The 72089-nt window shown below is 35.4% G+C and overlaps 1 pseudogene; it reads left to right on the top strand.

Moving 5' to 3' along the window:
* The first annotated feature begins 16277 nt into the window (after window positions 1–16277).
* On the top strand, window positions 16278–43806 carry LOC141489271 (uncharacterized; annotated as a pseudogene).
* The last annotated feature ends 28283 nt before the right edge of the window (window positions 43807–72089 follow it).

The raw sequence follows: 72089 nt of genomic DNA, 5'->3' as shown, positions 1-72089 counted from the left end.
TTCTCTAATAATTAATGATTTAGAGCATGGCTATGGATTCCTTTAATCTCCTCCTCTAGTAATTGCCTTTGCATATCCTTTGACTATTTGTCAATTGGGGAATGGCTTTTTTTTTTAAAAAATATGACACAGTTCTCTGTATATTTTAGAAATGAATCCTTTTCAGAATCATTAGCTGTAAAGATTGTTTCCCAATTTACTATATTTCTTTTGATTTTGGTTACAGTGGTTTTATCTGTGCAAATTTTTTTAATTCAATACAATCGAAATCATCTAATTTGTTTTTGGTGATGTTCTCCATCTCTTCCTTAGTCATAAACTGCTCCTCTTTACATAGATCTGACAGGGAAACTAGTCCTTGATCTTCTAATTTGCTTATAGTATTGTTTTTTATGTCTAAATCTTGTAACCATTTGGATCTTATCTTGGTAAAGGGTGTGAAGTGTTGGTATAATCTAAGTTTCTTCCATACTAACTTCCAATTTTCCCAGCAGTTTTTATCAAAGAGAGAATTTTTATCCCAGTAGCTGGACTCTTTCAGTTTATCAAACAGCAGATTACTATAATCATTTCCTGCTGTTGCTCCTGGTCTATTCCAATGGTTCACCACTCTGTTTCTCAGCCAGTACTGGACAGTTTTGATGGCTGATGCTTTATAATATAATTTTAGATCTAAGCCCCCTTCTTGTGCACTTTTTTTCATTAAATTCCTGGAAATTCTTGACTTTTTATTTCTCCATATGAATTTATTTACAACTTTTTCTAACTCATTAAAGTAATTTTTTGGAATTGTGATTGGTAGGACACTAAACAGGTACTTTAGTTTTGGTAGAATTGTCATTTTTATTATATTAGCTCTACCTATCCATGAGTAGTTGATATTTGCCCAGTTATTTAAATCTGATGCAATTTGTATGAGAAGTGTTTTATAATTGTTTACAAAAAGTTTCTGAGTCTCTCTTGGCAAATAGGTTCCCAGGCATTTTTTATTGTCTGAGGTTACTTTGAATTGGATTTCTCTTTCTAGCTCTTTCTGCTGTATCTTGCTAGACATATATAGGAAAGTTGAGGATTTATGAGGGTTTATTTTATAACCTGAAACTTTGCTAAAATTGCTAATTGTTTCCAGTAATTTTTTGGATGATTTCTTGGGATTCTCTAGGTAGAATATCATGTCATTTGCAAAGAGTGAGAGTTTTGTCTCTTCCTTACCAATTCTAATTTTTTCAATTTCTTTTTCTTCTCTAATTGCTGAAACTCACATTTCTAATATAATATTGAATAGTAGTAATGATAATGGGCACCCTTGTTTCACCCCTGATCTTACTGGGAATGCCTCTAGTCTCTCTACTTTAAATATAATGCTTGTTGATGGTTTCAAATAGATACTGCTAATTATTCTAAGGAACAGTCCATTAATCCCTACATTCTCTAGTGTTTTTAGTATGAATGGGTGCTGCATTTTGTCAAAAGCTTTTTCAGCATCTATTGATATGATCATATAATTTCTGCTAGGTTTATTGTTGATAAAAATTTCAGTATACTAACAGTTTTTACTAATATTGAACCAACCCTGCATTCTTGGGATAAATCCTACTTGATCATAATGTATTATCCCATTGATAACTTGTTGTAATCATTTTTGATAAGTTTTTATTTAAGATTTTTGCATCTATATTCATTAGGGAGATAGGTGTATAATTTTCTTTCTCTGTTTTAAACTCTTGCTGGTTTAGGTATCAGCACCATATTGGTTTCATAGAAAGAGTTAGGCAGAGTTCCATCTTTCCTTATTTTTCTGAATAGTTTATATAGAATTGGAACCAATTGTTCTTTAAATGTTTGGTAGAATTCACTTGTGAATCCATCAGGCCCTGGGGAGTTTTTCTTAGGGAGTTCAATGATGGCTTGTTGAATTTATTTTTCTGAGACAGGGTTGTTTAGGTATTTAATCTCCTCTTCAATTAACCTGGGCAACATATTTTTGTAACTATTCATCCATTTCACTTAGATTATCAAATTTACTAGCATAGAGTTGGGTAAAATAATTTCAAATTATTACTTTAATTTCCTCCTCATTGGTGGGGAGTTCACCTTTTTCATTTATGATACTAGCAATTTGGTTTTCTTCTTTTTTAAGTCAAATTGCCCAGAGGTTTATCAATTTTATTGGTTTTTTCATAAAACCAACTTTTGGTTTTATTTATTAATTTAATAGTTTTTTGCTTTTGCTTTTATTAATTTCTCCTTTAATTTTAAGAATTTCTAATTTGGTATTTAATTGGAGAATTTTAATTTGTTCTTTCTCTAATTTTTTAGTTATATGTTTAGTTCATTGATTTCCTCTTTCTTTAATTTATTCATGTAAGCATTTAAAGATATAATATATCCCCTGAGAGCCGCTTTGATTGGATCACATAGGTTTTGGTATGTTGTTTCTTTATTGTTATTATCTAGGATAAAATGATTAATTCTTTCTATAATTTGTTTTTGATCCACTCATTCTTTAAAATGAGGTTATTCAGTTTCCAATTGGTTCTGGGTCTATATCTCCTTGGCCCAGTACTGAATATGGCTTTTATTTCATTGTGATCTGAGAAAGATGTATTCACTATTTCTGCCTTTCTGCAGTTGATCATTAGGTTTTTATGTCCTAGTACATGGTCAATTTTTTTGTATAAGTTCCACGTACTGCAGAGAAAAAGGTATATTCCTTTATATCCTCATTCAGTTTCCTCCATAAGTGTACCATATCTAGTTCTTCTAACAATCTATTTACCTCCTTAACTTCTTTCTTGTTTATTTTATGATTCAATTTATCTAGAACTGAGAGGGGGAGGTTGAGGTCTTCCACTAGTAGGGTTTTGCTGTCTATGTCTTCCTGTAGTTCTTTCAGCTTCTCCTCTAAGAATTTGGATGCTAGCCCATTGGGTGCATATATATTCAATATTGAAATAACTTTATTGTCTATGGTACCTTTTAGGAAGCTAAAGTTTTTTTCCTTATTTCTTTTAACGCTACCTATTTTTGCAGCTGCTTTGTCTCAGATAAAGATTGCTAACCCTGCTTTTTTCACTTCAGCTAAAGCAAAATATATTTTACTGAACCTTTTACCTTTATTCTATATGTATCTCTCTGCTTCAAATGAGTTTCTTGTAAGCAGCATGTTGTAGGATTCTGGATTTATCCACTCTGCTATTTGCTTATGTTTTAAGAGAGAGTTCATCCCATTCACATTGAAAGTTATGATTACTAATTCTAAATGCTAATTGCTTACTAATTCTAACTAATGCTATCTTCCCTCAGTTTGTATTTTTCCCCATTTCCCCCCTTTATCAGTATTCCCCAGTATTGCCATCCTATTTCACCCTTCCCCTTTCTTTCCCCTTTCCCTTTTTCCCTTTTCCCTTACCTTCCTTTTGTTAGTTTCCCTTTCCCTCCTCCCTTTCTCTGTTCCCCCCTCCCCTTTTCCCCTTTTAATACTTGAAAGGTTAGATTTTTTTAAGTTAACTGAGTATTTGTAGGTTGACTTTAAGCCAAGTTTGATGAGAAGAAGATTCAGGTGTTTCTCATCTCCTCCCTTCTTCCCCTCTCTTACCTTAGGTAGTTTGTACCTCTTAATGTAATCAGATTTCTCCATTCAATCCCCTTTCTCCTCCCATCTTTTTCCTGTCCCCCCTTTTTAAGGTGGCAATGTTTTAAAAATCATTCTATTTGAGTTATGGAAAATTTTGAGTATCTATCACTTCTAGCTAAGTACATTCTATCTAATAGAGTTAAAATTCTTAAGAGTTATTAGAGTCTTTCTCCCAAGTGGGGTTAAAGTCTCTTACATCCCACTGGATAGCAGTCTCATGGATAGGTCATGAATGTCCATCACTTCTGGTTAGGTATATTCTCTTTGTTAGAGTTACAGTTCTCAAGATTTATGAGAATCTTTTTCCCCATGCTAGGATATAGCCAGTTTCAACTTATTGGATAGCAGTTTTTTTTTCTTTTACTGCTCCCCATTTTGTTTCTACCTTTTCATGTGTCTCTTGAACCTCCTGTTTGATGTCCAAATTTTCTATTTAGCTCTGATCTTTTCAATAAGGAATATTTGGAATTCTTCCATTTTGTTAAATGTCCATTTTTTTCTCTGGAAGAGAAAGCTCAGCTTTGCTGGATAGTGGGTTCTTGGCTGCATTCCAAACTCCCTTGGTCTTCTAAATATCTTGTTCCAGGCCCTTCAGTCCCTTAATGTTGATGCAACCAGGTCCTAAGTAATCCTTAGTGTGACTCCTTGATATTGAAATTGTTTCTTTCTGGCTGCTTGCAGAATTTTCTCTTTTATCTGATAGTTCTGGAAGTTGGCCACAACATTCCTTGGTGTTTTCATTTTAGGATCTTTCTCTGGACGGGGATTGATGTATTCTTTCAATAACTACTTTGCCCTCTGGTTCTATGATATCAGGGCAATTTTCCATCACTAGATACTGTAATATTAATCCCAGGCTTTTTTTTTCTCTTCAGTGGTTTCAGGAAGTCGAATAATTCTCAGGTTGTTCCTCCTCGACCTATTGGCAAGGTCAGTGGTTTTGCTGATGGGGTATTTTACATTTTCTTTTATTTTTTCTATCTTTTTGATTTTGTTTGACATGCCCTTGCTGTCTCATGAAGTCATTAATTTCTGCAGACGCCATTCTTTTTTGGAGGGAGGAGTTTTCTTCATTAACCTTTGCAACTCCTTTTCCACCTGGTCAATTCTACTTTTGAAAGAGCTTTCCATTTGACCAATTGAGGTTTTGGGAGAATTATTTTCTTTTTGCATTTGCCCAATTGAGGATTTGAGAGATTTATTCCTATTTTGTATTGCTCAATTATATTTTCTAAGGATTTTTTTTCTTGTTGCAAGGTATTAATTGTGTCTCCCAAATTTTCCATTTGATTTTTAAACTCCTTCTTTATTTCTTCAAGGAAGTCTTTCTGTGCTGGAGACCAGATCATATTCTCCTCAGAGGTTCTAGTTCTCTCTGAGTTAGGGTCTTTTCCTTCAAAAAATTTTTCTATGGATCCACCTTTCTGCTGACCCTTCTTCATTTTGTTAGACCTTGAGTTGGAGAGGGGATGGTTCACAGGGGTTTGGTTTTTGGATCACTAGAGACTTTACTCACTGAGTGGAATTTCTCTGGTTGGCCAGTAGGAGGTGCTGGCTTCTTTCTTTGAAGTATCTATGACCTTGATTGAGGCCTTCTACCTTAGCTTGAAGGGAAGGTTTGAAGCTATTGAATCCTTTTGCCTTCAATCAGTGGTGGGCTTTAACCTAGGCTGAAGTCATCCCTCTCCCTATTGTCAGCTGGGCTGGTTCTTCTGCTCACATGCCTGTGCCTGAGACAGAAGTAGTCTGTAACTGTTTGTTCTTGGAAGAGGCCTCAGCTGCAATGGAGGCATGGACTTAGAGTTCCTTGGAAGAGGAGCCCAGGGACAGTGTCCACAGCTCTCCTGCACGGGAACTCTCCCCTTCAGCCCTTTCAGCAAGCTCCAGAGGGTGAATGCCAGCACCAGTACCTCTGCTCCCTAGGTGATTCAAACCCCCATGATCTAGCCCCACCTCTGATCCAGCAGGTCCATCTCTTAGGCCCTCAGACTCCCTGGTTCCAATTCAGCAGCTAGTCTGGCTGATCTGGGGCCTGATCTGTGATCTGAGCCCATGCTCACCCACCTAGACTTGCCCAAGGCTGCTGCGGAAAACAAATTCTGAGGTAGATGTTCTTTCTTCTAGCTTTTCTTTCTGAGTTTTGTGTGTCAGATTTCTGTTAAGCGTTTTGTTTCATATGTTAGATGGGGAAAGATCAGGAGACTTTAGAACTGTGCCTGTCTTCTCTCCTCCATCTTGCCCAGAAGTCTACAAGTTATTATTCTGTACTGGTATTTGATTTTCCCCTTTCCATTTACCTTTACATGCATCTATCTTGTCTTATATTTGAAGATCAAATTTTCTATTCTTTTCTGGTCTTTTTATCAGAAATTTTGGGAAGTTTCTATTTTATTGAAAAACCATCTTTTCCCTTGCAAAATATGCTGAGTTTGGCAGGGTAGCAAATTCTTGGTTGTGATCCAAAGTCCTTTGTCCTCTGAAATATGGTATTCTAGGCCCTCTGGTTCTTCAACATTGAAGCTGATAAGTCCTGTGTAAGTGTGCTTGTTCTTCCTTTGTATTTAACTTGCTTCTTTTTTTGGCTACTTGCAGTATTTTTTCCTTTATTTGCCAATTCTGGAATTTGACTATGATTGTCTTTAGAGTTTTTGTTTTGGGATCTCTTTCAGGAGGTGCTCTGTGTATTCTTTGAAGGACTATTTTGTCTTCTTGATTTAGTGTAGTAGAACAGTTTTCCATGATAGTTTCCTGAAAGATATTTTCAGGAGGCTCCTTTTTTGATCAATGTTTTTTGGTAGATCAGTAATTCATAAATTATCTCTCCTGGATCTATTATCTGACTTATTTGTTTTTCCCAAATGGTACTTTACAGTTTGTTCATTGTTTTCAGTCATTTGATTTTGCTTGATTGAATCTTAGTGTCACATATTCTAAGTCTCATAGAATGGGTCTCATAGATTCATTAGTTACTATTTGTCTAATTCTAGTCTGGGTTTTATTTTCTTCAGTTAGCTTTTGTGTTTCCTTTTTGTATTGCTTAATTTTACATTTTGCTGCATTACATTCTCTTTGCAGTTGGTCAATTTGACTTTTAGATGAATTGAATTCCATTTCCAGTTGGTCAATTTTACTTTTTTTTGATGAGTAATATTCTTTTTCTAGTGGGTTATTTTTACTTTTCTATTTTAGTTTTTTTCTAGGCAATGGGGTTAAGTGGCTTGCCCAAGGCCACACAGCTAGGTAATTATTAAGTGTCTGAGCCCAGATTTAAACCCAGGTACTCCTGACTCCAGGGCCAGTGCTTTATCTACTGTGCCACCTAGCTGCCCCCTATTTTTACTTTTTAAGAGTTGATTTCTGTTGTCAGTTCTTCATAATTTTCAAACAAGGCTCATTTCTTTTTTCCATTTTTTCTGCTTCTCTTCTTTGTTTTTTAAAATCTTTTTTAAAGCTCTTCTATCAAGTTTTTAATTTGAGTCCCTTGAAACTTCTCATGTAGGTAATTTGTGACTGCTTCCTTCTTCTGAGGTGGCATTTTTATCATCTCTATCTGAATAATAACATTCCATCAGCACTTTCTTTTTTGCTCATTTTGATTGTTGAGCTCTGTTCTTGGGATATAGGGAGTAGAGTCCCAAACTTTTTGTGCTGGGTTTGGGGTCTGATCCCTGACATTGTTTGCCAACATGTTGCCTGTGCATCCCAGGTGTTGCTTATTTAGAGGTCTGTTTCCTCCTTTATATTCATACTCTACCTATGCAGTGTTTTGTTCCCAACCCAGTTCTGTCTGCTGCCCCATTGTTTCCAGTGTTCAGACTTTGTCTGGGGATGACCCTCCCTGCTGGCTCGCTTTCTCATTGCCAGGGCCTGTGCTGCACCATGTCTAGAATCTTCCTGCTAACTTTTCTGCTCTCCCGACTTGCTGGGCTTTACTTCCTCTGTCCCCTGGAAGAGACAACTGAATATTCTTCATTATGTCTCCTGTTAAAAATTACTTTCAATCTTTTCCTTTCTTTTCTTTTCTTTTTTCTTTTCTTTTCTTCTCTTCTTTTCTTTTCTTTTCTTTTTTTTCTTTTTTTTCTTCTTCTCTTCTTTCTTTCTTTCTTTCTTTCTTTCTTTCTTTCTTTTTGATCTGGGAGCTGTGACTTTAATGTCTGTGTAAGACTTCATTTAATATTGTATAGGGAAAAACTTTGGGAACATGTGTTTCAGTCCCCTCAATATTTAGTCTTTTACATAATTTTTCATTTGAATAAATGAGAAAACATTTAAAACTGCCATTGACTGAAACATACATTCCTGCCACTTAGGTAATTCAAAGTTATTTAATATTGAGCCTTCACAGAGATGTGACAGGGATGAGAATTGACATAAATCTATGTCAAATGAATACTTTGAAAAATTGATGATAATATTGACTTACTTGCTGCAAATTTTAAAGTCAACGTTAAAGTATTTATCCATTTAAAAATATTTTGAGCAGCCTGTTTCTTTTTTCACTTATACATACACATCCTTTTTTTGAATGAAAGAAATAATTTCCTTCATCTAGAAATTTTTTAAAAATATGCATTGCACAATAGGTCAGATGTGCTTCTACCATTGAGAGGTCTCCAAGTGACATGAGATGGAGTAATTAGTCATTAAATGTTTCTACATGATTTCAGGAAATCAATCAATAAACATAATCTCTTTTCCAGACACTGGAAAGTACCAGGAAATACAAAGAAAAAGAAAAGGCTTCTCAAGAAACTTGCAAATAACCAGGAAAATATAAGATTTATACAGGAGAAATTTGAGTTTTCCAAATAAATTTTTTCCAAATAAATTTTTCCAAGTATTTTCCAAATACAGTTTTCCTTTGTTTGGAAGACATAGCTTGATCCAAATATGAATTGGATGGAAGTGAGGCACATTTGTACAAAGTCATCAACCTCACTCTCTCTGCCAGTCATCAAAGTCCAGTGACAAAGAAAAGTCAGAATGAAATAATGGATATCCTTGGTCTCTTTGATTTTTGCCCAAGCTCTATGCAAGGCATAATGCCTACTTTATGGATGTTGGAACAAATAGTTCTCACTCACTTATTCATCTGGGAAAAGTTTCTCATACTTAGATAGCTATTCCCCTGTCTCATCGAAGGATTTACTGGGTAGTCTTTCCCCTAATTGATTGTTGCTTACTTTATCTGAGTTTGGCCCAACTGCCAAGGTCAGAGTGTCATTATACATGCTACAGTTTCTTGCAGTCACAATTGAGAGTAAGATGAATATAGACACCAAGCATGAATGAATACCTGTGAAAAAGGTTTGACAAGCTCTCACAGCAGAGGTGATAGTTCTCCTTGAACACTTCTATATTCCCCTAAGGCTAATCAATAAGCATTTGAATTAAGTGAGAGCAGGAAAGTCTTCCAATAGGCAGGATTTTAGTTGGAGCTTGAATGGAGTCAAGAAAGCTCAGATCTTACAAATTCTTTTTTTAAATGAAAGAAATATGTAATATGTGATATATAGGAAAAAGGTTTGAATTTATTTTTTTAGGAAAAGCAAAGGGAATAATGCCATTAGATCACAAAGGATATTGGAAGAAAGTAAGGTACAAACACCAATAGAAAGGATGAGAAAAGGGTACATTATGAAGAACTTTGAATGCCAAAGAGTTAACTTTATATTTGATCCTGGAGGATATAGAGAACCACTGGGATTTACTGAATAGGTCAGATGGAGGTACCTAGTCAGGGAAGGATGGTATAGTATGTGAAGGATGAATTTTTTGAGAGTCAACAACCAGTAGGCTATTGCAATAGCCCAGACATACTGCGATGAGGTCCTGAACCAGGGTGATTGTGATATTAAAGGGGAGAGGATGACATATGGGAGAGATGCTCTGAGACTAAAATTGACAGGTTTTGGCAAAGTTATAACATATAGGTTTCAATACTGGGTTACTGCACAGATGGCAGAAACTTTGATAATAATAAGGAAATAAGGAAGAAGGGAGGACTTGGGGAGAAAGATAAATGAGTTTAGTTTGGGTCAGGTAGAATTCTTTCCAGTTTCTAAACTTTCTGGTTTCGCATAATCCACGTATCTCTACCCAATACCATCAACACAAAGAACTGTTCATACTTAATTTACTTTATGTTTACGAACTCTGAAATTCCCTTGTTTGATCACAATCTGTTGTTATTCCAACTCAGTCTCTGCCTTACAACACTAGTCTCTATTCTTCACCTTCACCAAGAACTATCTTCTCTTGTCCCCTTCTTTGCTAGATCATCACCTCTGCATTTGCTATATTCTCCTATCTTACCCATCATGATCCCTTAGGGAACCAGTTCAACTTCACATTGTCTTATTTTCTTGAATACCCTGTCTCCTAATTCTTCCATCAGTTTTTCCTTGTCAAGTTTGGCCTTCAATTACTTCTATTATCCATTGAGCTAGCTTCTACTCATAAACTGCTGAAAGAGGCTTGAGAAAATTTCAAAATAATTCTGAAAGGATCCACAACAAGCACCTGCTATAATAAGTCAATAGGGATCTCACTATAGCAAAGCAATCATTTTAAATAAGATTTACTATACCAACAACCTTAATGGGTTTTCAAACCTTTTTCATCAGTTCCTTAAATCTCAAAAAACTCGCCCTACCTTCACTCTCAGCTAATGACTTTGGTTCAAATTTCACTGAAAAACTTTTAGTTATTTCCTGAGAGCTTTCTCTTCTTTCCTGCTTCTCAATTCACATTTCTGAGGTGCCTTCTGACACTACTACCACCACCTTACCCTTGTTTCACATAAAGAGGGACCTTTTCTCCTTACTAAAATGTGACTCTGTACAAATACAAGTGATCCCATTCAGTTTTGTCTTTTCTACCACATTGTGGCCTCGCCATATCATTCGTCATCTATGATTTACTTTCTTTTTAAAAAAATATTTAGTATTTTATTTTCCCCAGATACATGTAAGAGCAATTTTAATATTCATTTCTAAAATATTGAGATCCATGCCTAGCTGTGTGACATTGGGCAAGTCACTTAACCCTATTGCTTTAAAATAAATTTAAAAAAATAAAAAAAATTGAGCTCCAAATTCTTTCCCTTAATCCCTTCTTACCACCCTCTCCTCACTGAGAAAGTAAAGAATTTGCTATAGATTATACATGTATATTCAGGCAAAAAATTTCTATTATTGTCATGGTGTAAAAGAAAATATAGGCCCCCCCAAAAAAACCTCAAGAAAATAAAGTCAATCTGTATTCAGATACCATCAGTTTGTTTTCTGAGGATGTATAGTATTTTTCATCATAAGTCCTTCTGAGTTTTCTTGGATCATTGTTTTACAGAGAATGTTTAGATTAACTGCTGATCTGATTTACTTTCAACTTGTGTGTTAATTTTCTTACTCCTTATAAACATGCCTATGTTTTCCCTATTCTCAAAAAAAATCACCAAAAATACCCCCCCACACACACACACACAAACCCTCAGCTATTCCATCCATTCTTACTTGCTATCATAATATATCTCTATCCTTTTTGTGGCTTAACTACTTGATAAAAATATCTATATGCAAGAGGAGCTTCTACTTCTTGTCCTTTCATTCTCTTTTTAACTAACTAAAGTCTGCTTCAGACTTCTCCAAAGTCGTTATTAATCTGATCTCCTAATTATCAATTCCAATGGATTTTTATGAATTCTTATCCCTTTGGATTTCTTTGTAGTCTTTTATGCTATCAATTACCTTCTTCTTGGTATTTTAATATCTCTAGGTTTTCATGACCTTACTCTCTCCTAGTTTTCCTGCTGTTTTTCTGACTGTTCCTTCTCAGTTTATTTTGGTGGATAATCAACAGATCATTCATGCTAACCACAGAGCTCTGTCTTGATTCCTCTTCACTTCCTTCTCCACTATTTCACTTGATCTCTATGTGAAGAGTAATCAGAGACAACAACAGTCACACTGACTTTCATTTATTCATATACTTGGAAAAAATAGATTAGACCTTTTAAAATTAATATCTTTTGAGAATTTGACTTCTTAATTTTTTATGAAAGTAATTTGATAACTGACTCTTTTTCCTTTCTCTTTCTATATTTCAACAGATTAAATAAAGTTTATTATTGTTAGTTTTTTCAAAGAACAAGTTTCAAATTTTTAAAAAAGTCATTTATGTAGATTTTAAAATTTCATTTGTTCTACTTCTCTAATTTTCAAGACCTCTTATACTCTAATTTTGTGTTTATAAATTTGATAATTAGATAGTTTACTGTCAGTTCATCAATTTTTTTCTATTTTTTCAATATATTCTGAGATATACTTTTTGATTCTTATAGCCTAATTCTTTTAATTCAGTATTTTTGTCTCTGTGGTAGGTGTGTTTACACTAAATTGATGCTATTTAAACAGTCACTCCCTTTTTTCAATTACTTTTCTAACCCACATTCTTTATTTTATTTATTCTTTAACCATTGCTTATTAAATTTCCCTTCTCACTCAGATGTGAGTGGTTTGGAAATCATCCCTTTTCTCCTCCAAACTTTTATAGTAAGTACTATATTTTTGCAGTACCTTTTTCTGTGATGCATCCATTTATTTTGTTTTCTTTATTTTTATCCCTTTCTAGTTCTTTCTGAATTTTATCCTCCCTCTCATGGATCTTTATTCTCTCCATATCACTACATATAGAATGTATATTCCTTACCCACAAGTTTATTCCTTACCTACATGGGTCAGTTGTCTGAGTAAAAAAGGAAAAGCATGCCAAGCATGGGAAATAGACGGCAAAACTACCTGGAACAGAGCTAGAGTGTCTCCTCCTTGGATAAATCAGGAATTCAGTGTCACTGAACAAAGAATACGTGTTGGGGTGTAAGGTGTAAGAAGAATGGAAAGGTATAAGGGGGGGAAGAATTTGAAGGAATTTGATTGAAAAAAATGTTTTGTATTGTTTCTGTAGAGAATAGGAAGCCACTGGAGTTCGTTGATTTGGGAGGAATGATATGATCAGATCTGTATTTTAGGAAACACTTTAGCTACTAAGGCTGATCCACCAGTGACTATTTCAGTAATTCATATATGAGGAGATGAGAGGAAGAATTTTTTCAGTTCATAGTGGATTCATGAGTAGAATTGAAGATTCCAGTAGAACTGAGATGCGAAGCATCAGAACAGTAATTGAAGTGTATGTAGCAGATGCTCCAATTTGTGGATAAAACCTTGTAATACTTCACATCCTTCTGGAATATATTTAATTTATTAAGTAAGTTTAATAAGTAAGTTTGATCTAATCAACAGAAAAAAGTGGATGAAGAATATTATTTTAAATACTATGATGTTCATTGTAATTGACAAACTGAAATATTGGCCTAAGTAACTGGATTTGGACAATGAATAGAGAGGAAACTTGAACTGGATTATCTTTGGAAAGATATATGGTAATTTTAGGGACCCCAACTACTTTCTGGAAAAAAAATTTCCACATACTAGGTGCTCAATTCATTGAACTGTTCATTGTTCATTGAATTGAATTTGAATGATGTAATTTTTTTGCAAGCTCCATTTCTTTTCTGCAAGTGGAAAAATGGAATGTTATATTCTTTATTTCAATACAAACATTGCTGAATCTTCTCTAAAAGGCAGGATATATTTATTTTCCCTTTATTGTTTTCTAGTTGCTCAAAAGCAGCAAAAGATGTTTTTGCAAGATATTTTAAAATCTGAGAATGAAAAGAACTTTTTAGAACTCATGTTTTCAAATAAATTAAAACTTTATATAAAATTTCCAGAATATTCTCTTAAAATGAATTTAATTCAAAATTATATTGGCATGAATGGAAACAAAGAAAGATATATAGTTAGACAAAAATTTGAAGCTTGAGTATTTGAGAAGAATATTCATAAGCAAAGACTTACAGATGTCACTCAATAAATACTTCCTCAATAATTGATCAGTAACTATTTTGTTGATTTAGTTAACAGTAGAGGTATAAAATTTCAGTGAAAAACTTTGAACTTATCTGGAATAAATTGAAGGTAATATGTTTTACTTGTCCATTCCTTTCTGATTCATGCTTATTTATGTTGTGCAGTGGAAGTAGAACTGGCCTTGGAGTTTCTGTCTTACCACTGACATACACTAACTCTGTGACTCTTTTCAAATGACTTAACCTCTCAGGATCTTGAGACAACTTTGTAAGAGTAAAACTTGCAGATCAGCACCATACTGGATTGGTGAAGAGATTTACCTTTCTGGGAGATACATTGTTGAAAAAACAGATTTATTGTGAAAAAAGATGAGCTAATATTTATTTAGTTCTAAGGTATTTTCTGTATTAAATAATTTATTACTAATAATAACTTTGTGGGTATGACTGTCATACTTATTAAATGGGGAGGCTTAAGTGGACTGAAAATTTGTAAAACATTCAGGTATTTTGACTTCCAAATTCACATCTCTTTCCATCATACAACATTTCTTAGCCAGAGGGACAAGGAAATGACTTTCAGTACAAACTTTTCTGTTTTAAAATGCCAGTAGCTGCTTTCTGGGAACATATGGGAAAAACTACAATAGCACACATTAATTAGAATTAGAGAAGAATTTATATTTTTACAAGTATTATTCCATTTCCTCTCCTTTCATTACATCCAGAGATATATCAATGTGATCAGGAACTCCCACACAGACTGATGCTTGGTAAGACAACATATGCTCCAAGTTCAATCAATTCACTGTTAACTATGGGCTGGAGATTCCATAAGGTGCAAAGAATAAAGATCCATGGTGCATAAGTAGTGTTCTTTGGTACAAAGGGGCAGGTACCAGTGACACTGAATTAAAAAAAAACTTACAAAAAGGAAGTTTAATTGTCTATTTAAACATTCTCTGTATGCCATTTCACTGAAAGAGGTTTCATTCCTATGGGGGTGGCAGAAGCATACAGAAAAACTCAAATACTTCTAAGATCTGTCCTTGCAGCACTAAAACAACCAGTTATAGTCTGGAAAGATACAGATAACTGACATGGCATTTACATTGCCTTTCTTGAATATTTAATGATTTATGTCATTAAATATTCACATCCTAAAGCTTCACTGTCAAGCCTAACCATTCTGTGGCAAGGCATAAGGATAAGAAATTTGTGCTTGGTAAACACTTTTGTTATTATACTTTTCTGTTTTATTTTAATATTCCAGCATAAATGTGCAGAGAAAATAAGACAAATTTCCATATTGGCCCTGTCTGAAAAGGGCCAATATATTTATTTGATATATTTAGTCCACAACCTTTTTGTTAGATTTTTGCTAGGTAGCTTATGTTTAATCAGTACTCAGGAGATATAACTGATCATTGGATTAATGTAAGTCCTTAAGTACCTCAAAGTTGTTTTTACATTAAATTTCATTTCATCTATTCTCAAATTGATGGACATTCCCTTGGTTTCTAATTCTTTCCAGCTATAAAAAGAGCTGCTATAATTTTTTTGTAAATATAGGACCTTTTCATTAGATTTCTTAGGGTATAACTAAATTTCATAGTGATATCAGAGATGAAGCAGAATTTACTCAGTTCTTCATGCCAAATTCAACCCTCTAAAGCACAATGCAGCTTTTCAAATCTCACATGTGCATTGACAATCTTATAGAATTTGACTTTAATAAAAATAAAACAGAATTAAACTAACATTTTTAATATCTGAAGTTTGTACTAATAAGAAATAAGTAAAATTAGGCAAATATTAGTTAGCGTTCAGAGTTTGGTTTTAAGATAGAACAAACAGATTTAGGTAAACACCTGTGTCATACCAGGGTAAGAGTGGAGCACAGTTTAGCTTAGGTCATTCCAGTACAGCTTGGGTCCCAGTAAACCAGGAGCAGACCTTGGGAGTCACTGAGTTACAAGTGTCAGTGGCTGCTTTCCAAGCTCTCAGTCCACAGCTGGTAAAGGGGTTTGAGCATCTGGTCTAAAGGAGATTGCAGGATCTCTTTGCTAGCACTGAGGCAGGATTCTATTGCTTTTTCCCATTACTCTTGGGTTACAATGCTGGTGGGCATTCTCAGCATGAGGAGGAGCACACCAGAGTTTGCAGCCTGTGGAGTGGGGATCCTCTTCACAGATCAAGGGCAGAAAAGACTGTCTGTGGTCACTCACAGTCCAGAGCATAGGTTAGGAAGTATTTACCACCTTCCATTAGATCATACAATCTTGGAAGTACTGAAGACTTATTAAGTCCCAAGAAATATCTCTGTTGCATAAAATTCCCAAAGTTTGGAACAATACAGACTGGTAAAATGAGCCAATAAAATAAAATAAAATAAAAACAAACACAAAAACAAAACTCATCTTACTGTTACTTGTTACTATACTGACAAGATCAAAATACACATTAAGAAGATAAAGTAAAAACTGCTATATTCAGCACCTCCAAGAAAAATATGAATTGGTCTCAGCTATGAAACAGTTAAAAAAGGATTCTAAAAACCAAGTAAGTGGATGATGTAGGGCTGTGGCCAGCGGCGGCGGCTCAGGCTCCAGTTCCGGCTCCCGCTCCGGCTTGTCCTGTCCTTGGCTCCGCAGAGAGGACGGAGAGCTCAATCAATAGAGTGGGAAGAAAAAGAAGACTTTCAAGAAAATGGCATTTGGGGATGACTTTGACACTGGTCCCCCACCTGGTTTCGGGACATTCGTGGGCATTGGAGCCACTATCTTTGTGCTCATTGTGGTCACCATCACCTTCTGTGTTTTCCTGCTGCTGTTTGTACAAGATATGTCAAGCTGTTTGTACAAGTGGTGACAACCACTTCGACTACTGTGGTCCACTCTCCATACCCACAGCAGCAAGCTGTACCCCCTGGCTACCCTGGGCCCATGTACCAAGACTATCAACCTATGCCTGTGCAACCAGGGATGCCAGTTGTGCCTTATCCAACTCAGTACCCACCACCTTATCCTGTCCAGCCATCTGGACCTCCTGCCTACCATGAGACTAAGTCTGGTGCTGGAATGCCATACCCTGTCAGCCAACCTCCATGCAACCCTGCATACATGGAGCCTCCAAAGACTGCCTATCGAGTTGCTTCTATGTCCTATGCCCTGAAGCCCCCCTCCTTTTCCTCCTCTTCCCTGTCTATCATTGTGTGTTCAAGTGTGTGGGAATGTCTATATCTGTGTTGTGTTCTACTCTCCCAAAGAAAAAGAAAACTGGAAAAAAAAACGAGTAAGTGAGGTAGAGGAAAAATTGAGAGTGATGCAAGAAAATCATCAAGAATGAGTGAACAATTTGGTAAAGGAGACAACAAAAAATACTGAAAAAAATAATGCCAAATGATAAAAGAGGCCCAAAAGCCAATAAGGAAAAGAATACCCTCAAATGTAGCAACAATATTGGTTCAGTGTTTTTAATATAGTGAACCAAGGAAATTCCAAAGATTCATGATGAAAAAATCTTTTCCCTTCTAAAGGAAAAATTGGTGACCCTTTGTGCTTGTTTCCTTTATTTTTTGCTGATGTGATATGACTAATATGGAAAAGTTTTGCATTATTTCACACATATGATATATTTCATATTGCCTGCCCTCAATGTTGGTTGGGGAGAGAGTAGGATGGAAAAAGATAATTTGGAATTAAAAGTGTAAGACATAGGTTAAAATAAACAATAAATATTGAAAACATACATCTCTAGTATAAATACAGCAATGTTGAGTCCAGTGAACCTATTTCATATTCTGCTTTTATTTTCTATAACTGTTTATACTTCTGTACCTTGTAGTCATCAGACACTCTGGATTGCCCTCCTACTTTGAACTTAGACATAGACACTTTTCAGCTTTATCCTAGGTGCTAAGGCAGGACCTAATCTCCATCAGTAAACATGGTATATTCAAATGGTTTTTCATTTTCTTGTTGTTTTTATTTCTTTCCACTTGAGAATGAAATATAGGTAGACATTATATTGTCTAGCAACATTCATTGATATTTTAAAAATATTTTTAAAAGTTGTATTTTCAGCTACAAGAATACTTCACTTTTCCACTCATCCTTAAAAAAAATAAGTGATGCTCTCTGTGGTTACAACATGCAATTATACTCTGCTTAAAATGACAGGAAAACTCTGAAAACTGGCAAGAAGTTTGAAGGGAAATTTATAAACTAATTTTCTTAAAACTTCTTAAAAGCACAGGATAACTCCTACATTCAGTTGTCAAGGGCTAATAATACCCCTAAACCCTTCAGGAAAACTGGGAGGGGCACTAAATGGAAAGGCAGAATGAAAAGATAGTAATATATTTTTTACACTGTGTTATGAAAGACTAGAAGTAATTTCCTAAGTTTTGCCATTTTCTCAAACCATAAAAAAAATTAAATACAGAGCATAAGAATGAATCTTCAACCATGTAGACAGTAGTAAACACTTCAAAATAGGGATCAGGTAACATAAATAGCATTTTCAAAAGTCTCCAAGACTTTAAACTTCTCAAGTGACTAGGAGGGAGAGAAGGGCGGGACAGAGACAGAGACAGAGACAGAGAGGAGTAGAGGGAGGAGGAAGGAGGAAGGAAAGAGGGAAGGAGGGAGGGAGAGAGATCACTTGAATTCATAAGATAAATAAGAATGGATTATCTTTTGTATTTTTGTATTTTTATTGGGTTAAGGGTTATAGTTTAAATTGTGAGAACACATTCATTAATGACATATTAAAAGGGAATTTGGTTAATTTATCTATTTTTTTTTATTTTAGTAGAAATGAAATACCTTTAGAGAATATTATTTTGTTAGATTTATAGGGGCATAGTAGATGGAACATTATCTTGGTATCAGGAGAACTTGTTTAAAACTATAAACATTTCTGTGCATATGAGTTTTTACCCTTTCTTGTGATCTCTTTGGGATATAGATCTAGTAATGGTATTGATAGATCAAATTGGATGCACAGTTTTAATGCCCTTTGGGTATAATTCCAAATTGCTCTCTAGAAAGATTAGATAAATTCACAGCTTCACCAACAAGACATTAGTGTTTCATTTTTCTCAGTTCCCCTTCAACAGTGATCATTTTCCTTATTTTGTCATATTGGTTAACTGGTATGAGGTGGTGCCTCAGGATTATTTTAATTTGCATTTTTCTACTCGATAATGAATTTTCCATATGGCTATAGATAGCTTTAGTTTCTTTATCTGAGATCTAACTGTTCATATCCTTTCTGCATTTATCAATTGAGGAATGACTTGTATTCTAATTTTGATTCAGTTCTCTAAATCTTTTAGAAATGAGTTCCTTATCAGAAATATTACCTGAAAAATTGCTTCCCAACTTACTGCATTCCTATTAACCTTGGTTGCATTGATTTTAGTTATGAAAAATCTTTTTAATACAATGTAATCAAAATTATCGATTTTTCATTTTTAAATATTTTCTATCTCATCTTTGATCATAAATAACTCCCTTTTCCATAGATCTGACAAATAAACTAATTCTTCTTATCCTAACTGGCTTATGGTATCACCTTGTGTCTAAATCATGTACCCATTTTGACCTTATCTTGGTATAAAGATATTGGTGTATGCCTACTTTCTGCCCTACTATCTTCCATCTTTTGCAGCAGATTTTATCGGAGTGAATTCTTATCCCAGAACCTAGAGTTTTTTGAGTTTATCATCCAGTAGATTGCTATAGTCATTTGCTATAGTTTCTTTTATATCTCATCTATTCCACTGATCTCCCAATCTATTTCTTAGTCACTGCCAAATAGTTTTGATCACTGTTGCTTTATAATTTAGATCTGATATGACTAGGTCACCTTCCTTTACCTTTTATTCCATTAATTTTCTTGATATTTCTTACGCTTTTGTTTCTCAATATCAATTGTTTTCCTTGCTCAATAAAATAATTTTTTTGGTAGTTTTATTGGAAGGACAATGATAAATAATTTAATTTAGGTGGAATTATCATTTTTATTTTATTAGCTTGGTCTTCCCATGAGCAATTGGTATTTGCCTAATTATTCATATATGATTTTATTTGCATGAAAATTGTTTTGCAATTGTTTTCACATAGTTTCTGATTGTCTTGGCAGGTAGACTCCTAAGTATTTTATGTTGTCTACAATTACTTTAAATGGAATTTCTTTTTTTTAAATCTATCTTCCAGTTTTCCTAGCAATTTTTACTGAAGAGTGAGTTCTTATCCCAGAAGTTGGAATCTTTGGGTTTATCAAAAAATAGATTATTATTGTCATTTATTGCTATCTCTTTTGAACCTAATGTATTTCACTGATCCACCACTGTATTTCTTAGCCAGTACCAAACAGTTTTGATGACCAGTTTTAGCTGGTATAGCTGGGCTTTTTCATTAATTCCCTTGATATTCTTGATCTTTTGTTCTTCCATGTGAAAATAGTTATTATTTTTCTCGTTTACTAAAGTAATTTTTTGAAGTTTATTGGTATGGCACTAAATAAGGAATTTAATTTATGTAGAATTGTCATTTTTATTATATTACCTCAGTCTATCTGTGAGGAATTGACATTTTCCCACTTATTTAGATCTGATTTTATTTGTGTAAAAAGTGTTTTATAACTGTTTTCAAAAAGTTTCTGAGTCTGCCTTGGCAGGTACACTCGTAAGTATTTTATCTTGTCTGAAATTATTTTAAATGGGATTTCTCTTTTTATTTCTTGCTGCTGTATCTTGTTAGTAATATATAGAAATGCTGAGGATTTATTATGAATTTCTTTTATTTCCTATGACTTTGCTAAAGTTGTCAATTGTTTACAATAATTTTTAAAGGTTTTTCTAAGGTTCTATGGGTATACCATCATATGATCTGCAAAGAGTGAGAATTTTGTTTCTTCATTACCAGTTCTGAGGATTTCAACTTCTTTTTTCTTTTCTTGTTGCTAAGCTAACATTTCTAATACAATATTGAATAATAGTGGTGATAATGGGAATCCTTTCACCTCTGATATTATTGGGAATGTTTCAAGTTTATCACCATTTCATATCATGCTTGTTGATGGTTTTAGATAGATACTATTTATTAATTTAAGGAACATTCCATTTCTTCCTATGCCCTCTCTCATGGTATTTCTAGTTTTTTTCAGCATCTATTTAGCTAATCATTTGATTTCTCTTAGGTTTGTTATTGATATGGTCAATTATGCTGATAGTTTTATTAATATTGATCCAACCTACATACCTAGAAGGAATCCTGCTTGATTATAGAGTTTTATCCTAGTGATACCTTTATATAATCACTTGGCTAAGATTTTATTTAATTTTTTTTGCATCCATGTTCATTAGGGAAATTGTTTTATAATTTTCTTTCTATGCTTTGATTATTCCTGGTTTAGATATCAGTACCATCTTGTTGTCATATAAGGAATTGGGCAGACCTAATTTTTTCAATTGTTGGTAGAATTCACTTTTGGGCCCTGGAGATTTTTTCTTAGGGAGTTCATTAAAGAATTTCTTTTTTTGAGATAGGGTTATTTAAGTGTTTAATTTCCTCTTAATCAGGGCAATTTATATTTTTGTAAATATTCATCAATTTCATTTATATTATCAAATGTATTGGTGTACAGTTTAGAAAATTAGTTCCAAATTGTTATTTTAGTTTTTTCTTCATTGGTGATGAATTCACTTTTCTCATTTTTGATAACAATAATTTCATTTTTTCTTTCTTTTTTAAATTACATTAACCAAAGTTTTGTCTATTTTATTATTTTTCCCCATAAAGCCAACTCTTGCTTTTATTTAAGAGCTCAATAGCTTTCTTGCTTTCAATTTTATTAATTTCACCTTTAACTTTCACAACTTTTTATTTTAGTATTTAATTTGAGATTTTAATTTGTTCTTTATCATTTTTAGTTGTATACTCAGTTCAAGGATTTCTTCTTTCTTTTTCTTATTCATGGAAGTAGTTAGAGATATAATATTTTCTCTAATAAGAACTTTGTCTATATCCCATAAGTTCTGGTATGTTGTCTCATCACTGTCATTGTCTTAGAGGAACTCACCAAGTCTTTCTATAATTTGTTTTTTGATCCACTCATTCATTAAAATTAGGTAATTTAGTTTCCAATTAGTTTTAGGTCTATCCATGACTCTTTATTATACATAATTTTTATTGCATCATAGTCTAAAAAGGGTGCATTCAACAGTTCTTCCTTTCTGCATTTGATTCTGAGGTATTTATGTACTAATATGTGGTCAGTTTTTGTGTCGGTGCCATTACCACAGAGAAAAAAGGTATATTCCTTTATAATTCCATCCAATTTTCTCCAGAGGTTCATCATATCTAAATTTTCTAATATTCTATTTATCTCCTTAATTTCTTGTAGAAGAAAGTTGAGGTACCCCACCAGTAAAGTTTTTCTGTCTATAACTTCATTTAATTTCTCCTTTAAGATTCTGGTTGCTTTACTGTTTGGCACTTACACATTTAGTATTGAAAATGCTTCATTGTCTATGATTTTGCAGGAGGATATAGTTTCCTTCCTTATCTCTTTAAATGAGATCTATTTTTGCAACTTAGTTGCTTGAGATTTGCTTTCCCCATTTTCTTCAGTTCAATTAAAACCTAATATACTCTGCTCTAGTCTCTTACCTTACCCTCTGTGAATCTCACTGCTTCAAACGTGTTTCTTATAGGCAGTATATTGTGTTATTCTGTTGTTGTTTGTTTATAAATGAAAGATTTTATTTATTTTGAATTGTATAATTTCCCCCCCTAATTTTGCTCCCCCCCCCCAAGGCAGTCTGTTAGTCTTTACATTGTTTTCATGTTATACATTGATTTAAGGTGAATGTGATGAGAGAGAAATCATATCCTTAAGGAAGAAACCTAAAGTATAAGACATAGCAAAATTACATACTATGATAACTTTTTCTTAAATTAAAGGTAATAGTCTTTGGTCTTTGTTCAAACTCCACAATTCCTTCTTTGTATACAGATGGTATTCTCCATCGCAGATACCCCCAAATTGTGCCTGATTGTTGCACTGATGGAATGAGCAAGTCTATTAAGGTTGATCATCACCCCCATGTTGCATTTAGGGTATACAATGTTCTTCTGGTTCAGCTCATTTTGCTCAGCTTCAGTTCATGCAAATCCTTCTAGGTTTCCCTGAACTCCCATCTCTCCTGGTTTGCAGTAGAACAATAGTGTCCCATCACATACATATACCACAACTTATTAAGCCATTCCCCAGTTGATGGAAATTCAATCAGTTTTCAATTCTTTGCCACCACAAACAGGGCTGCTATGAATATTTTTTCACAAGTGATGTTTTTACCCTTTTTCATAATCTCTTCAGGGTATAGACCCATTTGCTAGATCAAAGGTTAGGCAAATTTTTGTAGCCCTTTGGGCATAATTCCAAATTGCTCTGCTGAAAGGTTGGATGAGTTCACAGCTCCACCAACAATGTATTAGTGTCCCAGATTTCCAACATCCCTTCCAACATTGATCATTGTCCTTTCTGGTCATATTGACAAGTCTGAGAGTTGTGAGGTGGTACCTCAGAGATGCTTTAATTTGCATTTCTCCAACAAGTAATGATTGAGAGCAATTTTTCATATGGCTATGGATCACTTTGATTTCCTTATCTCGAAATTGCATCTCCTTTGGCATATCTTTGGCCATTTGTCAATTGGGGAATTTAATCAGTTCTCTGAATATTTTAGAAATGAGTCTTTTGTCAGAAATACTAGTTGTAAAATTGTTTCCCAATTTATTACATTTCTTTTGAACTTGGTTTCAGTGGTTTTGTCTATGCAAAAGCTTTTTAATTTAATGTAATCAAAATTATCTAGTTTTTTTAAAATGATATACTCTGTCTCTTCTTTGGTCATAACCTGTTTCCCTCTCCATAGATCTGACAGGTAAGGTATTTCTTGATCTCCTAATTGGCTTATAATATTGTTTTTTATGTTTAAATTCTGTATCCATTTTGATTTCATCTTGGTATGGGGTGTGAGGTGTTGGTATAATCCAAGTTTCTGCCATACTAACTTCCAATTTTCCCAACAGTTTCTATTGAAGAAAGAGGTTTTAATCTATTCTGTTTTCCCCTTCCATTTTATGGGAGAGTCAATCCCATTCACATTCACATTTATAATTACACAATTATAATTACTGCCCACCATGCTATCCCCCTCTGGTTGTATTTTCTCCCCCTTATTTCACCTTATTCCTCCTCCCTCAATCTGTTTCCCTCCTTTGATCCACTACTTTCCCTTCTCTTTCCCCTTTCCCTGTTCCTCTTCTTTTTTCCCCTTCCTTCTAAGAGTCCCTCCTTCTACTTGCCCTTCCTAATACTTGAAAGGTAAGATCAATTTCTACACTCAATTGAGTGTGTGTGTTAATCCCTCTTTGAGCCAAATCTGATGTGAGTATGATTTAGGCAGTTCTCACCTCCTTCCTTCATTCCCTCTTTTGCAATAGGTCCTTTGCACCTCTTCATGTGATGTAATTTATTCCATTCAAACTCCCCTTTCTTCCATCTCTTAATAGACCACTCCTTTTTTAATGAAATAATTTTTAAAAAAAATATTCCATAAAAGTCATGAACATACAATGAATGCCCATTCCTTTATCCTGGGTATAGTCCCTTTAACAGAGTTATAATTTTCAAGAGTTATGAATTTCTTCCATTCAGAAATGGATATAAACAGTTTAATCTTATTTGATAACAGTTTTTTTTGCCTTTTTTACCTTTTCCCCTTTTCAGACATTTCTTGAGACTCCTGTTTAAAGATCTGATTTCTTTGTTCTTCAGTTCTGGTCTTTTTATCAGCGAAGTTTGAAATTCACCTATTTGATTAAATGTTCATTTTCCCCCCTGAAAGAGAAGGCTCAATTATGCTGGATAGATGACTCTTGGTTGTAATCCAAATTCACGGTTTCTCCAGAATATTATATTCCAAGTCCTTCAATCTCTTAATGTTGACACAATCAAGTCCTATGTAATCCTAATTGTGTCTCCTTGGTATCTCAATTCTTCCTGACTGCAGGATTTTCTCCTTGAACCGATAGTTCTGAAATTTGCCTACAATATTCTTTGGTGTTTTCAACTGACATCCTTTACAGGAGGGGAATTGATGGATTATTTCAATGACTGCTTTGCCTTCTGGTTCCAGGATATCATGGTAGTTCACTTTGGTTCTTGTCCATCATTACTGAAGATCAAAATGACATCACTCTGTTTGACACAAATTACAGTGTGTCCGACTATGACTGATGAAACCAATATGAGCTGGGAATGCTCTCAATTCTGCTTTCCTCATACAGTGCCCTCACTGATGAGGGCACACCATACTGGGTGGTCCTGTGCCAGAGTCTCCCAAGCTGTACAATCTATTCTAAAGTTCTTTAATGAGATCTTTAGGGTGTTTTGTATTCACTTCTTCCTACCCCCCCTTTTGAGGGCCTGCCCTATGTGAGTTCTCCATAAAATAGGTCTTTTGGCAAGCATATATATGGCATTTTACCAACATGTCCAGCCCATTGCAGTTGTACTCTCTATAATAATGTTTGAATGCTAGGCAGTTGGGCTTGAGAAGTACATCAGTATCTGGTATCTTTTTCTGCCAGATCTTCAGAATCTTCCTAAGACAATTAAATGGAAACAATTCAGTTTCTTGATATGGTGCTAGCAGATTGTTTAGGTTTCACAGGCATATAGCAATGAGGTTAGCACAGTTGTTCTGTAAAGCCATTTTGGTTTTACCAGTTTGGTAGTCAGTCTAATACCACTTCTCTTCCATGATTTCTTTCAGAGCCTCACAAATACTAAACTAGCTCTGGCAATATGAGTGTCAACCTCATTGTCAATATATACCTACTTAGAAAGGACACTGCCAAGGAAAATGAACTTGTACACAGTACTCAAAACTTCTCCACTTGCTGTAATCTATGAGTTCACATATGGATGGTGTGGTACTGGTTGATGGAGCACCTGTGCTTTCTTGGTGGTAATTGTTAGACCAAAATGAGTACAAGTAGCAGAGGACCTATCCATACTTTGCTGTATCTCAGCTTCAAAGATTGCATTGAGTTGTACAATCATCTGCATAAAGGAGATCATGCACCAATATTCCTTCCACTTTGGTCTTGGCTTGTAACCTCTTCAAGTTAAAGAATTTGACATCAGGCAGAGAAGTAGCTCACCTTGAGGCCATGTTCATCCTCACTGAAGATGTTTGATAATATGATTGAAAACATCATGCTAAAAAGTATGGGAGCAAGGACTTATCCTTGTTTCACTCCTTTGGTGACTGGGAAATCACAAGAGCATTGTCCACTATCCAGGACCCAGGTATGGATGCCATCTGAAACTGTTATATAATATTGTTGCACTTCTCCAAGTAACCAAATTTTGACATAATTTCCCACAAACCCTTGAGATTGACAGTATAAACTCTACAAATGTTGTATACAGACCTCTCTTCTGTTCCTGGTACTTTTCCTGGAGTTGCTGAGCAGCAAACACCATATAAACTATTCCTTTACCATTTCTGAAGCCACATTGGCTCTCAGAAAGGTGACCAACTTCAAGGTGAAAGATCAGTCTATTCAGGAGGACTCTAGCAAGAATCTTAACAGCAATTACTAAAAGAGAAATACCCCTGTAACTGTCACAGGACAATCTATTCCCTTCACCATTCTAGAAGATGGATAATGGAAGCATCCTTGATGATGGAGGCATTCTTGAGGGACAACCTCTTTATGCCATATAACCTGTAGAATTTCAGTTTTTGGATGAGGAAACCCCACCCCCCCACCTTGTAGCTCTCAGATGGAATAGAAGTGTACCAGGTGCCTTGCCCCTTGAAAGAAGCCTAATGGCATTCAAAAACTTCTTATTAAGTTCGAACTTCTGCTAGGGACTGATTGATTTCAACTTGAGGTAAAAGGTCAGTGCCTTCTACATTGATTGATGATGGTCTATTAAGAACACTATGGAAGTGTTCTGTCCAACTCTCTAGGATCATGTCCCTGTTTTTAATCAATGTGACTCCATCAGCCCTGAGTAACTGAGGTGCACCATATTTCTTTGGCCCATAAACAACCTTCAGGGTATCATAAAAGTATTTTGGCTTGTTACTCTCTGCATAAAATTGAATATTATCTGCCTTCTTACTGAGCCAAAAGCTCTGCATCTCTACTTGGACTTTACTTTTGATGAAATTAAATTCTACCTACTTAGAAGTTGATGAAATATCCTGCTGACAAACCATGTGGAGTTCTCATTTTTCATTTAGCAGCTTCTGTACTTCCCCATTATTTTCATCAAAGCAGTCTTGGTATTTGTGAGTGTTCTGGCCCAGATGAGCAAATGCAGTGCTATCCCTCAGATCTCTGAAAGCTGCCCACTCCTTTTCTGTTTCCACTGTTGCCAACTGTGTGTTGGCACAGTTTTTCCTCCAAGTTAGCAACAAACTCTTCCCTCTCAGAGAAGCACTCTAATCTATTGGCATTAATTCTTCTAATATTCATTTTGCCTTGGGGTCACTACTTTTGGTTGAATATGAATATTTACCTTAGAGATAATTAGTCTGTGATCAGTCCAACATACATTGTCATTGTCACACAGATCTTATCTGTCTCTACTCCTTTTAATGACATTAATCACATTGTCTAATAGATGCAAATGTTTGATATGAGGATGCATCCAGGAAGTTTTATTTTATTTAGGGAAACAGAAGACACTGTTTGTGAAGAGAAGGTCATGATATGCATAAGTCTTCAGTACAAGGTGCCCACTGTTGTTTCTGTTTCCATTTTCATTCCTCCCAAGGACTACCTGTCATGTCTGATTGTCTGAACCTACTATATCATTAAAGTCACCCATAAATATAAGCTTGTCCTCTTTTGGTACACTGATGATAAGGGTTTCCAGGTCTCCATAAAATTTTTCTTTTAGGGGAGGCTGGGTGATGCAGTAGATAGAGCACTGGCCCTGGAGTCAGGAGTACAAGTTCAAATCTGACTTCAGACACTTAATAATGATCTAGCTGTGTGGACTTGGGTGAGCCACTTAACCCCATTTGCATTGCAAAAAACATTAAAATAATTTTTTTTCTTTGGATTCATTAATGTTTATCATGGTGGGAGCATAGGTACTTATGATGATAGCATGATGTTTTCCTGGAAGTGGCAATCTCATTGTCATGAGTCTGTTATTCATTCCTTTTGGTAGGCATTCAAAAATGTTGACTAGATTATTTTTTTTTGTTTTTGTTTTTTGTTTTTTTTTTTTTTAGGTTTTTTGCAAGGTAAATGGAGTTAAGTGGCTTGCCCAAGGCCACACAGATAGGTAATTATTATGTGTCTGAGACTGGATTTGAACCCAGGTACTCCTGACTCCAAGACCGGTGTTTTATCCACTGTGCCACCTAGCTGCCCCTAGATTAGTTTTGATTGCAAAATTTACTATAGCTTCATTGGTATGCCATTTCCCTGCAACCATTCCAGTAAGCTGGTCTTCATTTGTTCGTCTTGTTTCACTCAGGATGACTATTTGGATACCATACTTGCTGAGTTCTTTTGCAACAAGAGATATTGGTCTTTCAGGTCTATTGAATCTTATGCTGTTTATGAGTTTGTGCACATTCCAAGCACCGATGGTGAGTGGAATCTTCTTTCATGAAGTTTTCATAGATTTTTTTTTTCCTCTTGACCACACTGTGGGATTCCCTTCCTGCCAGGGTAATCAGTAAACAGGTAAACAGGCCAGAGTTGGGTAAGCAGACAATTTTTAGAGCACATTTTCTGGCTCCTTCCTCATCTCAGGAGAGCAGTTTGATCCTTAAAAGGGTTCCTCAGTCTCCCATGGGACTATTGAATCCCACTGCTGCTTTCAGTGGAGAAATGACCCTATGGAATTGGGTCACCTGTGTGTAAAGTTATGACTACAGCTCCCAGTGTATCTGTACCTGCTGCTTCATCACTTGCTTGTCACCACAGGCCTTCGGGAAACATTATGAGTGGTGTCTTTTCTTGCATGTGTAAATTGGATTTAACTGAGATAGAGCTGCACAACAAGGGCATCACCTCACACTCTCTTCCAAGGGCATCATGATCCAACATAACGAGGCAGTCAAGGCAACTGATGATGACTCTAGGTGCAGTGGATTACCATGGCATCTTTGATGTCTATCCAAGTTCTAAGTTGTTCTCCTCTGCCAATTTCACCAGTGGAAGTTTTCCTTAACTATATCCTGAAGAATGAAGTCCAAGTTCTTTTATTGATCAAGGTTTTCAAGTAATCCAATGATTATTAAACTGTATCTTCTGGATCTGTTTTCTGGTCAGTTGTTATGCCTTTGAGGTATTTTACATTTTCTTCTATTTATTCATTTTTTTTACTTTGTTTTACAGATTCTTGTTTTATTGCGATCCCAATCTATATTCTCCATTTGGCTTTTGCATCTTCATTTCCATTTGATCAATTGCATTTTTAAATAAATTGTTAACTTTTTCCATTTGTTCAATTGTGTTTTTAAGGCAGTTATATTCTTTTTTGTATTTGACTGACTGTATTTTTAAAGGATTTGCTTTCTTCTGTCATTTTTTTGGTTGTAAGATGTTAATTTTCACTTCTACTTATTTTACCAATTTTCCCATTTGATTTTTACATTCATTTCTGATCTCCTTTTCTGGGCTAGAGACCAATTCATATTCTTGTCTGAAGTTTTACATGTCTTCCTTTTCTGAGCTAGTATCCTTATCTCCATATCAACATTCATTTGACCCTGCTCTGTTCTGACCTTTTTGCATTTTAGGATATTACCTTTCCCTAAGGTCTTGTGTTGGAAGAAGGGCTTGTTCACAGCCTTTAGGTATTGAGAATCCTTGATCCTTGATCACTGGGATTAGGAACTCCAAGGTTACTCAATGGACCAATTTAGAGGTCTTGTTCAGTGGGATTAGGAACTCCAAAGCTACTCAATGGACCAGTAAGGCACATTAGAAGTTTCTCTGGATTATCTGTGTTGGGGGTATCAGTAGCCCATACCCCAGTCCTGGGGATGGATCTGGTTTTCTCACATAATTGAGTTACTGGCTAGGCTCTCATGGGTAGAAATACCAAAGTATTTCTCTAGATAGTTAGTACTGGGGAAGTCCTGTTGACCACACTGGGGAAAGTGCAAAAACCAGCGACTGGTTCTTTGTTTGTACTGGAGAATGCCAGACCCTCCTACAGCTATGTTAGGGTCTCTGTTGGGAACACTAGGAGCTCAAGTTTTGGACATTCCAGATTAGTCACACTGACTGAAGGGGTCTCCTGGGCAACTGTACTGGAGCTCTTCTAGTCCTAGTGCAGGAACTTTACCAATCTTCTCACCATATACATATCAAAGGCTACTGCTCCTACTGCTGCAGTTCTCAGATTAGTTCCCATCCTCCCTTGTTGCCTATGGGCTGGGTCTCTGCTCTCCACTCTAGATATCCCCATGGTCCCTCATCTCTCCCCCCAACCCCTACCCCATGTCAGACCTTGCTGGAAGATGTCCCCTCATCTCTGTTCTTTTGTATGTTCTATGGTTCCAAAATCTGTTAGGAGGCTTGATTCATGTCAGTTCTGAGTAAAAGCAAGAAGAGCTTTTTGAAATTTTTTTAAAAATGTATTTTCATCCATATATACATGCATATTTCCAAGTTACAATATTTCCCTCCATGCTCCCTTCCCACCCTCATTCTCTCAAAAAGGAAGAGTCAGTTTAGCATTTTACATACATATTTTGTTAAACATGCTTACAAATTAGTAATTTTTGTCATGAGGAATTAGGATTAAGGGAAAGAAATACATAAGAGATCATTTTAATTAATTGTTCATTAGATTTGAAAGGGTTGCTTTTTTTCTGATTTTTTTTGTTTTGTTTTCCCTCTGGTTAGAGATAATATAGTCCATAACCAGTCAGATATAGGTGTTCAAGCTCTCTGGACTGTGGAGAGGAGCTGCTCCCATCATGGTTGTTCATGTCATAATGTTATTATTGATGTGTACATTGTTCTCTTGGTTCTACTCCCTTCACTCAGCATCAGATCCCATAAGTCATTATTCCATGCTTCTCTAGAGTCCAAGCATTTATGGTTTCTTATAGAACAGCAGTGTTCCATAGTATTCATGTACCACAACTTGTTTTGCCCTTCCGCAATTGTTGGGCATTTTGCCACATAAAAAGAACTGCTATGAATATTTTGGAACATGTAGGACTTTTCCCTTTTTTATAATTTCTTCTGGATATAGATCTATTGGAATTGCTGGGTCAAGGGGATGAACAATTTTATTGCTCTTTGGGCATAGTTCCACATTGCTCTCCAGAAAAGGCTGGATCCATTCACAACTCCACCAGCAATGCATCAATGTATCTATCCTCCCATAACTTCTCCAACATTGATTATCTTCCCTTTTTCTCAGCTTGGCTAATCTAATAGTTGTGAGATGATATCTCATTGTTGTTTTAATTTGCATTTCTCTAATCAATAGTGTTTTGGAATGTTTTTATCATATGATTATATGTAGCTTTAATTTCTTCATTTGAAAACTGTTCATATCTGCTTTCCTTTTAATTTTGGCAGCATTGGTTTTATTAATACAAAACCTTTTTAATTTAATATAGTCAAAATCATTCATTTGGCAATTTATTATGTACTCTAATTTTTTTTTGGTCATGAATTTATCCTTTTTCCATAGATCAGATAGAGTATTTTTTGTTCTATAAATTTATCTAGGATATCACTTTTTTTTTAGGTTTTTTGCAAGGCAATGGGGTTAAGTGGCTTGCCCAAGGCCACATAGCTAGGTAATTATTAAGTGTCTGAGGCCAGATTTGAACCTAGGTACTTCTGATTCCAGGGCCAGTGCTGTATCCACTACGCCACCTAGCCACCCCCAAGGATATCACTCTTTATTTCTAAATCCTATACCAATTTTGGCCTAATTTGATTTAGGGTGTGAGATATGGATCTATGAGTTGTTTTTGCCATACTATTTTCCAGTTTTCCTGACAATTTTTGTCAGATAGTGATTTCTTATCCCTGAGGCTGATGTCTTTGAGTTTGTCAAATAGTAGATTGCTGCATTCCTTTACTGTAGTTTCTTTTAAACCTACCCTAATTCACTGATCCATTTCTCTATTTCTTAATCAGTACCAGGCACTTTTAATGACTGCAGTTTTATAGTATAGTTTTAGATCTGGTAGAGCTAGGTCACCTTCCTTTACATTTTTTTTTTCATCAGTTCCCTTGCTATTCTTACCCATTTGTTGCTCCAGATAAATTTTGTTACTATTTTTTCTAGCTCAATAAAGTAGTTATTGGTAGTTTGATTGGAATGGCACTGAATTCATAATTTAATTTGGGTCAAATTGTCATATTCATCATATTATCTTGACTTAACGATGAGCATTTGACATTTTTCCAATTATTTAGATCTGACTTCATTTGTGTGAGGAGTGCTTTATAACTGTGTTCATACAGTTTCTGAATTTACCATGGGAAACAGATTCCCAGGTATTTAATGTTGTCTACAGTTATTTTAAATGAAATTTCACTTTCCATTTCTTGTTTTTGGGATTCTTTATTCAGATAGAAATGCTGATGATTTATGTGAGTTTATTTTATATCTTGCTACTTTGCTGAATTTGTTAAACATTTCAAGGAGTTTTTTAGATGATTTTCTTGGGTTCTCTAGGTATACAATCATATCATCTACAGAGGACAAGTATTGCTTCCTCATTGCCAATTCTGATTCCTTCAATTTCTTTTTCTTCTCTTATTGCAACTACAAGCATTTCTAATACTTTACTGAATAGTATTGGGCATCCTTGTTTCACCCTTGATTTTATTGGAAATGCTCTGAGTTTATTCTCATTACATATAAGATTTGTGATAGTTTTAGATAGATTCTATTTATTATTTTAAGGAATTATCCATTTCTTTCTATTTTTTTAAATAAGAATGGATGTTGAATTTTATCAAAAGTTTTTTCAGCATCTATGGAGATAATCATAATGATTGTTACTTTTGTTATTGATATGTTTAGTTATGCTGAGTGTTATCCTAGTCTTGAACTATACCTGCTTTCCTGGTTTAAATCAAACCAGATCATAGTGTACTATCCTGGCAATAACTTGATGTAGTCTCATTGCTAAAATTTTATTTAAGATCAATATTTATTAGGGAGATTGGTCTAAAATTTTCTTTTTTCTGTTTCGATCGATTCTTCCTGATTTAGGAATCTGCACCAAGTTGGTGTCATAAAAGGAATTTGGCAGAACTCCTTCTTCTCCTATTTGTTAAATGGTTTATGTTGAATAGGAATTAATTTTTTGTTAAATGTTTGATGGAATTCACTTTTAAATCCATCTGGACTTGGAGACTTTTTCTCAGGGAGTTTATTGATGGGTTTTTTTTTTTTTTTAGATTTTTGCAAGGCAAATGGGGTTAAGTAGTTTGCCCAAGGCCACACAGCTAGGTAATTATTAAATGTCTGAGACCAGATTTGAACCCAGGTACTACTGACTCCAGGGCTGGTGCTTTATCCACTGGGCCACCTAGCTGCCCTTATTGATGGTTTCTTCATTTTTTTTCTGAAATGGGGTTATTTAAGTAATTTATTTCCTTTTTTGTTAATCTGGGCAGTTTGTATTTTTGTAAATAGTCATACATTTCATTCAAGTTGTCAATTTATTGCCATATAGTTAGGCAAAATAGCTCTGAATTATTGCTTTAATTTCCTCCTCATAGGTGGTTAGTTTACCCTTTTCAGTTTTGATACTGTTAATTTGGTTATCTTCTTTTTTAAATTAGATTAACCAAAGTTTTGTCTATTTTATTGGCTTTTTCATAAAACCAACTCTTAGCTTTATTTATGAGACCAATTATTTTCTTGCTTTCAATTTTATTAATCTCTCCATTGATTTTATAAAATTTCTAATTTGTTACTTAATTGGAGATGTTTAATTTGTTCTTTTTCTAGCTTTTTTAGTTGCATGTCAAATTCATTGTTCTCTTTCTCTATTTTATTCATATAGGCATTTAGAGATATAAAGTTTCCCCTCAAATCTGCTTTGGCTGCATCCCATAAATTTTGGTATGATTTCTCATCATTATCATTTTCTTGCATACAAGTATAGATTATTTCTATTATCTGTTATTTGACCCATCCATTATTTAAGGTAATGTTATTTAATTTCTAATTAGATCTTGGTTTATCTTTCCCTGATCCTTTATTACATGTAATTTTTATTGCATCATGGTCTGAGAAGTATGTATTTATTATTTCTGCCGTTCTGCATTTGATTATAAGGTTTTTATGACCAAGAACATGGTCGATTTTGGTGAAGGTGCCATGTACTGCTGAGAAAAAGGTGTATTCTTTTCTATTTCTGTTTATTTTTCTCCAGAAGTCCTTCATATCTAAGTTTTCTAAGGTTTCACTCACTTCTTAACTTCCTTCTTATTTATTTTGTTGTTAGATTTATCTAGTTCTGAGTGAGGGAGATTGTAGTCTCCCATTATCAAAGTTTTGCTGTCTATGTCACCTAGAAATTCACTCAGCTTTTTCTTTAGGAATTTCCATACTATACCACTAGGTGCATACATGTTTAATAATGATAAAGCTTAATTGCCAATGGTAACTTTTTAGAAGAGATAGTTTCCTTCTTCATCCCTTTTAGTGAGATTGATTTTTATTTTTACTTTGTCTGAGATTAGAATCCCTACCCCAGATTTTTTTTTTACTTCAGATGAGGCATAATATATTTTGCTCCAACCTTTTACTGTTACTCTGGGTGTATCTCTCTTCTTCAAATGTGTTTCTTGTAAACAACATATTGTAGGATTCTGGTTTTTAATCCATTCTGCTATCCTCTTCCATTTTATGGGGCTGTTCATCATATTCACATTTACAGATGACTATTTCTACATTTTCCTTCATGCTATCTTTCTCCATATTTTTCTCTTTTATTTTCTTATTCACCCTCACCAAAACTTTACTACCTTTCCCATTTGACTTTGCTTTTAAAAATTTAACTTTCAGTTTATTTTCACTTATACATTCCCTTCCCATTTTCAGTCCCTTCTTCCCTTATTTTCCCTTTCCCAGCCCCCCCCCTTTGGTGTGGATTGTTAGATTTTTAAACCCAAGTGAGGATCTTATTCCCTCACTGGGCTATATCTATAGAATAGAATTTATTCAGTATTCATATTCTCCCATCTTTCCCTCTAAAATTATAAATCTTTGTGTCTTTTCCTTTGTATTATTTATCATTCTGATATTATTAATCAGGTATCATCAATCACATTTTGATTATTTGATTGCTTGATAAGCTCATATTATTATCAAGATATCATCACTGATTGTTTACTTGATTGTTTGATGGGCATCTTTGACTCAAATAGCATCAAATTATAATTATAATCATATTTTACCTTAACGCTTTTTCAAGTATCTTTCAAGTACATACTCCTTCTCAGGAGTCAAATTATCATCCAATGCCATATCATTTCTTGAACTATTTGTGCCCCTAACCCCAGTCGTATTTTCTTTCACATTTTACCTCCTGCCCTCCCCTCCCAATGTACTTAACTCCTTGTTAAGTGAAGCACTAGTTAAGTGAAACCCTGGTCTAATTAACTCTCAGAATCTTAAATATCTCTAAGTACTGGGGGGGGGGGCTCTGGAAGTCTCACCTAAGAACCTAACAAATGATTTTCAGTTACAGAGACAATGTATCCAGCCCTCGAAGTTTATGATTCTTAAAGTGCTCCAAGTACTGGGAGGTTCTGGAGGTCTCACCTGAGAACTTTACAAATGATTGTAAATTACAGAGACACTGACTCAGGTTTTTGCAGTTTATGCTGCCCTCATTAGACAAGCAGCCTGTGATTAAAATGAGTCTAAGGATAATGAGATCTTAAGTTTAAAAGTTAACACTCCTCCTTTTCTTCATGGCTTTTTGTCTGAAACATAGTGATGTCATCTTGGACCTCTTCAATTGAGAGATAAGACCCAATTATACCCATATCCTTTAGATTAATTCTCTTCAATTATATTCTACCCTTTAATTATCCTAAGAGAAGTTAAGTTCTAAAGAATTAGAGGAGTTATATCTTCCCTTTTAGGGTTGTATACAATTTAACAGTCTTGACCAATATTTATTTTTGTTTTGTTTTTTACTTTCCCTTTTCATTTACCTTTTTTTTAATGCAACTCTTGAGTTTTGTATTTGGCGATTGAATTCCCTGTTCAGTTCTGCTCTTTGTGTCAGGAAATTCTGGAAGTCCTCTATTTGGTTGAACATCTATCTTTTTCCCTGACAATATATGCTGAATTTTACAGCGTAGTACATTCTTGGTTGTAATCACAGGATCTTGACTTTTTGAAATATGCTATTCCAGATCTTTTGATCCTTCAGTGTTGAAGTTTATCAGTCCAAATGTGAGTCTGACTCTGTTTCCTTTATATTTTAATTGTTTTCTTTTTGCTGCTTGCAGTATTCTCTCCTTTATTTGAGAATTCTGGAATTTGGCTATTATAGCCCTGGTAGTTTTTATCCTGGGGGTCTCTTTCTGGAAGGGTTCTGTGGATTCTTTCAATGACTATATTGTTATTCTAATTCTAGTAGATTTGAACAGATTTCTCTTATAATTTTCTGCATGATGTTTTCCAGGTTTTTTCCTAATCTAGGTTTTCTAGTAGTATAATGATTAGTACATTATCTCCCAGATCTAGTTTCCAGGTCATTCATTTTCCCTAAAAGGTACTTTACATTTTCTTCAGTTTTTTTTACCTGTTTTATTTTGTTTGATGGAATCTTGTAGTCTTTTAGAGTCATTGGTTTCTGTTTATTCAATTCTAATTTTTAGGATTTTTTTCTTCAATTTGCTTCTGTTTCCTTTTCCAGCTGATATTTTTACTTTTTTCTTTTTTTTTGACTATTTTTATTTTTAATGGAGTTGATTTCTTTGGTTAATTTTTCATAATTTTGCTGCATGATTTTCATTTCTTTTTTCCAATTTTCTTCTTCCTCTCTCCTTTGGTTTTTAAATTCTTTTTTAAAGCTCTTTGATGAGCTTTTGTATTTGAGTCCAATTTATAGACTTTTTTGAATCTTCCCCTGTAAATGATTTCTCACTGCTTTCTTCTTCAGAGATGGCATTTCAGTCATCTTTGTCAGTTAAGCAGTTTTCTATAGTGAGTACTCTTAGCTTTTTTGTTCATCTTTGCTATTTTAGCTCTGCTCCTGTGGTGCAGGGAGTATAAATCCAAACTTTTTTTTTTTTTTTTTTTTGCTGTGGCTCTGTGGCTGGGGTCTGATCACTGGCTTGTCATTGACTAAGATGTTACCTATGCAGTCCAGGCCTTGCCTTTGTAGAGGTATTTTTTTTTTTCTTTTAACAACCTTTATGTTCAGGTTCTGACTTAACAGTGGTCTGTTCTCAACCCAGTCCTGTCTTTAAGGTGTTCTCAGAGTTCAAACTTTGTGTCTGTAATCTTCCCTGATTGCTTGCTATCTAGCTGCTAGGATCTCTGCTGTTGTTAAACTGTTGGAGCCTATATTGCAATGTGTTTGAATGCTCTATGCTAGCTTTCCCACTCTCCCACCTCCTGGACTTCCACTTTCCCCCAAAGAGATAGACCTTCACTGAAAATCCTCCATGATGTCTACCATTGAAAACTTCTTTGAATCTTCTCTTTTCTTGGTGAGATCTGTAGTTTGAATGTCAAAGTAGAGACTTCATTTATCTTTGGTAGGCAAAAGTTCCAGGAGCATGTTAGCTTAATGCTGACATCTTAGCTCCACCCTGAAACTACCTCCCCTTCTTCTTCCCTCTCCTTTCCTTAAGTAATTATTCTTGTTAATTAGGTTCTAAACTCCACTGTTCTAAATTGCTTTCTAAATTGCAATGTCCTTTTCCATGCCCTCTATTAAAGCTCTTGTCACTCTGCTTTTAACCCAAATCAGGTTCTTGAGGTTCCAATTTAAGCCCAATTTCCTTATTATGGACTCTGATGCAAGCTTTCTTTGTCAACCACTTATTTCTAAAATGGTAGTCATAGTTTGCCACCTCTCCCATCCAGCATAGATGTATTAGTTGATTGATTGATTTGTTTATTTATTTAATTTTTTATTTAATTTATTTTTTTAAGTTTTTGCAAGGCAGTGGGGTTAAGTGGCTTGCCCAAGGCCACACAGCTAGGTAATTATTAAGTGTCTGAGACTGGATTTGAACCCAGGTCCTCCTGACTCCAGGGCTGGTGTAGATGTATTAGTTGAAAGAAAAATAGTGTATGTATTTCTCTCTGCATTTCAGTTTTTCATTTTTCCTGTTAAATCTGGCAGAATATGATTACCTGTTGTTATTTTAAAGATCATTACTTATTTTTTGAGGATGAGTGGAAAAGTGAAATATTCCTATAGTGTTGAATTCAACATGACCTCTCTTGGACAATTTCTATTTAACTAGTATATTCTCTCCGGTTATCCCTTTCCTCATTAGATATTTTCTTGGGCAGTGTCATATTTTGTTTCCCTCAAATATTTTGAATAATGATAACTTCCCCATATTCTAGAATTTCAGTTTAGATTGTATTAATGAAAGCTCTTAAAGTCAAATAACTTGGGTAGCAATTTTTTTATGATTTGGATTATAACCATTTGGTTTTCTTAAAGCTGTCAACTGGTGCTAGTAATGGTTCCTGAGTTTACCTAGCCCTTTACACCTTCACACCCTCTCAGTAAACAAAATGCAGTTTAGAAGCTTTGAAATTATTAAAATTTCTTTTTCATTTTGAACTAGATTAGCAGCCATTTGAGATATCATCTGATCTGGATTTTCTGTGATTCTTTAAAATCATAGTACTTCATTCAAGAATATCTAACTTTTCAACATATTATGATGAAAAATTTGCAGTTAGAAATTTTTATTTCTCACTTTTTTTAAGATCAGATCTTTCTTTGTCATCTCTGTGTTACATTAGCTTTCAACTTTACTTCTGCCTTCCTGACTTCCACTGTCTATGTATTTGAGGAACATAACACTTGTGGATCTTTGACCCAGATTATCTTCATTATGTTGCTTTAACATAAAGTATACCTTTAGTTTCAAATTTATTTATTAACAAATTTTAGATTTAGATTTTTGTTTTGTTTTGTTTTGTTTAGTTCTGTGATTTCATTGACATAATTAAATCATAGTATGGAAATTTTCTTCACTGGTTTATAGTTATATTCTTTCGAAGATGCCTGGGAAACTGTGTAGGGCAATTTGAGTTTATGTGAGAGATGAAGAAATTGAATCTAGAGCTTTCAACCTCTGTGGCTGGCCTGTCATAACCCTTTCATGCTGTTTCCCTTATTAGGAAGCATTTATATTAATGAGATGAGATTGTACTGCTTGATGGAGCATTTAAAGTGTTTTTTTTTTTGACTCTATCTTTACTTTTATTTCTTCTGGTCCATTGGCCTGGGAAGATGCATCAAGTAATTACTTAAAATTCATTATGACACTTCCCATTTTTGATAAAATGAAAGATTAAGGTCTTGTCCATATTAATCTCCAATTCAGTCACATATTTCTTTTCCTTATTACACTAATGCTTCAGAAAGTTTGGGGAAGATGATCAAAAGTATAATTTTTTCTAAGATTAGAAAATATAACTTAAATGCTTTTCAGATCGTTTTTTTTTCTTTCTTCCCGAAACTTAATTGAGGATGATCTTCAGCAAAAAGATCAGATTATCTTTTATGAATTCAATTAGACATTTTGACATATTTCTGATAGGTATTAGAGGATATGAGTATTTTTAAATTCAGTGGTATATCCAGATTTGGAGAAGTGTCCATGTTATCCAGGTAAAAAAAGGAATGTTTTCAACTCTGGGACATAGAAGAGATGATTACATACAGGGGTATGAGAATATGTATGAAATGAAACAAAAGAGTACTTGATTAATAGTTAAGAAAGCTGAATCTCGGGGCAGCTAGGTGGCATAGTGGATAAAGCACTGGCTATGGAGTCAGGAGTACCTAGGTTCAAATCCGGTCTCAGACACTTGATAATTACCTAGCCGTGTGGCCTTGGGCAAGTCACTTAACCCCATTTGCCTTGCAAAATAAACTAAAAAAAGAAAGCTGAATCTCAGTCTTCTCTCTATTACCAACTAGCTGTATTATACTGGTATTTTAACCTTTACAGTTATATATATATATATATATATATATATATATATATATATATATATATATAATTAAGTCAGGGTAAAAGAAAATGTCGAAATTTGATGATTTTTTAAAAAGTCCTTCCCAATTTTATGACAAATGTAAATCCATACACACGTAAACATACTCACACATACAGTCCTACAAATACATACATGCATGCATACATACATACATGTACTTTCATCTTCTTGGCAGATTATTTTAATTCTTTGGTGGTGATGATCTCAAGCTATGTTTTAAGTGATATAGTTAAATCCCAGTATAGAAATTTCTTCCACCAAACTTATCAACAGCTGGAATTAGAAAACTAGATAGCTAGATAGCTAGATAGCTAGATAGATATTGACATAGATATAATTATGGATATACATATGTCTCAATCTATATTTAACTTCCAAAGTACAATAGGTTTTCAGTTAATTTATACCCTAATAATTCTGTGTGTGTGTGTGTGTGTGTGTGTGTGTGTGTGTGTGTGTGTGTCTGCTTGTCTTTGTGTGTATTCAATCTGTAGGTGGAAAATCATTATTTCTGGGAAGTGCTAATCTTCTAAACAAAAAGTACCCAATTGCTTTTTTAACTCAACCTTAAAAATTCTTGTTTTGAATGAATTTATATCATGGAAACTAGGCACATCACTGTCAATAGTCCTTTGGGGCAAGTTTCTATTCTATCTGTACACACAAAAATAGATAGATAGATAGATAGATAGATAGATAGATAGATAGATAGATTTATATATATATGTGTATAAAATTTCAGAGGAGATGACATACATATACATATAAAACAGAAGCGATGCTCATATGTACAGAGGCTTACATGTAGTGAGTGACTCTCTCTTAGGTGTAGCATGGAGGAGTGCTGCTATCTGACTCAAAGGGAGATAAAACAGACATCCCTAGTCTCTTCCTTTCCTTGTCCTAAGGGAAAATTTCATTCTTATCAAAAGAGGAAGAAGAAAGTTGTGATTCAAGGTCATCACTCTGGTATTTCTTGATAGGGTCCAAGATCCATAAGCCTTTCCTTTAGAAGTCCAGAAAACATAACACTTGTTTGCAGAATTGTAAAGCCAAGACATAATGAAATGGAGGGGTACAAAAATTACCCATGTGCCCTAAATATGTGCAAACTTCACTGCATCAATAAGTTTATTTGGCTCCTACTATCTCTTCACTGAATCACTGTACTTTTATTTCATTATTTTTTTTTTTTTTTAGTTTTTGCAAGGCAATGGGGTTAAGTGGCTTGCCCCAGGCCACACGGCTAGGTAATTATTAAGTATCTGAGGTCGGATTTGAACTCAGGTACTCCTGACTCCAGGGCCAGTGCTCTATCCACTGCACCACCTAGCCACCCCCTTTTATTTCATTATTGCAAATTATTAGAGGCAAGTAGGTAGGACAATGAAAAGAGCACTATGACTGGGGGCAGGTAGAACTGAACTCAAACCTAGTATCAGACAATTATTATTTATGTGATTTTGGGCAAGTCATTTAATCTCTATTTGCCTCAATTTCTTCTGCTTCCCAGTGTAGTTATAAGTATTAAATAAAATAATTTCTCAAAGTGCCTAGCACTATGTTTTATATAAAATTATATATATATATGTATATACATATATATGTATATGTGCATGTTTTATACATATACATTACATATATATTATATAAGTGTTTTATATAATGCATGTTTATATGGATATATGTATAGGTAGATAGGTAAACATAGATATTTATATTTTAACTGCTGTTGCTACTACTACTGCTGCTGCTGCTTATGCTACTACTACCACTACTGCTATTATTATTACTGCTACTACTGCTGTTGCTGCTGCTGCTTCTACTACTACTACTATTACTACTTCTACTACTTCTCTCCTACTACCATCACTTCCACTACCACTATTCTCCAATACATTAGCAATTGATTTATTTGAATCTATTTAGAATACATACTGTGACTAGAAGGCATGGGAGAAAGAATATGACTTTTCTGGCTCAAATGATTACATTTATTCCCTTCTAGTCTCAAAGATTAGATGGTGCTATTTGCAGAATTCAAATTGCAAAATATGGAATTTTTATAATCTTATAGTAATAATCATCCAAACAATTATCTCTTTTTTGTTACCTATACAAAATGAAGAGAGTGTCCTGTGGACTAAATTCAAATTCTGCAGTACTATTAAGATGAAACAATTTCATATATAGACTGGATTATACACTGTCTTTTATCTGAGAAAAAACTTAGCTGTTAGGAAATATTATTACCAGAATTAGGTTGAGTTGAAGAATTATTTTTATCATAGCAACCCTTGAAATAAGATATATGAAAGGCACATATTGATTTAATCACAAACCTTTTGAAAAACAAAACAGTCATAATGCAAATAGTAACATTTATCATCATTATCATATTGTAAAATATTCTTCCAATAACCTTAATAAAATTTTTAGTTCAGATTTTATTCTTCCTTCATGGAAATGAAGAAACTGAGATTCAGAGAATGGAAGTGACTGTCAACAGTTACTTCTGGGATAAATAATGGAATTGAGAATGGAACTTCAAATTCAGATCTGATCTACTAAACCAGGTAAAATCTTTATCTAGCACAGATTTTATACATTTTCTGAATCTCTTCATTTCTTCATTTCATTTCTTCATCAATCCATCCATTCTTTCACTCATTAATTAAAAAAAATTATTAAAGGAAAAACTTCCTAACAATTAGAAGATCTCTTCAAAAATGTAATGGGCAGCTTTTAGAACTGATGAACTTGGACTTCCGGGCAGAGCTAAGATGGCCACATGTAGCTAACATGCTGCTGGAATTTTTCCCTACCAAAGATAAATGAAGCCTCTGAACTGACGTTCAGACTACCCATCAAGAAAAAAAGAAGATTCAAAGAAGTTTTCAACAATAGTCATCATGGAGGATGTTCAGTGACAGTCTGTCTCTTTGAGGGGAAAATGGGAAGAAAATCCCAGGAGATGAGAGAGAGTGGGAAAGCCAGTGGGAGTTTTTAGCCACAGTGCAGTTCAGGTTCCACCACCTTGAGAACAGTAGAGGTCCTTGCAGCTAAAAAGCTAGCCAGCAATGAGAATTCCCACCCCAAACAAGGTCTGAACCCTGGGGAAAGAAGGGGCAAAAGACAAAATTGCATTGAGAACAAACCACTGTAAGTCAGAACCTGGACATAAGTGTTGCAGGAGGGGTCTGTCTGACCCTCCTGCCACCGCCCTCTACTTACCCTAATCCAGGGTCTTCAGACATCTCTGGCTCCCCACCCGGGGTGGGGGAGGGGAGAACAAACCAGGCAGAGCACCCAAGGAGAGGTTCACTTCTTTATTGATGTTACTAAGAATCCCCCAGAGCCTTTCTGCACTATCCCTTTTATCCCCAGACCTAACTCCTCCTAGTAGGTGGTCTTGCTCCTCCTGAGTTCCCCCTGAGGGTGGAGCCAGCCCATACCGAGGCCATCCCAGTACCCGAAGGCAGGTTCTGACCTCTGGGCGTCTCAACGTTCCTCTCAGGGGGCCCCAGTCCAGAGCCGCCCCTAATAACTCCCCCTTTTTGTTTAAACAGGGGTCTTTGCCAGCCAATGGCGAGGAGCCAAAAGGTCTGCCTTAATCGCCTCAAGGGATCGTAAGATAATGTCTCATAATAGTTTCAAAAGGCACGGAAGGAGAAGGCACACTACAATAAGAACTCCTACTGCAGGCATTAGGGAATACAACCATCTAAATTTAAGGGTACCTGCAAACCAATTTAAGAATGACTCTTCTCAGCCAAATTCATCAGGCCCAAAACATCCCCGATCCCATCTCTCCTGGGGCGTAACAACTTTTCCCCAGACAATACATGATACATTTTGTTCACCAGAGAATCAGCGGGGAACAATGCAAAGTCTTCTGCTTTGACAGGTAGGAGTTGGTAGGGAGGGGATGCAGCTAGGAACACAGCATACCCAGTATGATTATACCGTAAAACATTTGTAAGAATTGGGTCAGTACAAATGATGTTGAAGAGTGGCAAGCTGGCGGATTCTCCTTTAAGTTGTATAGTCAAATTGGCGAGGGGGCAAAGAAGGAAAAGAGCATCTGGTGGGGTGTGCAGTTAGATTGTACCATTTCCCGCCTTTGCCCCAGGGATGCGTAGCCTGTGTTAGTCCCAGAAGAAGCTGCAACATGAAGATGATCGTCAGGATGTCATGTCTCCTTTAGTTCCTCTGTGCCCGAAGGCGCTTCCAGCCTCGATGTCCCCGCTGTCTCGATGACACTGGTCTCGGTAGAAACTTCTCGCACCCTCCGGATTGGCACCCAGATCTCCTTGTCTTCCCCATCTGGTAGTATGGAAAGAAATCCCTGACCTCTGCACTGTACTATTCCAGGCCCCCGCCACTTGCCTATTGGGTCTCTCCAAAAGACTGTGGTTCCTGTTAAGCAGGTACGGGGAGCCTGGGGCAAGCTTGTCTTGCCTGGGCTCTGGGTGTTGACACAATGATCCAAACCTCCTAAATATCTCATAGCAGAATTTGTGCCATCATCACGGAAATGCAAAAAATTTATGGTATATAGAGCTAATGCTAATTCACCTCTAGTTATCTTACGCCTATCTCCCCCTTTTTGTTTAAGCAGAGTAGTCTTTAGTGTGCGATTTGCTCGTTCCACTATAGCTTGGCCTGTAGGATTGTAAGGAAGGCCAGTGATATGATGTATGTTGAACTCTGCACAAAAGGTCTTAAATGAGGAGGAAGTATAGGCAGGACCATTGTCTGTCTTTAAGGCTCTAGGGACTCCAAAAACCGAAAATTGTGTATATAGATGGTCAATAGTGGCACGTGTAGTCTCCTTGGGTTGTATAGAGGCCATGATAAAATTAGAAAAAGTGTCAACAAAAACATGAATTAGTATTGAGCCCATGTGTGTAATGTCCATCTGCCATAGTGCATTAGGGTGATCCCCACGGGGATTCACTGCTAATTCTTTGGGAGGTGGGTGAAAAGGGGCACAAGCAGAACACCGCTTGACTATTTGTCGGGACTGTTCTTTGGTGAGCCCATAAAGATTCCTTAATGATCGGGCAGAAAGATGGTATTTTTGGTGGGCTAGCTGAGCTGGTATAAAAACTGAACCAATCAATTCTTTATCAACAATTGAATTCCCATAATAGATTGGACCTGAGACTGATTGATGAGATCGTATATGCATAACATAAATGGGGTAAGCGCGTTCCAATAATGACTGTTGGACCGCATAAAGCAATGTAGCTATTGTAGATCTCCCTTGAATCATAGCTTCAGGCAATTTCATGAGAGCCTGTGCACAATATAAACTATCAGTTATTAAATTTATAGGCTTAGCAGGACATAATAAAAGAGCTTGATGAATAGCATAAAGTTCATTTTTCTGGGCTGAGGTATATGGAGTATTGAACACTTTTAATATTTTGTATCTAGGAATGTAAACCGAGGCCTTAGAATGCTTAGTGGCATCGGTAAAGACATTAGGTCCATTCACAGGTTGATGTGCAATGATAGGATCTGGCCTTTTTAAGGGCAGAGGGAGGAAAACTCGAATCTCTGGGGGAAAAGTGAACCTTTTAAATTGGCAAGTGGTTATTATGACAGCCCAAGTGGGTGATGTTGAGGCTAATTGTTGCAAGGTCAACTCTGAATAAGGGTTAGTAATGATGGGATGTTTGCCAAACAGCTGCAAACAACGCCTCATAGCTGTAAGGTAGAACTGTCCATATTCTTCCCATTTATCAGGGAGTACTGCTTTAGTCTTTTTTGAATACAGCCATTCTAAAATTCCATGTACTTGGAAGAGGCATCCAAAAGGGGTAAAATCATTTAGAATGAGGCTTCGGCTGTCCACCTTCTGGGGGACATCAGATTAGAGCTACCTGGTAGAATGTTATACAATGGAGTGAGAAGGGAATCTGGTATAGGTACAACTGCACGAAGCCACTGAATTGATCCTATCAATTTCTGGAAATCATTTAAAGTTTTTACTTTGGACATGTCAATTTGGGGAGGGAAACGAGATATCCTTCCTCCCTGCAGAGTGTGACCCAAATATGAAAAGGGTGGATTTTCTTGTACCTTTTCTGGAGCTACCAAAAGGCCATGGGAAGCTAGTACTTCAATTACTGCACATTGCAACCTCTTTAACTGTCCAGCATCCACATCGGCCAGGAGAATATCATCCATATAATGAATTATCATGCTACCTGAATACTGTTTCCTGATAGGGTGCAAAATACTTTGAATATACATTTGGCACAAAGTAGGACTATTGGCCATGCCTTGAGGGAGCACCCGAAACTGATATCTTTGGTATGGTTCCTGGAAATTTATAGATGGTACAGAGAAGGCAAACCTCTCTTTATCCTGTGGGTGGAGAGGAATGCTATAAAAGCAATCTTTAATGTCTATTATGCTTATTTGCCAACCTTGAGGTATTGCTGCTGGAGAGGGTAAGCCAGGTTGTAGAGTACCCATAGTAACCATACAAGCATTGACAGCCCGTAGATCAATTAACATTCTCCATTTGCCTGATTTCTTCTTTATCACAAATACAGGAGAATTATAAGGGCTTGTAGTGGGCTCAATTTTATTAGTACTCTTTAATTCTTCCACTATTTGGTGTAAAGCGGTGAGCTTTTCAGAGGTAAGGGGCCACTGCTCTACCCAGACTGGTTTCTGTGTAGTCCAGGTAATAGGTGGACTGCTCACCGATGTTATAGTGGCCCCCACTAATTTCCCTGAATATGTTCTGGGGTGACAAGAGACAAAGAAAGCTGTGAGAGAAGATCTCGGCCCCAGAGGGCATAAGGGAGACCTTGGATTTTTAAGGGTCGGAAAAACCCTGTATCTTCTTCATACTCCCACTTAAGACGCCTAGCAGATTGAAGAGCTGATTGGTTTCCCCCTACCCCCATCACTAATTGGGTAGCTGCAACAGTGGGCCAGGAGCTATCCCACTGTCTATCATTTATGACAGAGCAATCTGCTCCTGTATCCATCATACCCTCAATTAAAATGCCCTCTACCCTGAGGGTTATCATAGGGCGAGCCTGCTGTATAGGCTGGACCCAGTTCACTTGCATCCTAGGCTGATCTATCTGCTGAGCTGCCTGTAGCCATGGCAAGGGTATGGCTTTCCCTACACTGTCACCTGGATTTAAATATATCTCATAAGCATGAGGGTTGGTGACAGAAATGATGGATTCTCCTGGATCTAACAATTGAGAATGCGTGATATGATCTGAATAACCCGATAATCCCACTACTAACCTGGGATGTGGCTTTGGCTCAACAGTAACTGCTAATGTTTCCCAGGGGGCCATTTTAATCGGGTCATTATTTTCTGTGGCCCATACAGTTACTGCTTGGTATATGGATTTCTCTGATTCTGTGCTGCTGCATATGTTCCTGGGGGGTCCCCTGCAGCTGGGAGCCCCCGCCATCTGTTTCCCTGTTTTTTCATCTGGGCACGACAATACTTGACAATATGACCTGTTTTCCCACACCCATAGCACTTTGGCTGCTGTACCTGATCTCCCTGACTTCGGCACTGAGTCTTAAAATGTCCTGGTTTGCCACATTTAAAGCATTTCCCTGCTTTTCCAGACTGTTGCAGTGCCGTTATCAGTGCCTTATTGGCATCTATGATAGAGGCAGCCATCATCTGAGTGGGTTCTTGCACGGGAGTGTCTAAAAGTTTGTCAATCAGATCATACAGGCCAGCTGAGGGGGGAAGGGCTGCAATTATAGATCTATACTCAGGTCGAAGCCCTTCTTTCACAAGTTGATATGTAAGGACATCAATGCCTGGCCCAGTGCCCATAACTCTCCTTACTGTTTCCTGTACTTCATTAATGAACTGTATAGGAGTTTGAGAGGCCCTTTGCTTCAGTCCCACTAATTTTGCAGTGCCTTGTCCACTCATAGCACCTAGCTTATCTAAAGCTTCCTCATGGCAAGTAGCCACTGCCTGCAAGACCCCTCGATCATAGGTTATCTGGGTGTCCAAAGCTGCATAGGGCCCAGTTCCAGTGATCATATGCATAGCATCTTCTTCATTTGCAATGTCATGCTGTTTTATATATTGCAAAGCACTTCTCCTTACTGCAGCCTGAAATGCGAGATGCATAGATGGATCTAAAACTGCTCCCATCACCTCATTGTAATCAAATGGGGTCCACGGGAAGCTTGCTGAGGCATTTGTAATCAACTTTCTTATATAAGGGGCAGATGGGCCATATTTAGATACTGCCTCCTTTAGTTCTTTTATTAATTTGAAAGGCACCGGGCGATGATCCCTCTTTTCATCATAACTTCCCGCATTTTCTATTAAAATCGGGTACAACCCCCAGTCCTCCCAATCTATGTCTTCCCCTCCAGCAGCTGCTTGTGCTATACTGGCAGCCAGAACTCCCTGTTTTCTCTGTTGCCCCTTTTTTCTGTATTGAAAGGAAGATGAACCTCCTAGGGACAAAGAAGCTATTGCCATAGGGAGAGCAGTGTTCTCCGGACCTTGAGATAAGGGAGAAAAATGTCCCGCCCTCAGTTCCTCTCCTTGAGATGAGGGGGAAAAATATCTCGCCCTCAGCTCCTCTCCTTGAGATGAGGGAGAAAAATACCCCACCCTCAGTTCTTCTTTAGAATTTTTACCGCGCCACTTAGGCATGTCCTCTTTTAATTTTTTACTGTGCCACGTAGGCACCTCCTCTTTTGATTTTTTACTGTGCCATGTAGGCCCCTCCTCTACTTCCGTTGTACGCCATTTCTGCACTTTCTTTATCCTTTCTGCTGTGTGTATCCCAGGCCCCTCTACCCCCTTAGCACTCTCCCTGAGGGACCCCTTAGCCATCCCGTGGAGATCATCCCATGGGTACAACGGAGGAACTTCCCCTTCACCACTCTCATCATCGGAGGAGCCTAGCAAAGAGGATCCCACCTGATTCTCACTATCCCTTTGTAACGGAGGGGCTTGGTGTTGGGGACACAGGATCGCTCCTACTGCTCCATAGATAGTAAAATCCTCAGGCGTTAAGACCTCGGGGCACGACTCCTGATAAGAAGCCATCTGTTGTCCTACTACCCGCCACCTTTCCGGGTCTATGCCTGAGTGTTGGAGCCATGGGCTAATGTCCCATATTTTATCTATAAAATACCTGCAGGTTTTAAGATGTATCTTTATCCCACTGCGCTTGCACAGCTTGTAAAGCTGGCAGGTTAGAACTCCTTTCTCCTCGGGCTCTATTAAGGGTAAGCTTCTACCCTGTCCCATCATCCCAGGTACCCTAGTACCTGAGGCTGCCTGGCAGTCCCTCTTGAGCCTGCTCAAGGGGGACAGGCGGTCAAATTTTAACGGCCCCACGTTGGGCGCCAACTGTTGCAGGAGGGGTCTGTCTGACCCTCCTGCCACCGCCCTCTACTTAACCTAATCCAGGGTCTTCAGACGTCTCTGGCTCCCCACCCGGGGTGGGGGAGGGGAGAACAAACCAGGCAGAGCACCCGAGGAGAGGTTCACTTCTTTATTGATGTTACTAAGAATCTCCCCGAGCCTCTCTGTACTATCCCTTTTATCCCCAGACCTAACTCCTCCTAGTAGGTGGTCTTGCTCCTCCTGAGTTCCCCCTGAGGGTGGAGCCAGCCCATACCGAGGCCATCCCAGTACCCGAAGGCAGGTTCTGACCTCTGGGCGTCTCAACGTTTTTCTCAGGGGGCCCCAGTCCAGAGCCGCCCCTAATACATAAGGAGGAAACCAGCATCAGCAAAAGCAAGACCTGGATTATATAGGCAACATCTTGGCCAATGACAAGCCAGTAATCAGACTCCAGTCCCAGCATAAAAGCTTGGATCTATACTCCCTATACGCCAGGAACAGAGCTAAAAAACAAAAGCTAAAAGAATGCTCACTATAGAAAACTTTTACGGACAAAGATGATAATAGTGCCATATTGGAAGGAGAAATAACTGAAAAATCATTCATGGGGAAGTCTCAAAAGAATCTCTGAATTGGACTCAAATATAAAATTTCATTGAAGAGTTTAAAAAAGAATGGAAAAACCAGAGAAGAGAAGAAGAAAAAAAAGGAAAAAAGAAATGAGAGTCACGCAGGAAAATTATAAAGAATTGAATACTTTTAAAAAGGAAACATAAAAGGTGATTGAAGAAAATAAACCCCTAAAAATTATAATTAAAGAAACAGATCCCAATGAATCTACAAGAATACAAGATTACATCAAAGAAAATCAAAAGGCTGAAAAAAATTGAAGAAAACGTAAAGTACCTGTTAGGAAAAACAAATGACATGGAAAATAGATCCAGGAGAGATAATCTATGAATTATTGGACTATCAGAAAGCCTAGATCTAAAAGGAATCTGGAAAACATCATGCTGTAAATTATTAGGGAAAACTGTCCCAATCTGCTAGAACAAGAAGACAATAAACCATTGAAAAAATTCACAGAACCCTTGAAGGAAGAGACCCCAGGAAAAAAAAAAAACAGCTCCAAGGGCTGTTATAACCAAATTCCAGGAATCTCAAATAAAGGTGAGAATACTGCAAGCAGCAAAAAAGAAAAGAATTTAAATACAAAGGAACCAGAATCAGACTCATGCAAGACCTATAAGCCTCAACACTGAAGAAGACTTTAATGTGATATATTGGAGGGCAAAGGACCTGGGATTACAATTTGGAGTTACTACCATGCAACATCAGCATATACTGTCAGGGGAAAATATGGATGTTAAGCAAAATAGAGAATTTTCTGATACAAATATCAGACCTGACCAGACAATTTAATCACTAAATACATGACTCAAGAGTTGTATTAAAGGTAAATGAAAAGGATAAGGGGAAAAAAAACAAAACAAAACAAAACAAAATGTTGGTCAAGATATATCACTTCTAATTCTTGAGAACTTTACTTCTCTTAGGATAATTAAATGCTCAAATATAATTTAAGAGATTGGACTTAAAGGATTTGGGTATAGTTGAATCCTGTCTCTGCATTGGAGAGGTCCAAGATGACATCACTACATTTGAAAGAAAAAGCCCTGATGAAATCCAGGAGTGTTATCTTTAAACTTGAGTGTCACACTAGCTATTAACATACTTTAATTCTGCTGTGCTGACAAAAGCTTAACACCAAATATAATGAGGGCATCATAAACTGGGTGGTCCTGATTCAGTGTCTTCATGCTTAAAATTATTTGAAGTGTTCTCAGGTGAGACCTTCAGAGTCTCCCAGTACTTACAGTCCTTTAAGATTCTTGTAGTTAATTAAATCAGGCTATGAATTAATCCTTGCTTCACTTAACAAAGGGATAAGTATTCAAAGTGGGGAGGTGGAGGTAAAGTATGAGAGAAAATAATTGTTCAAGAAATGATTTGGCTTTGGATGATACTCCAGCTCATGGGGAAGTTTGTGTATCCTTGAAGATTAATTGAAAAGATGTAAGGTAAAAAATTGTTATTATTATAATTTGATATAATTTGAGACAATGCTACTTATCAAGCAATAAAACAATCAATTTGTGATAATACTTTATCAAATAATCAAACTATGATTGATAATATCTGATTAAAAGTACTAGCACAATAAATAACACCAGGTAAAGATGCACAAAGATTTATAATTTTTGAGGGAAAGAAGAGGGTATGTGAATTCTGGGTAAATTCTAGTCAATAGATTTGGGCCAGAGAAGGAATAAGATACATTCTCACTTGAGTTTAAAAATCTATCCTAATTTATAGAGAAAGGGGGGACCAGAGGAAGGGACTATAAGAAAGAACATGAATGTATAAATGAAAATAAACTGAAAGTTAAATTGTAAAAGAACAGTTTAAGGGGAAAAGCTGTAAAATTTTGGCAAGGAGGAATAAGAAGGAAAGAGAAAAATGTAAATGGAGAAAGCAAAAAGGGAAATACCGAATTAATAATCTTAACTGTAAATGTGAATTGGATAAATTGTCTTATTAAATGGAAGAGGATAGCAGAATGAATTAAAACCAGAATCCTACAATACGTTTTTTGTAAGAAACACATTTGAAGCAGAGAGATACACAGAGGGTAAAGGTAAAAGGAAGGAGCAAATATATATTATGCCTCAACTAAAGTAAAAACATGAAGGGTAATGATCCTGATCTCAGATAAAGTAAAAAAAATCGATGTCATTAAAAAGGGATGAGGAAGGAAACTACATGTTCTTAAAAAGGTACCATTGGTAATGAAGCGATATCATTACTAGACATGTATTTGCCTAGTGTTATAGCATCCAAATATCTAGAGCAAAAGCTGAGTGAATTACAAGGAGACGGCAAAACTTAAATAATGGGGCACCTCAACCTCCCTCTCTCAGAACTAGATAAATATAACCACAAAATAAGCAAGAAGTTAAGAAGATGAATGAAAACTTATATAGACCTCTGGGGAAAAGTTAATGGGGATAGTCTTCACAGTCCATGACACCTATACCAAAATTGACCCTGTACTAGGAAACAGAAACCTTATATAAGCAAATGCAGAAAGGCAGAAATACTAAATACATACTACTCAGATCATGATGCAATAAAAATTACATGAAATAAAGGGTCACAGAAAGATAAACCAAAAATGAATTGGAAATTAATTAACTTAATCTTAAATATTGGATGGATCAAACAGCAAATAATAGAAATAATCAATAATTATATCCAAGAAAACAATAATGATGAGACATCATGTCAAAATTTATTGGATGTAGCCAAAGCAGTTTTAAGGGGAAACTTTATATCTCTAAATGACTTTATGAATAAAATCAAGAAAGAGGAGAACAATGAATTGACTATGCAACTAAAAAAGGTAGAAAAAGAACAACAAATTAAAGAACCCCAGTTAAATATCAAATAAGAAATTCTGAAAATTGAGGCAGCTAGGTGGTGCAAATGGATAGAGGACCGGCCCTGGAGTCAGGAGTACCTGAGTTCAAATCTAGCCTCAACACTTACAATTACCTAGCTGTGTGGTCTTGGGCAAGCCACTTAACTCCATTGCCTTATAAAAAAACTTAAAGAAAAAAAAGAAATTCTGAAAATCAAGGGAGAGATTAATAAAATTAAAAACAAGAAAACCATTGATCTCATAAATAAAACTAAAAGTTGGCTTTATGAAAAAGTCAAGAAAATAGACAAACATTTGTTTAATCTGATTAAAGAAAGAAGATAACCAAATTACCAGTATCAAAAACAAAAAGGGTGAAATAACCACCATTGAGGAGGAAATTAAGGAGATAATTCAGAGTTACTTTGTCCAACTATATGATAATAAATTGAATGACTTGAATGAAATGAATAACTATTTGCAAAAATACAAACTATTCAGATTAACAGAAGAGGAAATAAAATATTTAAATAACACCATTTAAGAGACCTTCAAAAAAAAAACTACCCTTAGAAAAGGTCTCCAAGTCCAGATGGATTTACAAGAGAATTTCACAAGCATTTAAGGAACAATTAATTCCTATTCAACAAAAACTATTTTAAAGACTAGGAAAAGAAAGTTTTTCCAAATTCCTTTTATGACATCAACATAATGCTGATACGTAAACCATGAAGAACCAAAACCAAAAAATTATATGCCAATATCCCTATTGAATACTGATGCAAATTTTTTTTAAGGTTTTTGCAAGACAAATGGGGTTAAGTGGCTTGCCCAAGGCCACACGGCTAGGTAATTATTAAGTGTCTGAGGGCAGATGTAAACTCAGGGATTCCTGACTCCAGGGCCGGTGCTCTATCCACTGCGCCACCTAGCTGCCCCTGCAAAAATCTTAAACAAAATTTTAGTGAAAAGACTATAACAGGGTATTATTAGGATAATACACCATGGTCAGGTAGGATTTATATCAGATAAGGAAAAGCTTTCAACATAATAAGAATAGCAAAACTAACAGAAATCATATTATCTCAATAGATGCTGAAAAAACCTTTGATAAGTTTTAACATCCATTCTTATTAAAGGCATTAGAAAGTTTAGGAAAAATGGAGTTTTCCTTAAAATAATAAATAGTAAACATATTTGAAGCATAGAGATACATATAGAGTAAGGGTAAAAGTTTGTAGTAAAATATATTTTGCTTCAGCTGAAGTGAAAAAAACAGGGGTAACAATCCTTATCTCAGATAAAGCAGTTACAAAAATTGATTTCATTAAATGAGATAAGGAAGGAAACTATCCTCTTAAAAGGTACCATAGACAATAAAGTAATTAAATACTAAATATGTATGCACCAAATGGTATAGCAGCCAAATTCTTAGAGGTGAAGTTTAAGGAGTTATGGGAAGTCATAGAGAGCAAACTCTACTGGTGGAGAACTCAACTTCCTGATCTGAGATTTAGATAAATCATAGCATAAAATTAACAAGAAGGAAGTTAAGGAGGTAAATAGATTGGTAGAAAACCTAGGTATGACAGACCTATGGAGGAAATCGAATGAGGATAGAAAGGAATATACTTTTTTTTTTACTTCAGTACGTGGCACTTATGCAAAAATTGACCATGAACTAGGGCATTAAAACCTAATAATAAATTGCAGAGACAGAAATAGTTAATACATCTTTCTCAGATCATAATGCAATAAAAATGACATGCAATATTGGGCCAGGGAGGTGTCCAACACTAATTGGAAAATAAATTACTTCATTTTAAAGAATGAGTGTATCAAACAACAAACTATAGAAATAATTAATTATTTCATTCTAGATAATAACAATAATGAACCAACACTTATGGGATACAGTCCAGGCAGCTGTCAGGGGATATATTATAACTTTAAATGCTTATATGAATAAATTAGAGAAAGAGAAAATCAATGAAATAAATATAAAGCTAAAAAATTAGAGAAAGAAAAAATTAAACCCCCCCACTTAAATAACAAATCAGAAATTTTTAAAATTAAAGAAGAAATTAATAAAATGAAAGCAAGAAAACTATTGAACTAATAAATAAAACCAATAGTTGGTTTTACAAAAAAAAACAAAATTGATAAACTTCTGGTCAATTTGACTTAATAAAAGAAGAAAACCAAATTGCTAGGATCATAAATGAAAAACATGAACTCACCACCAATCAGGAGGAAATTAAAGTAATATTTTGGAATGATTTTTCCCAACTCTATACCAAAAAATTTGATAATCTAATTGAAATGAATGAATATTTACAAAAATTGAGCAGATTAAATAAAGAGAAATTAAATATCTAAATAACCCTATCTCAGAAAAAGATATTCAATGAGCCATTATTGAACTCTTTAAGAAAAAAAAAATCTCCAGTGCCAGATGGATTCACAAGTGAATTCCATAAAACATTCAAGGAATGGGGTGGCTAGGTGGTGCAGTGGTTAGAGTACTGGCCTTGGAGTCAGGAGTACCTGAGGTCAAATCTGGCCCCATACACTTAAAAATTACCTAGCCGTGTGGTCTTGGGCAAGCCACTTAACCCCATTGCCTTAGAAAATCTAAAAAACAAAATAAAACAACAACAAAAAAATTTTCAAGGAACATTTGGTTCCAATTCTAAATAAACTCTTTGGAAAAATAGGTGAAGGTGTAGCTCTGCCTAACTCTTTCTATGACTCAAATATTGTGCTGATACCTAAACTAGGAAGAGTTAAAACAGAGAAAGAAAATTATAGACCTATCTCCCTGATGAATATAGATGCCAAAATCTTAAATCAAATCTTGGCAAAATGATTACAACAAGTTGGATAATACATTATGGTCAGGTAGGATTTATCCCAGGAATGCTGGGTTGGTTCAATATTAGGAAAACTGTTACTATAATTAATTATATTCATAACAATCCTATCAGAAATCCTATGATTATATCAATAGATGCTGAAAATTTTTTTGACAAAATACATTACTCATTCCTACTAAAAATACTAGAGAGCATAGGAATAAATGGATTGTTTCTTAGAATAATAAACAGTATCTATCTGAAACAATCAGCAAGCATTATATGAAATGGGGATAAGCTAGAGGCATTCCCAATAAGATCAGGGGTGAAACGAGGATGCCCAATACCACTACTGCTATTCAATATTTTATTAGAAAAGTTAACTTCATCAATAAGAGAAGAAAAAGGAATTGAAGGAATTAGAATTGGGAAGGAAGAGACAAAACATTCATGCTTTGCAAATGACATGATGGTATACTTAGAGAATACCAAAAATATCATCTAAAAAACTACTAGAATAATTTGCCACTTCAGCAAAGTCACAGATACAGCAGAAAGAGCACGAAAGAGAAATTCCATTTAAAGTAACTTCAGACAATATAAAATACTTGGAAGTCTATCTGCCAAGGCAGACTCAGAAACTTTTTGAAAACAATTACAAAATACTTCTCACACAAATAAAATCAGATTTAAATAACTGGGCAAATATCAACTGCTCATGGATAGGCCAAGCTAATATAATAAAAATAATTCTGCCAAAATTAAACTAAATATTTTAGTGCCCTACCAATCAAAATCCCCCCAAATTACTTTAATGAGTTAGAAAAAAATGTAATTAAATTCATATGGAGAAATAAAAAGTCAAGAATTTCTAGATGTTTAATGAAAAAAAAGGTGGAAAAGAAGGTAACTCAGTTCTACCAGTTCTAAAATTATATTATAAAGAATCAGTCATTGAAACTATCTGGTAAGAAATAGAGTGGTGAATCATTGGAAGAGACTAGACAAAAAAGCAGGTCATGATTATAAGAATTTGCTGTTTAATAAACCCAAAGAGTACAGTTATTAGGTTAAAAACTCTCCCTTTGATAAAAACTGTTGGGAATATTGGAAGTTAGTATGGTAGAAACTTGGATTAGACCATCACCTCACACCCCATACCAAGAGATTATCAAAATGGATACAAGCTTTCAACATAAAAAGCAATATTATAAACAAATTAGGAGATCAAGGAATAGTTTACCTGTCAGACCTATGGAAAGGGAAGCAGTTTATGACCAGGGAAGAGATGGAGAAGTTCATTAAAAACAAACTACATAATTTCAATTACATTAAATAAAAAAAAATTTTGCACAGACAAAACCACTGTAACCAAGATCAAAATAAATGTATTAAACTGGGAAACAATTTTTACAACTAGTACTTTGCACATAGGACTCATTTCTAAAATACACAAAGAACTTTGTCAAATTTTATTTTTTTACATTACTATGGATATTTTACTTTATTTTATTTTTAAGAAAGATTTTATTTATTTTGATTTTTACTATTTTTCCTCTATTCTTGCTTCCTTCCCCCCGACTCTACACAGAAGGCAGTCTGTTAGTCTTTTCACAGTTCCCATGGTATACATTGATCTAAATTGAATGTGATGAGAGAGAAATCATATCCTTAAAGAAGAAAAGTAAAGTATAAGAGATAGCAAAATTACATAAGAAGATAACTTTTTTTTCTCTAAATTGAAGGTAATAGTCTTTGATCAAACTCCACATTTATTTCTCTGGATACAGATGGTATTCCCCACCACAGATATCCCAATATTGTCACTGATAGTTGCACTGATGGAACAAGCAAGTCCATCAAAGTTGATCAACACCCCCATATTGCTGTTAGGGTGTACAATATTTTTCTGCTTCTGCTCATCTCACTCAGCATCAGTTCATGCATATCCTTCCAGGCTTCCCTGGATTCCCATCCCTCCTGGTTTCTAATAGAACTATAGTGTTCCATGACATACATATACCACAGCTTGTTAAGCCACTCCATAATTGAAGGACATTCATTTAATTTCCAATTCTTTGCCACCACAAACAGGGCCACTATGAATATTTTTTTCACAAGTGATGTTTTTAACCTTTTTTCATAATGTCTTTGGTGTATATACCTAGTAGTGGTATTGCTAAATCAAAGAGATCCATAGTCATATGAAAAAGGCTCTAAATCATTACTTATTAGAGAAATGCAAATTAAAGCATCTCTGATGTACCACCTCACACCTCTCATATTGGCTAATATGACCAGAAAGGACAATGATCAATGTTGGAAGGGATGTGGGAAATCTGTGACACTAATGTATTGTTGGTGGAGCTGTGAACTCATATCCAACCTTTCTGGAGAGCAATTTGGAATTATGCCCAAGGGTAACAAAAATGTGCATACCATTTGATCCAACAATACCACTACTAGGTCTATACCCTAAAGAGATTATGAAAAAGGGTAAAAACATCACTTGTACAATAATATCTATAACATCTTTGTTTTTGATGGTCAATAATTGGAATTTGTGTGAATGTTCATCAATTGGGGAATGGCTTAATAAACTGTGCTATATGTATGTAATGGAACACTATTATTCTATTAGAAACCAGGAGGGATGGGAATTCAGGGAAACCTGGAAGTATTTGCATGAACTGATGAGTGAGATGAGAAGAACCAGAAGAACACTGTACACCCTAATAGCAATATGGGGCTGATGATCAACCTTGATGGACCTGCTCATTCCATCAGTGCAACAATCAGGCACAATTTTGGTTATCTGCAATGGAGAATATCCATCAAAAAAATCTGGAGCTTGAACAAAGACCAAATATTGTTACTATTAATATAAAAAAAGTTACCTTATTATTTAATTTTTCTTTCTCTTATACTTTTTCCCCCTAAGGATATAATTTCTCTCTTCAACTTAGGTCAATGTATGTCATGGAAACATTGTAAAGACTAAAAGACTGCCTTCTGTGGGAGGAGGGAAGCAAGATTTGGAGGAAAATTGTAAAATTCAGAATAAATAAATAAATTTAAAGGAGAAAAATCATAAGTAGTATCTATATCAAACCATCATTGGAACAAATTCAGGAAATTTTGAATAAAATCAAGCATGAAACAAGAATACCCATCATTACCCTTACTATTCAATATAGTATTAGAAATTCTATCTTTAGCAATAAGAGGGGGGAAAAAGAAATTGAGGGAATCAGAATTGGCAATAAGTAAGCAAAGGTTTCACTCGTTGTAGATTATATGATGCTATATTTAGAGAACCCGAGAAAGTCATCTAAAAATTCTTTGAAAAAATTAACAAATTCTGGAAAGTAGCAGGATATTAAATGAACCCACATACATCATCAACAATTCTATATAAGAACAGCAAAGCCCAAGAATAAGAGAGAGAAAGAGAAATTCCACTTAAATTAACTATAGACAACATTAAATACTTAGGAATGTACTTCTCAAGTCACACTCAGAAACAGTATGAACACAATTATAAAGTACTTCTTACCCAAACAAAGTCAGATCTAAACAATTGGAAAAATGTCAATTGCTCATGGTTAGGTCAAGCTAATATAATAAAAATGACAATTTATGCAAATTCAATTAATTATTCACTGTCATGCCAATCAATCTATCAAATAACTATTCTGCATAACTAGAAAATTCATCTGGAACAACAAAAAGGAAAGAATAGCAACAGAACAGATAAAAAAAATTAAAGGAAGTTGGCCTAGCTCTATCAGATCTAAAAACTATACTAGAAGGTAGCAGTCATCTAAACTCCCTGGTATTGGTTAAGAAATAGCATAATGGATAAGTGGAGTAGTATAGGTTCAAAAGAAATTATAGTAAATGACTGCAGCAATCTATTGTTTTACAAACACAAAGACATCAGCTTCTGGGATACGAACTCACTGACAACAAGTGTTAGGAAAACTGGAAAACAGTATGGCAAAACCTAGGCATAGACCTACATATCACACCCTATACCAAAATCAGGTCGAAATGTATTTAGACAAAAAAGGACAATACCAGAGATAAATTAATAGACCAAGAAATATTCTATCTATCAGTTCTATGGAAAGGGAAGAAATTTTATGACCAAAACAAGAATTAAAGCACATTATAAAATGCAAAATGTATGATTTTTGACTATATTAAATTTGAAAGTTTTTGCACTAATAAAGTCAATCCTGCCAAAATTAGAAAAGCTGAGAAATAATCTTTACATAACTAGGGATTCTGATAAAAGTCTCATTTCTAAAATTTATAGAGAATTGCATCAAATTTATCTGGTTACAAGTCATTGCCCAATTGATAAATGGTCAAAAGTATATTAATAGACAATTTTCAAATGAAGAAATTAGAGCTATATATAATCATATGAAAAAATGCTCCAAATCACTTTTGATTAGAGAAAGGCAAATTAAAATAACTATGAGGTATTTCCTCACACCTATAAGATCGTCTAAAATAACCAAAAGGGAAATGATAAATATTGGAAAGGTTGTGAGTGTATTGGGACATTGATGAATAGCTTTTGCTGTTGTGAATGGATTAAATCTTTCTTTACAGCAATATGGAACTATGCCCAAAGAGCAATAAAACTGTTCATTCCCTTTGACCCCACAATTCTGATTCTAGACCTATATCCAGAAGAAATCATAAAAAATGGGAAAAGTCCAACATGTTCCAAAGTAGTCATAGCAGCCCATTCTGTAGTGGCGGAGATTTGGAAATTGAGTGGATGCCCATAAATTGGAGAATGCCTGAACAAGTTATGGTACATGGCCACTATGGAATATTATTGTTCTATAAGAAACCATAAATAATCAGATTCTAGTGAATCATGGAATGAATTACAGTATCTGGTGATGAGCAAAGGGAGCAGATTCAGGAGAACAATGTATTCATTAATAACAGTTTTGTGAGATGATCAACTTTAATGGAAGTAGCTCCTCTCAGCTGTTCAGAGACATAGTACAACTAAAGAAAAACAAAACAAAACAATAAAAAGAACTCTTCAGAATCTGATGATTCTGAGGATAAAATTTATCACTGTTAATAAAAATTATCTATGTATCTCTTTCCCTTAATCCTAATTCCTCATATCTGAAAAGTAGTAATCTGCAAGCATGTTAGTCAAAATATGTATATACAATGTTAATATGACTGCTGTTAAAGGGAGGGGGATAAGATCGGAGGGTGAAATTTGTGACTTAAAATATACATATGCATATGGATGAATGTTGAAAAATATTTCATATCATGTATTTGGAAAAATAAAATATCAATTAAAAACTAAAAAACTAAAAACTAAACTCCCTTTACTAGAAGTCACCAAGCAAAGGATGGATGACTAATAATTAATTGAGAATGTTTTATTTGTCATTCTTCCTGAGATGGGAGTAGAAGTTCTGTGATTCTGAGATTCCAAATGAGGCAACAGATACAGCAAAGTTTTTATATTTCCTGAATGAAGACAGAAAAGAGGCAGACTGAGCTGGTTGGAAAAACCCTTTTCTGAAACCAATTGGCATTGGCTTCCACTGTTGCATGCTGTCTCAGTCCTTGATGTTTGGTTTTGTGTCTCCTTAGAGGACTCAGTACTGTTGAAGAATTAGGCACCCAATAGAGAAGTAGGAGAAATAAACCACTACTGCATATTGAAATTATTATTTTTGAATGTGGCTATTACTTAAGGAAAAATAAAGTGTTCAGGCATGTATGTTTTCTATCATAAATTATTCTGCATTTTTGTACATATAAATGATTAAACACTACTCCTTTCTTTTCTTTAAACTTTATAGATGGTTTTTGAAAAGCAAGTCTTAAAAGGTGATTTTTAAATGGGTAAAAAGAGAGAGAAATCTTTTTCTTGTAGAGTTTATATATTTGTCCACTGGTTTATGTTATATTTGTCCACTGGTTTATTGTTTTTTTCCAAACATGCAATGTAAGATATCTCATAGGACTACAGTATTTTAATATATATAATGCATCAACTACATTTTGCTATCCAGAAACTTACTAGCTACCATAAAAGAATATAGCACTTCATATTTACAGGAGACAGGTAAAAAGTGTGAGTGTATGTTATACATAGAAAGCATCACAGTCCATGATACAATGCATATCTGCACAGATATTTTCTGTTTATACATGCAAATAATATTGTTGCACATCCTTTACAATAAATACATCCAACTGTGAGGTCAAAGGCAAGAGAAATGTTCTGTCAGAAGTAACACAATTAAGTTTTCTAAATCACATCAATTAAATAAATTGTATAAGAAAGGTAAACTAGAAGGTAGGGCAAATTTTATAATAAACTCTCAATAATTTAAAAAAATTTAAAATGGAATATTTATCTTCAAATTTAATTAAACTATTACAATTGCATAAAGGAATAGTATCTCAGACTCCTAAACAACAAAACACATTCACAGAATAAATATAAATTCTCATTTTGTTTTTCTTTCATTTTTAACCTCAAAACACTGAAGATTAGATGTGCATCATTTAGCATAACAGCCAATGATGGGGGAAAATGTGTGCAAAACATCAGTTAGTCTGTGAGAATAAATTTTATTAAAAATGAAAATATGAAATCAACTAATATAGAATTTGGATAATCTAACAAAATACAGTCTGTATCAGAAGGTGGTAAAGGACAAAGGGAAAAGGAGGAAAAGGCTTGTTTTCACTTTTTTTAACTTAATACAAATTATGAAAATGTCAATATTTACAACTTTCTTATTTTTAGTACCTTGTTTTCCTACATTCTATGTAATATGACCATGTGAAGATCAAACAAAACTCTTTTTTCCTGCTAAACCATGACTAAAAGTCCAATAGAAATACAATTTTAACTAAGGCATTGTCTTCCCAGAAGCTTTCTTATTTAAAAGCCTTTCCATTTTCAAAGGTTCTAAAGGAAACTATTACCATAATATCTACATGCAAAAATTGTTTCACTAGTTAAACTATTTTCTAAATGAATGGTCATGGTCCTAAGATTCAGGGAGAGAGAAGGGATGACTTTTGACAGAGAAGAACAGGTAAAGGTCAAGAGCAAGGAACAGTCCTCAGACAGAGCAGTTGGAGGGATCCTAATACAGGTATGCTTGATTCAGGTCATACTGATTCTGGAGAGCAAATTGTTAAATTTTAAGTATGAACATTTGCATCATCAGAAATCAAGGCTTGATTGTTTGATTGATATAACAGCATTATTGACTTGAGAACATGATGGAGAAAATATTAGTGATGCAGATTAAACAATAAACAGACATACAAATAAATGCCATTACATGCACATGTGTGTATTTTTGTGTGTGTGTGTGTGTGTGTGTGTGTGTGTGTGTGTGTGTATAAGGAAGTGTTTGTGTATAGGCAAACATTTATTTGTTTTTTGGTTATTTATTAAATTTAAACTATTAAGTTTTATATTTATATTTATATATATAAATATGTATATATGAATAGTTTCTGTATGGAAGAACTGATGAGTAAATATTTACCACCCCACACCTCTACCCTAGGGGCAACTCAATGGCAGAATGGATAAAGTACTTGGCCTAGAATGAAGAAGTTTGCCTCTGTACTCAGATACTAGCTGTGTGACCCTTGGCAAATCACGTAATCCTGTTTGTTTAAATTTTCTTACCTGTAAAAATGATCTGAAGAAGGAAATGAGAAACCATTCCAATATCTTTGCCATGAAAACCCTCAAAGAGGTCCCAAATAGTAGTCACAACTGAAAATCAACCAAACAACAACAATAAAACCACTTGGACTTGCCCTAAGATTATTACAGAATAAGGAGAAAAGTGGAAGAAGATTAACTCAAAAATTATGCAAAAAAGAGACCTGCAAACAAACTTACACCTAAAACATAACATAGGACTGTCTAGGGAGAGCTAACTGAATTATTTAAATAATTGTCTTGGTCTGTGAAAAACTATACAAACTATTTGGAGAATCCTATTAGAAACCAAAGGAAAAAACCTTCAGAGCAGTAGAAAAATTATTAATCAATAAAATTAGTGATATTGCTAAAATAAAAAAAGTTCCAAACTCAGATTTTTTTAAATAACCTAAGTAAAAATATGTTTTATTAACAATCTGAAGAGGAATAGGATAACTTTTTACTTCCTCATGTTTCTCAGGAAAAAGGTCATGGAATTTACTGTCATTAAAAACACAACAAGCTAAGAGAGAATGCACATCATAAATTCAGCAAAGAAGATATTTATTTTGCTGAGAGTTTTGGATACGTGAGAAAAAGTACTGGGAATGACCTATGACTATTTATGTAAGAAGATCAGGACATTATAGACATGAGAATTCAGCAATATCCTTCAATAGATGACTTACAAGCAACAAAAAAGGGGGAAAAATATAAATGATAGGGATGGTTTAGTAGTCTATTGCTGAAAGGAGATGATATTTCTAAGTGGGAGAAGCAATACACAAAAAAATGAAAAGATTTTAAAAGGAGTGATTGCAGCCAGAAATACTGACTTTTGCCATGTATTTTTAGAATTAATTCAGAAATTATCTTGTATAAAATCATCAAAATTCTACTTCAAATGATTGGAGAGTTATGAGAAGGGAAGAGTTATAGATAACATTTTTGTTACTGTATAAGCTGCTTATGAGTGAGGCGATGTTTTATTCAGTGTCTTTATACATCCAGTACATAGTACGGTGACTGACGCAGAGTAGGTACTTTAAAACTTAATTGACTGATTCTGGGGAAAAAATTCCTTTTATTGCAGTCACTTAGCTAATATGATTAGCATCAGACTTTAACCTCATAGACTGAAAAGACTTTTCATATTCTTTTGCTAGTCAGAGCTAATTACTGAGTCTTCCCAAAATGACAAGCTAATGAACTTCTCCCTTGTTTACCTTGTTTTCTCTGGACAATGTATAGAAAATAAATCTAAGTCACATTAGCAATGGAAAATGAAGTCTGCAATCCACTCTAAGAGCTTTCTAGCTTCATGATTTCTTATTTGGTATCTCATCCTTTGTCTGTTAACCTTATGACCCAAATTCTACATTAACATTTTATCATTAAACATTTCAGAATTGATGTACTATAAAAAGACAAGTAAATAGGATTATTGCATTTAGCCATATTTTAACTTATCTCAACTTAACTATCTGATAATTGGAATATTTCTTGTCAGTCAAAGGCCATGTTTGGTGAATTCATCCCTGGATGCCAAGAATGCCTGTCAAGGAAAGGAAAACAGTTAAATGACTTGCAACTCTTTCAGTGTCAGGTGCTTGGATTTTTTATTGGGAATTTTGAAGAGTATTGCAGCTCAGCGAAGAGTATGTGTATATATATATATATATATACATATATATGTATATATTTATTTTTTTATTATCAAATAAGATCTATGAAATGCTCCATTAAAATAAATAGTTAGGATAGACAAAATAGCAGCAGCAGCAGCAGCAGCAGTAGTAGTAGTAGTAGTAGTAGTAGTAGACGTAGTAGTAGTAGTAGTAGTAGACATAGTAGTAGTAGTAGTGGTAGTAGTAGTAGAACAACACCACCACCACCACCAACAACAGCAAAACAAGACCTCCTTGAAAGGGCAAAGAAAAAATAAGATAAATATTCATGTAATAATTGAAGTATCTGAGATCTCATCAAACTGAAGCACAACATACTTAGAACAATGGAGGAAAGAACACTATAGAATCTAAAAATTAAAAAAAAAACTTGGAGGCCATCAAAAAGACATTTATTCCAATCCCAGTTCTGTACTTACTAGATATGTAACTGGGAGGTCCCTTGACATCTCTGGGTCTCACTTAATACATTTGTAAAGAGAAAGGATTAGACTGCATGATCCAGATTTAGAACTGATTTTATCTACTGGTGAAGGAAGTAAAAGGAAGCTGCACAACGCAACATAATATGGTAGAAATAAAGGTGGACCCAAGGCAAGGCATCAGACAGTAAACTTATTATGCTTCAGACAATATGGTAAGCACAGAGGATAGAAATATGAAAAAAGACAAGTTTCAAATACTTCTTAAGGAATATAACACATACAAAAGGCTGAAAAGCAAGAGGGCCTTGGGGAAGAGAATATTCAGTTTGGTAGCATAGGACTCCAATACATATTATAATACCAGTGGGAAATGAAGAGTTGGTTAGTCCCTGGTACCCTTTTTAATTTGGAGTCTTTGGAAGTTCTTTGCTTTACCCTCTAGCCCTCCAATCAGAGAGACTGAGAGTACTGTTGAGATGTGAGTATCAAAAGTGATATGATCTTTAGTATGATAAATTTCTGTTGAGGAGGTTTCTTTGGGTTATGATAAGAGTTCAAATACTTTCTAAGAAACTTTCCAGTTGTGGGTCTCCGGATAAGTCATTTAATCTCCTTGACCATTGCTTTTCTCATCTTTAACCTGAAGTTGGCCTTAATGATCTCAAAGGTTTACTTCCAACACAAAAGTTTGTGTTTCTAAGACTTAACCAAGATGATACAAGTAAATAATATTCTCAAAAATTAGATTTTTTTGCAAGTGTTCCTGAATCAATCCTGAGACTAAAATCAGTACTCCATGATTCAACCTCCCCCCTCAGATAATTATGACAATATCAATGAATTAGCTATTGTCCCTCCTTTTTTTCATGTTGAACACAGCAATCAGGTGGATCTCATTAGTCTTTGAGTAAATTACAAACTCCTTGTGGTCATAAATTGTATCTTATATTTTTTTTGTATTCCCACATACCAGAAAATAATGCAAGTAGTATCTTAGAACTCAAATTCTTGGGGCGGCTAGGTGGCATAGTGGATAAAGCACCGGCTTGGAGTCAGGAGTACCTGGGTTCAAATCCAGTCTCAGACACTTAATGATTACCTAGCTGTGTGGCCTTGGGCAAGCCACTTAACCCCATTTGCCTTGCCAAAAACCTAAAAAAAAGAACTCAAATCCTGAAAAGCTGAATTCAAAATCAGGCTTAGATATTTACTACCTGTGTCACCCTTGGCAGGTAACTTAATTTCTCTCTGCTTCTTTTCCCTCATTTATAAAATGAGGAATCTTATGGGGATGAAATGAATAATATTTGAAAAGTGCTTTTCAAACTTTAAAGAACTATAAAAATACAGATTTTATTATTATCACCTTACATTTCCATAATATTCCCCTAAGTTGAAACTGTGACCATCTAACTTAAAACACAATTTCCTATGTGGAAATTATTTTTAGTGACCATTTCCACTGTGAATGGACATATTTTCAGTTCTTGAAATGTCTCCTTTACTGTAAACTATTTGAGGGTAGGGTTTATATTTTTGTATCCCCAGAGCTTATCACAATGTCTATCAAGTAGAAGACTTTTAACTAAGTAGTAGATTCATGAATTGAATTGAAAGGAAATGATAGAGATAGAGACAAGATAGCATCAGGAGAGCAACTTTTCCTAGGAGCTTTCTCCAAAAATATTTCAAAAATATTATAATTATGACTCTAGTTAAATTTTTGAGAGACAGAACCCACAGAAAGATCTAGCAGCAATTCAGGTAATCTGGAAAATTGTGGGAAGCCTCTGTTCCATGGAATTGGGGGTTCAGTGTGCTGGAGTGAAGGATCTTCAGCCTTCTGGGCTTCAGCCTTCTCCAGGCACTTGGGTCCTAGAAGCCCTGTTTCCTGGCAGCAGAAGCAGTTTCCTAACTTGTCAACCCAGGGAGCACCAAGCACAAATTGGAAGATCAGTGGGGAAATTTCTGCCAGAGCAAGCATGAAGCACAGACCAGTGAAGCCATTGCCCTCAGTGCAGCCCAGTTATCAGGAAACATGGAACCACACAGCAGGGAGCCACCCAGCAGCTGCTTTCAGAGGACTCAGCTCATGGAAAGTAAGGGAGTAGGGGAGACTGTTGAGATCTTCCTCTCTCCCTGGAACAGGACTCTGGAGCTTTGTCCATATTCAGATCCTGGTCACAGTCTAGGGCTCCCCATACTGTCAGAGAGCAGGGACCTTCCTCATAGCCTTTGGGCAGAGGGGTGTGCTTGTGGTCATCCACAGACCAGAGCACAGGAAGGAGAGCAGTCAGAGCCTTTCATAAGACCTTTAAATAACTGAGTTCTTAGTGGGGGGGTGTCCCAATAATATTCAAAAGCTCAGGAAGCACCCTAATACCAGGGCACAGGCTGGGGAATTAAGTAAATAGAACAAAAAAAGGAACCTGACCATAGACAATTACTTTGGTCCCATGGAGAATCAAAATACACATTCAAAAGATGAAAAAGTCCAGGCTTCTGCATCTAAACACTCCAAGAAATATAGAAGTTGGGCATGGGCTATGACAGAGCTCAAAAAAGATTTTTAAAGTCAAGTAAGGGAGGTAGAAGAAAAATTGGGAAGATAAATGAGAGAGATGCAGGAAAAACATGAAAATCAAGCCAGCAACTTAAGCAAGGAGATAAAAAAAATGTTCAAGAAAGCAACATGTTAAAAATGAATTTAAGTCAAATGAGTAAAACATCCAAAAAGTTAATGAGGAGAAGTATGCCTTAAAAAGCAGAACTGGTCAGATGGAAAAGGAGATAAGAAAGTTCTCTGAGGAAAACAAATCCTTCAAATACAGAATGTAGCTAAAGGAAGTCATTGACTTTGTGACAAATCAAGACACTAGAAAAAATGTGAAATATCTCACTGACAAAACTGATATGGAAAACAAATGCAGAACAGACAATTTAAAAATTATTGGGCTACCTGAAAGTCATGATCAAGCAAAGAGCCTTGAATTCATTTTTAAAGAATTTCTAGAGGAAATTTGTCCTGATATTGTAGAAGCAGAGGGTAAAATAGAAATTGAGAGAATCTACCAATTTCCTCCTAAAAGACATCCATAAAAGTAACCCCCAGGAATATTATAGCCATGTTCCAGAACTCCCAAGTCAAAGAGAAAATATTACAAGTAGCAAGAAGAAAACAATTCAAACATTGTGGAGCTGCACTCAGGATCACACAGGACTTAGCAGCATCCACATCAAGATCTTGGAGGTCTTGGCATATGATATTCCAGTAAGCAAAAGAGCTTGGAATCAAACCCAGCAAAACTGAACATCCTCTTCCAGGGAAAAGATGAACTTTCAGTGAAACAGGGGGACTTCAAATGTTCCTTTTGAAACAACCAGAACTGACCAGAAAGTCTGATCTTCAAGTACAGGACTCAGGTGAAGCATAGAGAGGGTGGACGAGAAGGGTAAATTATGAGGAATTTATTGGTAATGAGCTGTGTGTATTCTTGCGTGAGAAGATGATCCTGATAATACTCATATGAACCTTCTCATTTATCAAAGCAGTTATATAGACAAGGCACAGGAGGGAGCTGAATTTGAAGGTATAATATATTGTAAAAATGGAGTCAATAGCTGAAAGGGAAATGTACTGGGAAAAAGGGAAAGGAGAGGCAGACTAGACAAAGATATTGCATGTAAAAGAGTTATGACATAGCTTTTTGCAAGGAATGTAAGGGGGAATGAGGGTGCCTTCATTCTCATCAGAAACAGCTCAGAAAGAAAACAACACACACACAGACACACACACAACACATACATTTATTTAATAGGGCATAGAAATCTAAAAGGAAAAAAGAGAGAAAGGGGACAGGGGGAGGGGAGGTATGTAGGTGATAGAGGAGAGGTGGTGGGATTGGGTGGCCTGTGTGGGTCCACAGGGCTGGGTGGTTGCTGAATTTCTGGGGTGGGATGTAAACTTGGGGCCTCCTGGCCCCAGGGCTTGTGGTCTGTCATTGTACTACTCGGCAGCCCCACAGCACATTTCTGAAGAGGGACAGAATGAAATCAGAAAGTAAATTTAACAAATGGTAGTAGGGAAGAATGGATGGAGGGTATCACAATCAGCAATAGCAGCCATGGAAAAAAGTCCATTCTCTGATGGAATTATGATATTGAATGTGATCCACCTCAGAGATAGAGCTGATGGTATCAGAACACTGACTGAAGCACATTTCTTTTCTCTTTCTTTCACTTTACTTCTCATAAGGTTTTATATTATGTGGGGGGGATTATGCTTACTCTTATAAGAATTTTTTTCAGCAATGTGTAAATAAATAAATAAATAAATAAATAACCCAGAAAACAAAAAAGAAAGGAAATGATATATTGCTAGAGGCTAGTTATGAAGAACATTGAACTTTGACTGATATCCTCTTGTAGCCTCAATTCAAAAGGAAATTGTTCTCTCTCTCATTACTGGTGGAGATCAGTTTTCCATTCCCATTTAAGACCAGGATCAAATTGATGAGAGAGGGAGAGTATCTTTTCAGTCTTTTAGTAGTCTTCAAGATTCTGCATCTCTTTAGGCTTTGGTCTCTTTTGTTTTCCATTTCTTTGAGAGAAGTTGGATGTTTCTAACCCCAATTCAGGTAGCTTAGGAAAAAGTTTGAGAAACTAATATGAGAGGAGCAGGAAGTGTACATCAAATCCTTATGCCATTATCCACACTGTGCTAAGTTAAAAAATCTTACATATAAAACATGGGATCCTCCTTTCCCCCATTAATGAAACACTTATCAGAAATTAACTTGAACCTAAAAATCACATCCCTTAGATTAAGAATATTTACAGGAGCAGATAGAAATAATTCTAGCCTAGTATCCACTGTCTCTGAGGAGAAGAAAGTGGACATATCTTCTGCCCTCCTGGCAGGCACTAAAGACTTCCGTGGAAAAGAGTGGGAAAAGCAGATGCTAGAGATTCCTCCCTTTGTGCCACACAACAACACCTTCCCCCCAGCTAAATGTGGGACCGTCCTCACTCCATTACAGTTTGACTTTAAAGAAGAATATCACTGAATAGAAGAGAAGAGACTTCTTTATTCCAGACAGTATTCAAAATTCCACTGTATTTTGTCCCTCAAGAGACATGACAGAGTTATCTGCCATTTACTATCTTTATGCTTTGGGCCAGTAACAACCTTTTCCAAAGGAAATTACCCTGATCTTAAATATGAAAGAGTTGGACAGCATTTCACAAAAGGTCCTTTCAAACTTTGAACTCTCTAGATGGTGCTGAATTAAACACTTTTCAGCCCTTAAGAAACAGGGGAATAAAAATGCTCCAGAAATTATTCAGCTGGAAAATTTATTTTGAGAGCAGGGGCCACCACAGCATTTTCCTTTTGGGATCTTACTCACCCATTTCACCTAGCCAAGCACATTAGTTATAGGAAATTTTTAACCAATGTTTACCGAATGAATGGATACATGAATGAATGGGCTGTATAGAGGCATGAATAGTAGTTTCTTAGAAAGAGGAAGCAGATTATCCCCCAAAGATATTTCAACTGAAGTGTATTATTTAACCTAGACTGTTTAATCACAGAGAATAGTTTAACTGTTGCTAATCTAGACAATGGAATTGTGGTAAAGGAAAGAGTAATTAATGTGATGAGCTTATAAAATAAATTGTTTGTTGCTACTGGACTCACCAAACTCAGGGCTACTTCCTCTCAACCCTTTATCTATTACCTGTCTTCTTCATTGAGTAGAAGAACAATAGGAAGAGGGTTTCTGCTCCTCTCACAACTCTTGTTAAGCAAGCAATCAACTAAATCAGTTACCAGCTATCTACTTTGTGCCAGTAGGTTATGAGGAGACAAATGACCAAGTGAGATAGCATCTACCTGTCTTTTATTAGAATGATACAGTAGATAACAGTACAAAAGAGGAGCATTGGGTTTGGAATTATAAAATTAGGGTTCTAATCCTCCACTATGCCACTTACTTCCTGTATGCACTTGGTAAGTGTCTTAATTACTCTAGGCCTTAGTTTCTGCATCTGTAAAATGATGGGAATGAGAATAATCCCAGGTGCCTTTTTTTCCTTTAAATAATATAGCTTCTGAGGTCTTTTTCAGTCCTAAAACTATTATACTATGATTAGATGAACTATAAGGATTTTTCTAGTTTTAATTCTATAAGTCTGTCTATGAGCTTTTATTCTCCTGGGCATGCAATACATTTATAGATATTTTATATGTATATATATATATTATATAGATATACATGTTATAGATAAAGTCAGGCAGATGGTGTAATGGATGGAGTGAAGGGCTTGGAAGTAGGAAAACCAGAATTAAAACCTGGTCTCAGATATTTAGCATCTCTGTGACCCTAATCAAGTCTTTTATACTCTGACTGCCTCAGTTTCCTCAAATATAAAATGGGGGAGGTCATAATAACACCTATTTCTCAGGATAATTCTGAGGATCAAATTGGATCTTTTTTTTGTTTGCAAGGCAATATGGTTAAATGACTTGCCCAAAGTCATTCAGCTAAGTAAGTATTACGTCTCTGTGGCTGGATTTGAACTCAAGTCCTCCTGAATTCAGGGCCAGTGCTCTAT

This window comes from Macrotis lagotis, chromosome 5 (assembly GCF_037893015.1).
Source record: "Macrotis lagotis isolate mMagLag1 chromosome 5, bilby.v1.9.chrom.fasta, whole genome shotgun sequence".
Lineage (NCBI taxonomy): Eukaryota > Metazoa > Chordata > Mammalia > Peramelemorphia > Peramelidae > Macrotis > Macrotis lagotis.
Note: the sequence above shows the minus strand (reverse complement) of the source record. Positions and strands in the feature narration are given on the sequence as shown.